Source organism: Ambystoma mexicanum, chromosome 3p (genome assembly GCF_040938575.1).
Source record: "Ambystoma mexicanum isolate Mex_15411 chromosome 3p, UKY_AmexF1_1, whole genome shotgun sequence".
Lineage (NCBI taxonomy): Eukaryota > Metazoa > Chordata > Amphibia > Caudata > Ambystomatidae > Ambystoma > Ambystoma mexicanum.
The window spans coordinates 985,134,609-985,206,697 of record NC_090925.1 but is presented as its reverse complement, the minus strand read 5'-3'; positions in this window follow the sequence as shown (position 1 = coordinate 985,206,697).

Sequence of the window (72,089 nt, the reverse complement as noted above, 5' to 3'; positions counted from 1 at the left end):
TCGCCTCACACTCACTCCTTTCTTTGACTCTTGTAATCTTCATCATTTTCTCTGTATTGTTATGTTATGTTAATTGATTCTGCCTGGCCTTGTCCCTCTTGCCCGTCAGCACTAATTTGTTTATATTCTCCTCTCCTCTGTCTTCAGTCTGAATCCTTACACCTACTCTCAGTTCTCACACCTCCTTGTGCCTCTTTCATTTCCGCTCATTTTCTTTGCTTGCCCGCAAACTCTGCAACTCTCTTCCTCTCTCTGTACTTTCCTCTTCTTCTCTTCACATTTCTAACCCGTTTGAAAATCCATGTATCACAAAACGAAACTGTCCTTGTCTGCTGATTTAACATATTACATGTTCAATTAATTGTACCATTACTATTCTTTTTCTGTACAGAGCTTTGGTGAAAACGCTATATAAGTTCCAGCAAATACAAAGCTGCAAATACAAATAGGCGAGGGAAGGGTAGAGATGGCGTTTGAAGACAGGAGAAAGTTGACATTTGTTTTTGAAGATTTCAGAATGAGGCAGCATTGAGCAATACAGCGACGGATTGCATTTAGACAGTTGGTAATCCGTGCCGAGACAGCTGGGGTCAAAGGGAAAAGGAAAATAGATTTTAATATAACCAGATTTAGTATATCGTGGTTTCTGCAATTTGGAAGGTCCTAATGACACTACAAAAGTCATGGATGCAAGGTTTTGAATAATCAAAATCAATATAATTGTTCTGGGCAACCTCCAATCCCATTATGTTTTGGGTCATCTGTACTATTACAGAAGAGACCCATCCAGTTGCAAACTAGTCCTTGTCCTGCCACCAATGTGTGGTATGGATGGTTGCCCACAGCAATGCTAGTGGTTATGAATCATTTCAAACCATCTGTTCATAATTGTTTGTTTTGGTGGAAATCAGAATGTTATTTAAAAAAAAAAGAAAAGGCCTAGCCAGTGTGTAACCAGAAGAGACGCGCCTGTCCTGTCACTCCCCATTATTAAACTGGGCCAAAGGTTATGCCACAGGGTTCCCCATCCTTAACCCTCCCCCATAAAATTAGAAGTGGCCACTCATTGGCGTCATAACCTTAATACCTAGACACTATGAAATGTCGGGGCTGACGGACAAAATCATGTTTCGTTATTGGCACATTCATGCATTGATCTAAATTTGACTTTTAAATTGTTAGGTACTCAACAAAAGAAAACAAAGCACGAGATTATAACTCAATGAATGCAATCAAAAGCAAGCAATGCAGAAAGCATGGAAACCCACCCTACAGAAACAAAGAAACTTGCAGACACTACTGACACTACTGACACAAGAAACAAAATAACAGATACGGTTTCAGAGAGATCCGCACATGTTTACATATTTTGCCGGTGACGAGGCCGAGTTCTTCTGTAGATTTGGCTGCAGGCCAAAGCGTCTGTTTTACGAGAAGGCCGCCTGCAAAGATGCCCCGCCTCCCGCCATCACATTCCTGGAACATGAACATTACGGCCTCTGAGGGTCACATCGCACTGGCAGCTTTGTCAAGGATAAGTGGAAGATTTCATGGAACAAAGACTCGTTGCACGGTACAAGCTGAACGTGTCCTGTTTACTTTGCTGTTACTTTTGAAGTCTGCTTTCAGTTCCTGTAGCGAATGGAAAATGTTTTCCCTTGTAAAATTATATCATTTTTATATTGAAGGATAGACTTTTTGTCGTTACATAAGATCTTAAAATAAGCCAGCTCGCAGATTAGGGTAGTAGGATGCTGCTTTCTAAGTAGTCCTATCGACTGCAGATTTTAGTAATCGCTTTTGTGGTATATACAAGAATGATTCAGAAGTTATTATATTTGCACTGTGAGCTCACTCTGAATGGCCTGTGAAGTGTGTGCTTAATATTGAGTTGTCATTTTTTCCTGGTGATTGTTTTACTTCTGGAAAGAAATTGTGCAATAAGGACAATGGTCATGTGTCATCATTACACTAATTACACATTTTGAAGCTTTAAAACATCACAGCACTTTTGCCGCCAGAGAAATTTGTGAAGTACTTGAAAGTCGGGGTCAAATAAATTCATGCATTAGAGAAGGGCAAGAAACTGTTGTATTCACTTAGCACGTTTCCGCGAGCCAGCCTTGTGCATCTGTACAGCCACTGCCACGCTCTGTGATGCAGGTATCGCACTCTATGACATGACAGCTGTCTGCCCATGTCTCCACACACTTGATTTGATATGATGTGGCATTTATAACGTACCTGTACACAGTGTTTCTAGCCGCAACAAGACAAGGAGGAGGAAAATAACGATCTTACTAGGCCTTTTGACATTCAGATCGGGCCAAGTGTGGGGAAGGGGAGAAGTTCCAGAGGGGGAGGGGAAGGGGGAAGTGCAGTTAAATCACAAGTGCAGCCAGCGGGTGGCTCATAAGTGCAGAGAGAAGGGACTGTAGGGTTGAAGATACAGACCCTTAAGTGATCGGGTGCCCGGAGGCGTGCAAGGGCAACTGGACATGCAGGAGCCTGGGCCAGAGTTCAGAGGGTGACCAGGTGACCAGTGCGCTGAGTAGTCGGGAACATCAGCAGGGGAGAGGAAGAGAGGAAAAAGAAGCGAAAAGAAAGGTCTTGAATTGCTTCCGGAACCAGAGGTGGTTGTGCTCAAGTTTGAGAGAGGCAGGAAGGCTGTTCCAGAGGGAGACCCCAGCCGAGGAGATAGCTCTGCCCCCAACTCTCTGCTTGGAGAAGCGTCTGATTTCCCTTGGCAAACAATGAGAATCTGGAATCAGGAACGTCATTTCACCAAAATGCCAGGGGCAGTGGTAGTGACATCGCACAACCCTTGATCTCTGATAACACCACCGGAAGTGATGTCATTTGACCCCCCCAAGTGGCATCACAGGAAGTGATTGCACACACCGTTTCACGCCTTGACAAAACAGGAAGTGGCATCACATAGCATTGTTCTTCAGTACACTAAGAAAAATATGGTTACTGTATCACTGGACTATGATATACATTTCATGGAAGAATGGATCACAATATGTAGCGTTAATATAAGTGTGTATAGGCCCATATTACCAAATTAATGTGAATGTAAGCAAACTTCCAACACAACAACCTGGACTATTGTACATATCTCGGACTAAACTATAAACACAGCATCTCGAAGAGGTCTAAACCCCAAAGCACAGACATCCAGTGCCTGCCAAGTGTCTGGCCACAAACTGGAAACAACAACTGACTAACACAAGTCCAACCAGAAAAACGAAGGCCTGGAGGAATGCCCGGAGCTGTGCCAGTGATTCTGGATTATTTGAAACCCTCCAGCCATCACCTTTCTGTTTTGCTTATTTGGTAAGAGACCCATATTTCTTTTTGTTAGATGGAAGACAGAGGGAAAGGATGTTTTGCAGGTCACAGTAATTGCAGGTCTTTTTAATTTTAAAATGAAAGTAACAGCAGCAGCTCCACGACATCACCCCTTGAAAAAGCCTGCTGGGCCTACAGACCTAGGCTACTCCCCACTGATGATGCCTAATGAGGCTGGAACATGTCTGGGGATGCTTGTGGTCTTGTGCAGAAGGGATGTGACCTAGCAGTTCGGGTTAAATTGCCTCTTTTGGGGTTGTACCAAGGTTGATTTGCATATGGTGTCAAGGTTGATTTGCATATGGTGTTTCCCCTCCTGAGGTAGCCATAGAAAGTGTCCAGTGTCTCATCTTCCTTCAGGTAAGTGGATAGCATGACAAAACTCTCGTAGTCCTCATTGGCCAGGGGAAGGAAGTAATTGCGTAGAGCGGTCTTTTATGCGCCATAGGTTCCATCTGCAGGCTGGAGGGAATCAAAAATCTCGTGCACTGCAGGTCCAGCGGCATACAGTAACGTGGCCAGCTTGCTGTTATCACTGGTTTTCCATTGTTGCCCGAAAATACATGTCTAGGCGATCAACCCATCGCCTCCACCTAGGCCCCAGGCTGGACGGGGGACCAGACACAACAAACTGGTGGATGGGTCGAAGGGCCACCGGGGCCCTCATCTGGGCCATTACTAGAGGTGGAGGTGGAGGCACTCTTGCTGATGTGCTGCTGGCTGCCCTCCGTCCTGGTTCGCTGGATCACTCATGGGTCAAGCGCACGAGCACCCCTCTTAGATTGTACATGGGCCGCAATTCACCCAGCTAGATTAGTCTCTCAATGCCACCTTGATCCTCCGAACTTCCACACCAGGACACACACAGGACAAAAGCCCTTGCAGGCCTTCTTGATCTTCAGAAATTCCCACCAGTACAGCTCCAGGGCACAAAGCACCCTCCAAAAAGTCCAGACAGGGTATTGGCCACTGACAAGTCACCAGGCCCCTACAGTTCAGTGCGGAGTGTCCAAAAATTGAGCCAGGGAGGACTAGGGTAGATGCATAGAATATCCAGTATCCCCCCAGTACTTCACCTTCACTTAATGAGATTCACCTCGAAAATTGCACACAAAAAAAAATTCCAGGCATGTCCATGTAGGAATAGCTGTCAGCTATTCAAATTTGCAAAAATTATGCATGGATGGCATTCACGAGCCCCTGCGGAGCGCCGCAAAACATCTGTGTCATGAAGGACAAAATGGCTGTCGCAGCGTGGGCCACACCCTCCCCAGGCGTGGAAAGAATGGATTCCGTCCCTCGTTCATATGAAAAAATTACAGAAATTGTCACCGCTGGGTCCGAGTTCGTCACCGGCCTCGTTGCCACTGTTGTGGGGGTGTCCCATACCCCCAGCTATCTTCCAGTAGCACAAACTCACACAGAGACGTGTTGCAGGCTCGGTCTCCCCGGTCGCACTGTGCGACACGGGTATGCCCCCTTTATTTAAAGGCACGCAGCAGAGTGCAACGTCACTACGCCGCATGTCGAAGCCCTTAAAGGGGCGGCACCAAAGATGCCAGTAAGATAAGGCGATCCAGAAGTTGAACCAATGGGGAGGGGACAGAGAGCAGAGCAATAAAAGGAGAGACCTACTCAGTACTTCCTGTTCCAATAGGCGTATTTACAATTTCTTGATCTGTTCTTTGTTTTAATGTTCTATCTTCACCCTTTCTGTTGCTACTATGTTGGTTAAACAAAAGTAAGCGCCCCTAATCAGCCCAATCAGAGAGCTTTTTGTGATAATACACAGTCTATACATAAGAGGCATGCCTGCATTTTGGGGAAGGACTGCTCACCTCACCAACACGATGACTAATCACATCATACCTCCCACCTGCCTGTACAACAGCATCTACTCCAAACTCCGCCCTTGAAGGCCACACACCAACAAGGCTGCGTTTATTAAATCAATTTGGTGCGGCTTTCAGTCGGCATGAGAATAGCTATTTTGGGGGGTTTTACACCACGAACCTGTTGCTCCCACCCTCACCTCCTGACCATCCCCTCCTGCATCAGTGGGGTTTAGTTGTACTGGGGGAACCTCCTTTTTGCACCCCACCCCTCAAACTCCTCACACATACACACACACAAACAAACCATCACTTATGCACCGGCATCTTCTGCCTTCTGGGCCACTACAAGATCAGGCCCGTCAGCCCCTGCACTCACTCGTGTGTGGTGCGGCATCGCTCAGCCTCGGGGCTCCTCAGCCTTTCATTTACAGTCTTTTGTGCAGGCAACAGACCATAAACAAGAAATGCATTTGTGGAAGCCAGCCATGACTGCACAGCTCACCTACCACTGACGCATAGATTGTGCCCTGCTTCCACAGGACTGTGCACCAGCAATACCGCCTGACAGTACCTATCAGTAATCTACTCATACTCTTGCATCACCTCAGCTATAGACCCGGACAGGGGAAGGCCCGTTGGCATCGGAGCCCTCTTGCAGAACTACTCTTCCCCAATTCTAAGACCCATATCATGTTATCCCAGCCGCCGTTCAATTAATCAGAGATCACTCAAGACTGTCCTCAGCACCAAAAGGCAATTTGAATGACAGAGGTGCCCTTTAAAAATCCCAGGCCCCACGAATCATAGCATGGCTTTCTCTACTGCTAAAATTCATCGCTCATGCAGACTTTATGATGAAACCAAGGGTTAATTATCATCGTGACAATAGATGGCAGTCTGCAACACAAGTCTAAAGCCTGTAAACAATGTTCATACTGCATGCTCATTGTGACACCACTACTGACCTGTAATAAGAAAATGACATCACCACTGCCCTGTAATTAGTAATTATGCATCAATTGTGACACCACAATGTCTGCTCTTTCAGCCAGCACAGAGTAGAATTCCAGCTGTCACAGCAGCACTTAAATGAAGCCATGCCAAGCTTTACATATTCCTTTCTTGCAAAACGCTTTCTGAGACACTTTACAGCTATTTACAGGAAAGGAACATTTTGTAGTAGTACATTTATTTTCGTTCTTAGATACATTTTCATGATATTGCATAAACTATTTTTCTGCAACACATCAGAAGCTGCATATTTTTCTTTTTATCCAAGCAGATTCTACAGTGATTACATGTTTCAGCAACAGGAAGATCCCTTGCAATACATTAAGCAAGAGACCAGCCATTACCTGGGCTGACAGTGCATGGCCATGTATTATAAGGAATAAAATATCCCCTGCCATACATAAACAAGTCACCTTGGAGTTCCATGACCTTCATAAAGGAACTCAGCCTTCGGCCTCGTTCCTCTATTTAGTCCCAGACCTCATCCGTGAATTGTAACATGCATGTAAACGACAGCAGTGGGTACTTTATCCCATATGCATATCAATTAACCCCAGTTGATTGATTTTTGACAGATCCTCTCACAGCACTGTGTTTTTTATGCGGGCTAGACCTCGCTATAGTGACCATCCTTGCCTCCACCTCCCCATTGTGACGTCCCAGTTACTTATGGCGCATGCGCGAGCCTCGTTTGGGCAGCGCGCAGGCGCAGTTGAATAAAGTACGTCCGTGCGGGCAGTTGCCGCCGGGACGTGTAAGAGGCAACATCGCGTCCCGTGTCTCTGTGTGCGAGTGTTCGTGTGCGTGAGTGTGGCCCACCCGAGGCACGGGTGACTATACAACAACTGGCGACTAGGCGGGACACCAGCAGAGCGTTCGCTTCACAAGCGCTGCATGTCAACATTAGCAACGCTACACCGTGGCGAGTCACGGACCCGGCGGGAGCAGAATCACAGTGTTCTAACATCCGGTATGATGCAGTAGCGGCCTGAAAAGGTGCTGGTGCGCTGCTCATACCAAAAGCAAACAATTTTTGGAACTTTGGCAGTCCTCACCATCCCAGAGGACAGCCCACAACTGGTAGCTACCACACAAAGGGTGGCTGGAAAGCAAAGCAGGCACAGGAGAAGGCACTCAACATTGGAAGATCCGAAGGGTATGCTGAATTCCACCGTACAGTGACTCAAGGTACGTGCACTGCCCACCCAAGTCAGGTTTGCGGCCTCTGAGCCACGAGGAGGTGCCTGTGCGACCTGTGAACATGGCGGAAAGTGACGGAGAGGCAGAAACAGCGACAGTGGTGGTAAAGGCACAACAGGGGGCTTTGCTACCCATGCAAGAATTTGATACGTCAGGCCCCCCTTCGAAACTGGGCCCAAGATGGTTGCTGTGGATAAAAAAACTCGATATGTACTTTATGGCAACTGGGATAACCAATGACGATGCGAAGCATGCCACCCTCCTGTACTCAGCGGGCATGGATGTTCTACGCAGCTATGAGTCCCTTAACCTGCAGGTAGCCACCTACGATGCTGTCAAGACTGCTTTAGAGAATCACTTTATACCGCTCTCCAACATTGATTATGAGAGGTTTCTGTTCTGTGGTGAAAAGCAGCGGGATGAGGAGTCGCTCGATCAGTTTTGCACTCGATTGTGACTGATGGCCATGACCTGTCGATGGGACAACGAAGAATCCATGATTAGGAATCAAGTAATCCAAGGGTGTGGCTCAGGCAAGCTACGTAGACAAGTGTTGAGGGAACCGGGCTGGACTCTGCAACAGATCTTGGACAGTGGTAGAACTTATGAACTGGCGGAGTCGAGAGGTGCCAAAATGGACGCGGCAGTGCGTCCGGGAAAATCGGAGGAAGCGTTTGCGGTTGGTAAACAGATGACGTCGAAAGACAAGTGGGGTCAGAAAAGGCAGGAAGCTCGTCCTCTGACTGGGACGGGATCTATTTGCCAGTATTGCGGATATGACTTGCCGCACTCTGAAGAATGTCCGGCCAAATCGAGGTCATGTGGTAGATATAACAGACCGGGACACTACGCCCGGATGTGTCGCGCCCCCGCTCCGGTGCCTGTGCAGAGGGGCCCAGCCAGGGTACGTGGTGGTGGTTCAAGGAGGCAGAGGAGCATTGCAGCGTTGGAACAGGAGATGCAGAGGCTTCAGATGGCTGAGGAGGAAGAGGAAGACGAAGTATTCTTCAGTTCAAGCATCGCCACAGAGGCGAACAGTAAGAGACAGCCCAAATGTGTCGTAGACATTCAAAGGGTGTCAACACAAGTGTTGATTGACACAGGGGCCTCAGTGTGCGTGCTTGCCTCTGAACATTACCAGATGATTCCGGGACCACCCGCGCTGGACATTTCAACGGCGAAGATCTTTACTTTTGGCGGAGACACTCCGCTTCCCATCAAGGGCGTAAAGGCCCGATTTTTCATCACAGACGTGAGCCCCCATTCTCTGCTCAGCTGTGCGGCATATGAGGCCCTGAGCCTAGTACACTTTGCGTTGAAGGTATACCAGGTGGACATTGAGAAGCTGTTGGACAAGTTTTCTGGCATTTTTGTAGGAGTTAGGAAATTGAAGGCTCCCCCGGTTCATCTACATATTGACGACACAATCAGGCCCACGGCCCTCAAGCATCGGCGGATCCCATTTCACCTTCGAGAAAAGGTGGAGGAAGAGCGCCGTTCACTCGTTAGTATGGACATTATTGAGAGGGTGGAAGGCCCAACACCCTGGGTTTCGCCCATTGTGGTTGCCCCCAAGCCAAAACAGCCCAGAGCGGTGCGCATTTGTGTAGATATGCACCTCCCCAATGCCGCCATTAAGAGGGAGAGACACATTACCCTGACCCTGGATGATATCATAGGAGAACTGCAGGGTGGGAAAGTCTTCTCGAAATTAGATCTACAAGCAGGCTATCACCAGCTTGAGCTCCACCCGGACTCTAGATTCATCACGACCTTCACAATGCACGAGGGCCTCTATCAATTTAAGCGTCTGAGCTTTGGCATTTCATCGGTTGCCGAAGTCTTCCAGAACACTATTAGGGGGGCGCTGGCAGGTCTTAAAGGCGTTTTGAATATGAGTGACGACATTTTAGTGTTTGCCGACTCGGAAGCAGAGCACATGAAGAGACTCGAGGGCACGCTGAAAAGGCTGAATGATCTGGGACTTACCCTGCACCGTGAAAAGTGCGAATTTTTCAAAGACCGGATCGGTTTTTTGGATTTATTTTTCACGCCGCCGGTGTGTCGCCTGACCCGGCTGAGATCAAGGACATTCATGAGGCCGCGGCGCCACTTTCCCCCACGGAGGTAAGGAGCTTCCTGGGGATGGTGAATTACTGTGGGCGCTTCATCAAGGGTTTGGCTTCCTTGTTTGAACCACTCAGGGCGTTGACCAGGAATGATGCCGTGTGGAGGTGGGAAAGTAAAGAACAGGAGGCATTTCAAGCCCTCAAGAATGCCCTGTCCGATGGGGACACCATGGCGTATTTCAACCCTTCAGTAGAATCGGAGATTTTTGTTGATGCCAGTCCCGTGGGTGTTGGGGCAGTGCTGCTGCAGCCAGATGTGAGGGGGAACATACGACCCATCGCTTATGCGAGTAAGGCTCTCTCCAACACTGAAATGCGATACTCGCAAATTGAAAGAGAGGCTCTGGCCATTTTGTGGGGCTGCCACCATTTTCGTCTTTACATCTTGGGCAAGCCCGTTGTGGTAGGGACCGACCACAAGCCGCTGCTGCCCATACTGGCGGGCGTATCTTCAAAGCCGCCGCCCAGAATAGAGAGATGGATGTTGGCCTTAATGGAATATGGGGTTCGGCTAATATATAGACTGGGAACCAACAACCCGGCAGACTATCTTTCACGACACCCCAACGCGGAGAACGCGGACAAGGACGAGGAAGTGTCGGATTGTCAAGGGCTGCTCTGTCATGTGGTAGATGTGGCATTACCAGTGGCGCTATCGAGGCTTGACATAGCAACGGAATCATCCAAGGATGAGGTTTTCCACATCATCAAAGCAGCGGTGAGAAGTGGCGATTGGAGGGAGTTACTGCGAAACAACTCCCTGCGACAGTCTGATGCCCAAAAGGTCCTTCAGGCACTCTGGAGGGTAAGGGATGAGCTATCCGTCTCTGATGATGGACTAATTCTAAGAGGGCGGCAGATTGTGATCCCGCAGGCATTAAGGCTTCGTGTCCTGGAACTGGCCCACATTGGGCATCAAGGGGTTGTTAAGACCAAAGCGAGACTCCGGCCCAAGGTATGGTTTCCTGATTTGGAGGGGATGGTTGAGCGGTTTGTGAGAAGGTGTTTGTCATGTCAAGCAGCAACTCCAGAGGACAAAGCCCCACCGATAAGCTCCATGGAGCGGAGCGAAAAGCCATGGGGAACTGTCCATGTAGACTTTGGCTCGACTGGTCGGGCACGTATTTCCTAGTTGCGGTGGACCAATGGTCAAGATATCCCGAGGTGGAGGTGGTGGAATCCACAGCGATGGAGTTTGCCACGAGAGCCCTGGACAAAATGTTTGCGACACATGGATTCCCGGAAGTAATTTGCTCGGACAATGGACCTCCGTTTACCGGCAGCCAGTTTGCTCAATATCTCCGAGAAAGGGGGATCCATCACCACAGAGTATCCCCGCTATGGCCTCGCACCAACGGAGAAGCCGAAAGGCTAATGCGTACTTTGAACAAAGTGCTAAGGATTTCCACCAATGGGGGTGAAGATCTTCTGAAGAAGCTCGTAGAATTCCTGCGAGAGTACCGTACCACTCCCCACCAGTCAACGGGGGTTGCCCCCGCGGAAGCACTGTTTGGGCGCTGCCCTCGGGGCATGGTTCCGGAAATGGAAGGCCGGGAACCAGGAGTCATAGACAACGAAAAAGTTCGAGAGGAGCGCGCCATGCGCAATCAGGAGAGTGAGAGACGAGGTCTGCAAGACAAAGAGGTGTGTGTTGGCGATTCAGTGTTAGTTCGGAACCGTCACCCAGAGGGCAAATTGTCTTTGCCATACGAGCCTCGCCCATGGACGGTCACCCACGTGAAAGGGACCATGGTGACAGCAGCCTGTGAACATGGCACGGTCACCCGCAACAGGTCTTTCTTTAAAAAAGTGGACATGTCAACGGAGACCGTTGATCGGGAGGAGATACCCCACCACGAGGCGATTCCCGAAGTCCCGGTTGAGGCTACCACAAGGGCCGTTGTCCCTGCTGAAGACAGTCCCAGTAGAGCAAAGCAAGGCACGTCGAGGTATCCAGTGCGAAGGGAACGTAGACTGCCTGCTCACCTCAAGGACTACGTCCTGGAATCAGGAGAATGAGTCGAGGTCACAACGGATCCTCGTTTGTGATGGGGTAACCCGTTTATGTTTGACAGTTTGCATTGCTGTTGCACCATAATGTTATGTTGTGTTGTTGATAAAGAAAAAAAGGGGATGTGACGTCCCAGTTACTTATGGCGCATGCGCGAGCCTCGTTTGGGCAGCGCGCATGCGCAGTTGAATCGCATTTTACCACAGTGAAGAAATACTGCTAAAGGGCCGAGTGGAAATGGGAGGTTACCAAATGGGGGATTACACGATGACTGACTCTTGCAGGTCATCCCTTTCGTCAAAATCAAGCCAGGCAAAAAGGGTTGTAATCTCACCGGACGATGGAACTCCCTCCTGGGGGACTATCAGCTGGAGAAAGAGACCAGCATTTCTTCAAAAAACTCAAGCCCCACGTTTTTAATAGTTCAATAATGGATCTGTAGGACTAGCGCATTAGTGTTCCCTTTTCTAATTTTCTTCCGGGGTGTGTGCCGACTGCCTTGAGACAATTCAGGGCTTAATAAATAACACCATTCACGCGCATACTCACTTCCCCTCACTTGATCATTCACTCACATGGGAATTCCCTCTGAGAGCTAGGGACTGCCTGATGCTACGGGTGAGCTTCAGTGTGCTATCTTATAAGAGAGTCATGGAAACTCTGTATAAGGATCCTGGATGGCTGTGCCAGAGACAGCAATACATACCCGCCAAATGCAAGAGGTAAGGAGGAAGCCCCAATGCACAACTGCACTAATACTGTAACTGTGGGAGGTGACAACAGGGTACAAGGAGGCACCGCAGTCCAATTAGGAGGCTACAGTAGCCTCTTCTGGATTTACCAAGCACACTGCGACTTAGTTCCCCACTTAGGTATTAGATGGTCAAAGCCTAGTGTTCATTACGACATCTCATGAGTAGGCAAGGCAAGGCACAGACGACACATTCCCATATGATATAATGGAATTTGGTCTGTGTTATGAATGGACATGGACAATATTCCGGGTTTAGGTCTACTCGAGCCAATAGACTTGGTGGATGATGGGGAATGATAGGGCTAGGTCTGTTAGAGCAGTGTGCGAAGGTGAAAGGGGGTCGTTGTGACGGGGTGCGGACTGCAGCAGGGCAGGTGGGATGGGCCTAAGTTTACCACAGCGGTATGGGAAGGTGAAAGAATTGGTCAGTGCAGGTCATGTGTTAAGGCTGTGGGAGCTCATTTCAACATGATGGTTGGGGGCCCCCTTGCATAATTCCACTAACTAAGCCCTCCCAGCCCTACTTCCTTTCCAGTTCTGGAGACCATGAAAATGGCAGTGGAGTACGGTATAAATCACAATAACATAACGTGGAAAACAAGTCTGAGGTACTCGTGGGTGCATACATTATAATGGTGAAAAAAATACAGCTGGGCATTTATAGCTGCCGATTATCATGAGATGACCAGCCAGCAGAGCACTGAAACACTAAATGCCCACTGAACAGCCATACATCCTTCTTTGTCAGCAAGGGGCTGATGTGGAGAAATCTGTGTTAAAAGGCAACAAGGTGATAAGAACACTTCTATATACCACGAGGGAAGTAACGGCCTGAAGGCCTCCAGCAAATGCAGCTTGGAACACGAGCGCTGCTAAGCACACACTGCATTGAAAGCACCAAAACGAAATATATTTCCTTGTCATAATATTGCTGACTGCCAACATGGGGGCAATTGCTGGCACCCCCCCCCCACTCTCCCCCTATTTGAGGCCTGTGGCGCCTTTCAAAAGAAAAACGTTGAAAGGCCCTGACACTGTTCCCGCGCTGTCACTGGGTCTGTGTGATTCTGAGGGTATGGTATGACTGGATTAGATGTTTAGTTATAGGGTGCAGTGCTGAGGATCCCCCTAACCGCCATAGTCTCTTTGGAGTAGTGGGAGGAGTACCTGGCGAGCAGTTAGTGGAAAAGTATTGGGTTAAGAGGGACTGGCCGTTAACCATACCAAGGGAATGACCACTCAACCTGCTTTATCCAAGACTTCAGAGCAAATCCATTTGTTGCCGTTGGCTGTGCCATGTCTGCGGTATGCGGCACTCGCTCCTTCCCTACCAGGCTGTCGGAATAGGGCAACATACGTTGTTCTCCTCCGACAATAATAGCGCACAAAGGCCCCTTCTGCATTGCATGGTGATTTTTTTTGTTCATGAACTTCGTCTTGAAGGCAATGTTTCCGCCAGTGTGCCCCTGCTTTGATGTGAAGTGTTGAGGAGAGGGGGGGTGGGGATAGGTGGCAATTTGACAGGTTCAAAGCTAGGAGCAGTGGGGGAGTGGGCTGGAAGATCAGTGTAACAGGGATATTATAGGGGCAGTGAGTGGCATAATGGAGAAGGGGTTGGGAAGAGGGCAGTGGTAGGAGAGGGTTCCATGTGGCTACATTTTTGCATGGAACGTGGGGGATACCCCAGCAACCCCCATACTACGCAACCCCCATACTTTTTTTTTTTCTTTTTTTAAATTATTTTTTTTTTGCCCCTGTCCCCATATATATGGTCACCCAAATAATATCGCCTAATATCGCCGCAACCTTTCCCCGGCGATATTATTTACGGCGACCATATATATGGGGATAATATTACCTGATACCTAGGAGAGGTCTGTGAAAGGCCTGCGAATCATTACTTGTTTCTTAACAGTGTGAGAAGACGATTGGGGGGTAGGGGCAGTTATTTGAACAGCGCGAGAATAATCTGCGGGCCACTGTGAAGGGGTTACTTCCATGAGCAGTGTTGACGTCCGGGGATCAGTTTGAGGGCCCTCCTTCCAGGAGCAGTTTTGGGGGTTCGTGGAGCAATGTGAAGGAGTTTGTTCTAAGAGCAGTGTGAGAGGGGAATGCAGCTCGCAGGCTGCAGGGAACGGGGAGGAGGGGGCCGGGTGGGAGCAGATGCCTGTAACCGCAGGTCGCCGTTGCCTTGTAATGAGCAGGCATTTCAATGTGACGGGACTAAAGACCTCTGTCTGAATCTCCTGTGCAGACAAGAGTTCAGAGGTCACAGGCACCGAGGGATCTTCATGAATAGCACTTGTGTTATGTACGCACATTGTTGCATCTCTGGCTAGACTGACACACTCATCTGAATGCCCCATTCCCCCCACCCCCACCCACAAGATTACAATTATAAAACGTCGTGCTTTCAAGAGCGGGTATACGGGTATACGGGAACGGGCTGTCCAATGGAAGCATCCTTTGGGGGGAAACATACTTAGTAAATTAAGAAACACGTTGAAAGGATGCAAAAACATTCACATTAAAAACATGGATATTATTATTAAGTTATCAAGAAAAAAGGCACCTTACATTAACCCTTGAATGGAGGGGGTAAGGTGTTAACGTAAATTCATACAATATTGGAAAAGTAATAATACCAAAAAAGGAAAGATTAGGTTATTAATGAACTGTTATAATTATTTACGACCAGTCTGTAACAGGAAATGGCACAGAACACAAATATAGTCAAAACAGAATTTCTTTTCAACGATGCACAAAATTTAATTGGGCAACACACAATGGTTGTAGAGTTTAGGGTTTTCATTCTTAGGCCCTGATGCACAGATCATTTTCCAATGGGGTTTTGGCATTATAAAAAACACTTCTTTGAATTAGTCTGTAGGGCTAGTCGTATTGGCTATGCTTTAGAATTTTATATGCTGTGCTGAACAGTTCCACTGTGAGTCGTAGCATTCTGCATTGATCAAGGACATTTTATGTATAATGGGAACAAATTAAGCTCTGATTTGACTTTATTTGTGCTCTATGGCGTTTTTAGTACCTGCCTGTCAATACGTGCAGCACTTAGGGGTGTACTGAAATTCGTTTTCAAGTAAGTATTCGGCCGAATTCCAGCTGAAAATGAGACATTCGGCTTCAGCAATACTTTATTATCACTCGAAGCCGAATAGTTTCCCCTACAAAATACATTAAGTACTGATGTGACTTCCTGCCTGGAATCATTTAGGCATGTCATGTTATCCTTTAAAGAGATCATTAAACAAAGGCTGCTGTCACTTTTTTGATTGAGTACAGGCAGAGCAGAGGTGTGAAAGTGCAAAGTCTCAGGCCTTCATGTGCTGGACAGACAGACTTTCATCTGGTGGATTGCTGGGCAGTGGAGAGCTGAAGCAAACGTCTCAATATTTTAATGTATCTTTGGTAACCCCTGTATTTTGCAGTTGAAAAGCACTGAGCTGGAACAGTATGAAGTCACTATTGAAAATGGTATTTTCTTTAGGCGTGTTTTAATTTGCTAAGGACGTGTGAAAAATGTGAAAGTCCCACCAATTAACAATCCAAATAATCCAATTAAGTGGATTAATGTAGCTGTTGCAGAGATCCCAGTAAGTACCAAACCCTCAGTAAAATAGCTCGGGATGTAGTGTGCTCTAGCACCTTGAAGCGTCTCTTGTGCTAGACAGAATTACCAATAAAGATCTCAGACCAAATAACCAGACAGACTCCAAGAATATGGCAAAGTACTACTCTATCTCAATTTAATAAAGAAGGCTCAACTGGCAGACATCGGACTGATGCTTGCACACTCACACACAAACTTGATTACACAAAGGTCTTATACCCCAATATGCGTCATCTATCACGTCAACCTACGTAGCAAACTGTAAAATGTATTAGCGGGAGGGATTGGTTAGGGGAACATATCTACGTATAGAATACATAGGGGTTATTACACTATTGCTGTCTCTTATCTGCGAACAAAATGGCAGCAGATTGGTCTATGCAACATTGTATAGCAGGTTGCTCCACAGACCCACTGATTGGTTGGCATTCTCACCCAAACTTGGACTTTCGGCTCAGCTAGCAGCACGTAAGCGAAACAAAACCCAGGTGCTTGAATCAAGTCAGATTACTCCCCACTTTCCCAATTTGTCCACCATCTCTCATCAGTCTGTCCATGAGTCACATTTTCCTGTCTGTGGTTGACCTTGTAGCCAGTGATAGAAGTGTACCACGTCAACCTACGTAGCAAACTGTAAAATATATTAGCGGGAGGGATTGGTTAGGGGAACATATCTACGTATAGAATACATAGGGGTTATTACACTATTGCTGTCTCTTATCTGTGAGGTACGACTCAAACTACCTCTAAATACATGTAATACTGATTATAGCGAACAAAATGGCAGCAGATTGGTCTATGCAACATTGTATAGCAGGTTGCTCCACAGACCCACTGATTGGTTGGCATTCTCACCCAAACTTGGACTTTCGGCTCAGCTAGCAGCATGTAAGCGAAACAAAACCCAGGTGCTTGAATCAAGGCAGATTACTCCCCACTTTCCCAATTTGTCCACCATCTCTCATCAGTCCGGCCATGAGTCACATTTTCCTGTCTGTGGTTGACCTTGTAGCCAGTGATAGAAGTGTACCAAAAAAGTAGTGGAACTGTGACTCTGGTGGGGAGAGAGTAGGAAGGAAGATAGCATCAAGCAAAACATTTTTTAAGGGTCGCAGTGATGCTATTTGACAGCCAATTGAGTTGAAATCGATTTCAGTTCAGCTGTAACTGCTATTGGGTGGTAAAATGGAGAAGTGTGCTTTAACTTCACAAAGAACATTTTGGGATGGTGAAAATGGTTGCAAAAGTAGTAGAGCTGTTAACAGTAAAAAAATAAAAGTAGTGGAACAGCGCTCCCAGCCGTTCCCACTCACTTTGACCACTGCTTGTAGCCTGCTCTCTGTTCTGGGACATTCAAGGGAGTGTAAGCACATCCCTATCTTCATGCAAGGCTTAATAAATTGTCCTTGTTTTCTACTTCTGAGTAACATGTGAAGAGTTTTAACACATAAGTTTGGTACAATACCCCAAAGTAAGTGAACATTAGCAACGTAAGTCACGTGGGTCCGTGGGAGCCCTTAAAGAGGGGAGGGGTCACCACAGACAGAGGTTAGGAGAAAACCTAATGTACAGGGTGCATACGAAGGGGACAGAAGGATATAGATGAAATCTAACTGTCGCTACATATATGCCCTCTGATGCTAGAAAGCGCTGATGTGCCGCTAATCTAAAAGAGATAGAAAACGAAAATAGAAAATTCTACCAATTTATAGTATTCACCAGTCAAAAGCTGTGATTAGAATAATCTCTTCACTGAAGTCAGGCACACTACATGAACCTTGCAATGTGTGGAGTGACTTAGTAGTAAAAAAATAGAAAAATGGCTCAAGCACATGCCAAATGATTGATATGTTTTTATTTATTTATTATATCAATCTACCTGTGTTAAAAATACAGTTTAATAACCTGAAGAACTGGCTTGGGGTGTGTAGATGTTAATAAAAGATAATCAAAAGTTATCAGTGTAGTAAAACCGGGTTCATTAGTAACCCAACCTATGCTTATGAACCTGCCAGTTGTTCACATGTGGTATGTCAATGATGAGACAGTGGAAGACAAAACAGAGCTTGCACACCGACTACGGGATGCCTGGAAGGGGCACCCACTATGGTGTGGAAGCAAGAACAGGTGATTCCTTCAAGTTCTAAGTCTACCGGTTTCAGTGATGTTTAAATGGATTTACCCACTTTCTTCAAGACAGTCTTCATAGTGTTCCAGCCAGATGTACCTGGAAACTGGCAGAGGGATTGCTGGTTACTTGAGCCCTCCTTGAGGATATTGCTAAACAGCCTGTGAAATAGATCAGTGGCCCTGCAGTGTGTTCTCTCGCAAGCTGGAGAGGATGAAATCAATGCGCTCGTGTGCGTGGCTTATGAGTCCGTAATATTGCTTGTAATGGTGCATGTGTCGGTATTGGAAACTGGAGAGCAGGGGCTTATGGTTAGACTCGCCATGTACCTTAAATGCAAGCGCTGTTCATATGGAGAGCATCGTAAGGAGCCTCCTCCGATCCAATGTTTGGAAAAGACCATACATTTGTCCATTTTAACCTCTTATTTACTGCTATTTAATTTTAATATATACTGAATGTCATTGTTCTTCTTGGCCTCTGTAGACTTGCTCACTCTACCATATATAGGCTTTATACACTTGTAATTGTCCAATGCTTGGCTCTTGCAGATGTTTTCTTCTTTAATCTAAGAGAAATATGACTCATCCATAGTTTATCCGTCTGCCTCCCTTTCTGCTTTGCAGCTATTCCTTAAAAATAGCATCCTTCATCCTAAGCCGACAGACTCCCCTCTGTTTTGCACACAAAGCTGTTCTTCCAGAATCTCCTGACTCTTCAACCCTGATCTGTTTCTGAGGTAGCAGAATTGAATCTTGACACAAGCCGGCATCTATTTTCCAATTATGGTCATCCTAGCCATGTTATATATTCCTCTATGGCAAGCTTTTATATATATGTTCTACCTTGCGTTACTGCGTATTTACACTTATTGGTCAGCATGTTACTTTATCTACTTTTGCATTCATGATTACTTTATCATTACATTAATGTTTCTCTTATTACTCCAATTGCATTGTCTCTCTTAGGTATTTTCATATCATTTCAGTCTGGCTTTGTATATTTGCTTTATGACATCACTCTGACCTCATCAGGTTTCACTCAGCAATCCATGATGTCCAATCGTGCGTGCTGACATCCTTCCCCACTGCATCCTTCCACACTTTCAGTACTAGGGTACATTCAGTATGGCTGTCTGAGTGCATGCCATCTCTCGTACACTCAATGTGGTATAGGAACACGACATGGGGTCCCATACAGAGCTCTTCTCCTACTGTTCTAATATGACGGCAGTAAGGGGGCAGGAGTTAGGGATAATGCGTTCAACTGCTCCTCTACATTGCCCCCTCTGGTCGAGTCCTCAACCACTTTCTTCTCTTCATTCTCCTTTACCATCTCTTCATACTGTTGTTTCTTTGGTACCCATATCTTTGTCACCCCCTTCATGTGACCTGCATTCTTCATATGTTCATCCACACTCCAGGTCATGCAGCAGCAATCTCCGGATGGTGGACAGAATATCTATCATCCTACATATTTTGTATGATTCTTAGGGTAGTAGAACTTTATTCCTGGAGGTGCAAGGGTACTTTTCTTTATATTCTCACAGGTACTTTCCTCATTTTGCATCTGCTCACCAGTTCCAGTGTCTATATCAATCACAATCTTCATCCCAAAAGCTTTCTTGGTTGTCTTCTGGCATTGTCCCAAGATGATCCTTATGACCTAGCAATACCAACACTTGTACTAATCCAAGTAATTTGAAGACATTTGCCAACCAAGTTGGAATCCATGAAAACAGAGGCAAAAACCATCCGTCCTCCTCGGTCTTGGCTACTTCATCCACCATTTCTGTGTGCAAGGTTGACAGCATCATTATTGCTTCTGTCAAAGTCCCATTCTCTTCATCATGGGCAGATGTAAATATACAGCAAGAAGGCCTGATCTTGGCGCACACGCCTCCTTCCATTGCTGTAATTAAGTCCAAGACATACCTGTTCTGGAGGGCCATGAGCCTGATTGCCCTCAACTCTTCTCTGATCGGATTCAAATTAAATCCTTTTATTGCTGTATTGCTCGTTTACAGCACCAATCTGGTTATCTGTATCCACGTAGCATTTACTGCAGTCTGAATACCTGGCAGGAATATACCTGTGAATATCACTGCTGTTCTGCTGAACAATTTATGCTCATCTGCAATGTCATAAGAGGCTTCTACTGATTTTGCTCAGAAGTAATTATCTCTCTTCTGTCTGCTTCGATAATAAATGCTCTTTTTTTCCTCAGATGCATGTCCGTTTTTGGGAAGGTTGTAATCTGCAGGTCTCTTTGTGGTACTGCTAAGGCTGGTATGCTTATCAGTACCAATGAACACACTGCTCCCCATTTTGGTGGCAACTTTATATATGCTCTTGATCCACAGGCCCAGTAATGGTTCATCAGGACTGCTGTTCCTCCCTTCATGCCTGGTACATCAAAAACTCAGCCACACTTGTGGTTTTCTCCAACTTTCACCATGCCATTATTTCTGAAGCATAAAGATACATTCTTCAGGGGTAGTATCTGCAATGGTCCCCCCTCATTGTCGACCCATGTCAACAATCTTGCAATCTTAGGCCATATGTTTTTGCATTCCTTTTCTGCATTTGCCACAACTACTTCCCATTGTCCGGTAAATGCTGTTGCTTTGCACGCAACCAATCCATCAGCACATCCTTCAGGAGTAAGCACTGTTCCTTTAATTTGTAGTTGACCTCTTTCCCAACATTCCTGTATTTACTTCCCTTTCTTATCCTTGCAGTGTAACATCTAATTTTCTTCAATCTTGATTTCTGCTCCATTTATTCCAGGCTGTTCTTATTTTATTATTTGATGCATTGTTTCTGTCTTTTCTTTTGACTTTATGTCTTGTACATAATTGTCTTCTCTTTGAGATGGTGCTTTATTCACCCACACTATGGATGCTATTCTGCCTTGGAACTGTCCTCTTGTTTGGCAAAGTGCAAGGTGTGTCAGGCAATGTTCCTTTTTCACTAATAGTTCTGTTGCTATGAATATTTTAGAGGTTCCCAAAGCATAAGCTATAAGGAAACACACATAGCAGATTTCATCTGATGTACTTGTTCCCACCTTCTTCATGTGCTGATACCATCGGTTATTCTTTAAATGAGCCGAATGGACAAGAAACTGATTTATATCTTCATGATCTTCCCCAACATCCCTTTTACATTGAAATGAATGTCTATTAAGATTATAAAAATGCTGTTTGTGATTTCATCAGGGGCAATAGTTAATGTTTCATTGTCACTCACTATATCTGTATTGTTTCTTATAATATGTCTAAATGTCATAATAAATAGGAGGAAAATAAATCACATGGTACAGAATGACCCCACAATTATTATTCCATGGAAACTCATTGATTTTCTTGATGGCAATAAGATGTTATATTATGAAACCTCCTAATTTTTGTTCAGACTTTTTATATGTGACTCTGTAAGTCTCTATGAATCACACCTTTATATCAAGAACTGCAAGATGATTGCTATAATTATTCTAAAAATAATATGATTTCTCTTAGGATTTACAAGAACCATTATGACGTTGACATATCTTCTTATTATAGCTGGATAAAACTGTCATATGTAGGTAAAAACAGCATACAAGAATGTGTGTAATGTTATTGCAAGAGGTATCATAAAGATTAAGTGTGCTCTGGTAATTCAATGCATTGTTCCTTTAGCCTACCTAAAAAAAGTTCTAGGATAACTGCAAGCCTGTTTATTCCTTGTCAAATGTTAAAAGACATTGGCCTTAAGTCTAAGGTGCTGCTGTGTTCTTCATTTTCCTTGTCTTTACTCTTGGCCATAGAATGAGTCTGCATACGCTGAACTTCTTCTCTTGCTTCACAGTCAGTAGTTGCAGGTGGGGTCGGGGTTTCACCTTAATATGGCTTGATGTCATGCACATGAAGCCAGTCTCTTTGTCCTTTTAACTTGGCTGCTGTGAGTGTGACTTCTTCCACCTCATACGAACCTTCAAAGCGGGGAATACTCCAAGTGCTTACAAACTTTCGTACCAGCACCTGGACCCCTTGGTATAGAATTGGTTGTTTTAACAAATCTGCTGCGCCAATGGGTTGGTACTCGTTTGTCTCTTCTCTTTGACCCCTCCCTTCATTTCTTCACCTTTTGAGACAAGAAAGAAATACTTGCAGTCATTGTTGTTAGGTAATCATGGATCTCGTCACCTAGTGCCTTTGCTACACTATGGGAATCAGTTTTTAACCTATTTGGAGGAGCAAGGGGGGTTCTCATACAGCATCCAGTTACCAACTCATGAGGAGTTTGATGGTGATCTGAGCCAGGCTGGCATTTTAGGGCATATAAGGCAAGGGGTAGGCAATGTAACCATCCCTTCTTCAAAGTTATTTTTATTTTTGCAATCCTTTCCTTCAATAATCCATTTTAATCTCTCACAAACACCATTCACCTGTGGGTGATACGCAGATAAAAACCTCTGCATAATGCCTAATAGAAGAACAATTTGTTCGACCAGCTCATTCATAAAATGCGGTCCATTGTCAGACCGCAAAACCTCACACACACCCCATCTTGGGGACACTTCATGCACAAGGAACTTGGCAGCGCATATCGCATCAGGGTGTGTGCATGGACCTGCCTTGATCCATCTAGAAAAAGGACATACCACGACAAGCATATACCTGTAAGCGTTGCATGTCTGCAGCATATCTACATATCCTATATGTAGGAACTGAAATGGGCCATTGGGTCTCTGAATTGCTCCTCTCACTGTTCGCAAAGTGTGCCCAGCAGTGCATTTCTGGCACACAATGCAATTTACAATAAACTGTGCCATATGCTCTTACAGATTTGGCGAAAAAAACACTCTTCAGCTATTGTAGCAGCTAGACCCTCTCGAGTCACAAGCGAGGGGTAGTGGAGTTGCTCCACCGCTACCTTCCATAATGCTAGAGGCATAACTGGCTTTCCAGTGCTATCCTGTGTCCAAATTGTCTCAGTGGGGCATAAATCCTTCTCTTCTTGTTGTCCTAGCCCTTGTATCTCAATTAACTTGACAATAGACAGCATGTTAAAGCCCTCCATTGCCAACATGCATCGTTCTGTCGTTTGTTTTTATATTTCAAAATTAGAAATGGTTGGGAAATAGGCTGCCTTTTTGGATTCTAAATCTGCAGGTTCATTTCCACGAGAAATTAAATCTGTACTTTTGGAATGCTCAGCGCATATTTCCATTGCTAAAGCCAATGGGAGAGCTAGTACTTCAATAGCTGTATCCAATAGGGCCGCATGTTGCACTGGAGTGCTGTCTGAGTGGAGGAAGCCCCTCCCTTTCAAGAGTGACAGACCTGCATGTACGGTTAAAGTGCGGCAATAAGCGCCACTGACTCTGCAGCCTCTGCTGAGCAATGCGAAGGCAACCTCGTGCTTGTCACTACTTCAAATTTACCCTCTCAGTTCAGCTTTACAACTGATGATCCAGTAGGACTTTTGCCCGTAGTTTGGTCAATTTTTGAAGAACCATCAATTAAAACCACTTCCCCCTTCCCAAGGGCATTTTCCCTAGCTTGGGAAGTTTCATTATAGTTTTCAGCATACGTTGTGCATCATGTACATAATTATCCTCCCCTACTGGTTCAGCTATGAACGTTGCTTGGTTCACTGTCTTACATCTGACAATTTTAATGTGGTTTCTTTAAAATCACAAATGATGCATGCTCAACAAAGAATGTTACTGAGCACTCCATTGTTATACTTGAAACTTTTTCAATCGTGAAGGCAGCAGCACCTAAAGACTGCTCACAAGGATAATGCTGTTCTGTCTTGATGGTCGTGAAGAATATGAGAACCTCTGTCCCCAAGTACCACACGGGGAGATAGTAATAAAACTACCCATGCGATCCTTGAGGCCACAGGTGTTGAGTGCCAAGGAACAGGAACCAGGAACGCCAGAAACTCCCCTGACCGCTGTAAGGCAGGCAAGTGTTAAGTAAAGGTAATGGCAATGCAGTTGATACTTAGAACACAGGATGTGAATCGCAATAAGGCTTACCTAGGCGGGAGAGGAGTGGATGTTAACCATATCCCGAGTAATGACAAATGGGCAGGAGCTTGAGGATATCCGGCAGCAGCAAAAGGCGTAAGAGGTCCTGTGTAGCACTCCAGATGGAACACACAATGCACCTGTAAAGGCAGTGAGGGTCAATGATCAGGTTTCAGAGTGGGGTAATCCATGAGCAGTCCAAAGCACAATCCGAGATCAGAAACCAGAGAGTATAACAAATCCAGGGGAAATCCAGATCAAAACCAGTTAGCAATGCCGGGGGTCGGTAGTCCAGAAGATAAACACAAGGCAGTCCGTGATCCGAGGAAGAAGAACAGGGGTCCGTAAACTTTCCATAGTCAAGAGCCGAGAAAAGAAGGTCTAAATCCCAAACAGTACTCAATACGAAGCAGCTGTGAAGCACTGTATCAGCGTAGACTCGCTGTTTTTAACTGCACTGATGAGTCAGGTGATAGACGTCATAACTGGATCTAAAATTCCACTATAATAGGCTAATGGTTTGTGTCCATGTCCTAATTTCATTTTCTGTGTAAGGACTGCTGTCATGACTTCTCCATTTGAATGGGAAAATAAGTAAAATTCTTCGTTATAATCTGGAATTCCCAACACAGCGGCTGTACGATCGCCTTTTTTTAATTCTTCAAATCCTTCAGTCATTTCATCTGTCCATATTATTTTACTCTCGCCCACCTGTGCTTCTTTAAGCCTTTTGAAAAGTCGTTGAATTTATGTACTGTAATCGAAAACCCAGGCCCTGCAACAATTACATTTTTAAACGGGAAATCATATTGTGCCTCCTTCTGATATATATTGGCCTAGTCGCTCTGCGAAAAAAACTGCGTTGCAAAGTTCCGATTTTGGTTCGAGTTCGCTGCCATTTTAGGATCACCCGCCATTTTGATTTCTGTTTGTATTTGATTCTCTGTTCTAAAATGGTGGACTTTGTTTCCAACTTGTAACCAAGCCTTCCCGACCTTTGAATCTTGTTAATGGTTAGACTGTCCGAGGGCCGAATGTTTAGACTAGGTAATGAGACCTTGCCCCGAGCATGACTTGTGGTCTAAGGATTGTCTGCACTAAAAAGCCTCATCCACAAATACACATAGAGGACAATACTAAGTAAATGTCGAGTGTGGACACTGGCAGAACTACATTGTGAAGGGCTATGTACTAAGGCTCACTGTTAAATCCAGAAATACACTTTGTCATTGCAACTTGTTGGAAACGCAAACCTATGTAAACCATGTGCATATTATTGTATGAGCTATATGTGAACTTGCCACGAACTCTAGACTGCAGATTATTAACCTGTAGAGGGGCTGGACAATAGTGGAGGATATGTATAAAAATGCGAATGTTTAGATGTCCAGTACCTCCCCCTCCTCACTCTGACGGGCTGGTACTCATTGGGGGGTGTCGAGAGCCAGATAGCTATCTGGTTCAGATCTATGTTTCTTTGTAACTGTGCAGTATTAAATATCTGTGAATCTTTATAGCCCGTGTTTTGTGTATTTCCTTTTGTGGTACTCAGCCTCGATATTTCCTTGCTTTTACAACATAGGACTAAACATTGCTGCATGTCTCTCATTGCTTTAGGTTCTGAGGTCTTCATAATCGCATCTGCTCTTTCAGGTGTTACTTTCTTCCCCTCATGAGAAATCAACTGTTACTGACCGGTATGGGGAGTGCGTAAAAAAACAGACCGGTCCTTTTGTGCTGGGTATTTGCTTGAAGAGCTCGGGTTGGAGCCTCCACCCGAGCCTCCTCTCTGTGAGGGAAATTAACTCTTTAAACTGATATGACCACCTGCTGAACTGTACAGGCAAGGGGACCGATCAATCAAAAGAGCGGGGAGAACACACCGCCACGGACCCAGCTGTAAAGAAAAGACAAGAGATGAATATTCTAACGGAATCAACCCTGGCTTTCCCCAAAACCATTACCCTTAATAGAGTACCTGAGTGAGTTCCCCTTATGCCGTAAAAAAGGACCTGGAGCAACCTATAAAGCAGAAGAGACTTTAGGTACTAGCTAAATGTGAAAACTGCCCAATGATGGTAATCAAGGAATAATACTTTATCACTAGTGGAGGCGAGAATAGTGCAAAGAATCCCGGGCAACAACAAAAGAATAAAACAATAAAAAGGAAGGTTAGTAGGGTAGCTATCCCCGGACGGAACGAGGGTCGCACTGGTTTCGGGATGGTGCACCACAGCAAAGCGTTCCAAAATGTACTTTAGAAATGAAGCAATGTAATCCAAAAGATGGGGTAACAGTTCGATGAAAAAACAGGATTCAAAAATGAAAAATTGGCCATACCAGTGTTATTCCCCAGGAGATGGCAAACACTCCGAGGAATGAGTTCAAGAGTCCGTGGACAAGTGAGAGATGGTATTCATACAGGAAGCAACTGTAGCAAAGTCATAAACCAGGAGTCCAGGAGCAGGCAAAAGGTCTGGTACACGAGCGGACAGCAAACAAAACCAAATCACAATCCAGGAGTCCAGGAGCAGGCAAAAGGTCTGGTACACGAGCGGACAGCAAACAAAACCAAGGCAGGATCAAGAACTGGGAGTCCGTGTGTAGGCAAGGTCGGTACACGGGCGGACAGCAAACAATACCAATGCAGAATCAAGATTTAGGAGTCTGTGTGCAGGCAAGATCGGTACACAGAGAAAACGGGAGACTTCCGGAATTAAGGCACAGAAAGTAGCACTTCAGAACAATGCCGGCTGCAACCATAAATAGAAGCAGTGTCCTGAAAACCGCCATAGATTAAGTACAACAAGGAGGCGGAAAATAATCGAAAACGAGGCTCCTGTATTAATGCCGGGAACTACAACCCATGTTAGGTTTTCTGGGAAATGCAGTTTATTGCAGCTATTCTCCATGGCAGATGCCACCATGAGAAAAAAGGTGCATGACAGCGCCGTAGCCCCTTATGAAGAGCAACCACTTTCTTGTTCCTCCTTCTGACTTTACATAGAGCTCCCCAACTGTCCTTGTTAACGCGGGAGACCGGGGGGCACGGGGCAGACACCGGGAAGTGGGATGAGGCGAATGTTGGGGTGTAACAACTGTCTTATACACAAGACCTCTTCCTGACAGTCTCTTTGTCCACTTTATATCCTTTCTCTGAGAGGATAGTCATACGCTTAATTGAATCTTCTCCACATCTTTCTTCTGTCTCACTGCACACCAAAATGTCATCTACATATTGAACTATTGCACTTTCAAGCTGAACATTGCCTACGTCCATCTGAGGTTCTCTATTAAAGATTGAAAAAGACTAACAGTACTCCTGGGGCAAAAGAGTTTGTTTCAGGAGGATATTTCTACACGAAAAGTCAAATCCTGTTAGTCTTCAGGGAGGGGAATTGAAAAGAACCCATTCTTTAAATCGATGACTTTAAAATATTTGGCCTTAGATGGGATGTTGCACAACATTGTCACGTGATTTGGAACTAAAGGAAACTGAACTTCGACTATATTGTTTAGAGGGCAAAGGTCCTGTATAAATCTCCACAACCCCCCCTATCAATTTTCTAACTGGGTTCACAGCCGTGTTACATGGAGAATCGGATTGTACCAATATTCATTGCTTCATTAAAGCGGAAATGGTCTTGAATATACCTTCACCCACCTCTCTGGACAAGGGGTATTGTCTGTCTATATCCTTCACTGAGGGCTATCACTGTTCTCCATCCTCTTCCCTCATTATCTGTCCCATGAAGAACCACACTTTCCTCTCTTACCACTGCTGCTTCCAACTCCAAGGGGATAATCTGCCCTTCTTTAGCCTCCAACGTAGGATAGCACAGGGGCAACGTGCTGGTCTTGGAAGCAAGACCACGCAGTGCAACAGAGGTTTGGATCCCGGATCCATGCTTAGAAACCCAACTGAGGTATTAAGCGCGTTATAAAACACAATAAAATAAAATGAAAAGAAAATAGGGATTTCTGGTCTGAACAAAAACTCATCAAGTATTTTTAATAGTTTACCTATCAATCTAGGTAACCACGATAATAAAACAGTCACTCCATACAAAAATACTTTTAGGTCAAAAAGGACCCCTCGAAATGCAGAAATGCTTTCTGGGGTGTAGGGCCCAATTCATGGAATCCAGCGCAGAAAAGGCGCAAGCGGCACGCCTCGGTGAAAAGAAACAATTGCCCGGCACACGTACTCATGGATTTCCTGAGGCATCACTAGCCGTGGCACAAGGAACACCAAGCAGCGCAAGTAACACCCGAACACAGCCCCACATGCAGTAAAAAGCCAGCCAAATGCCTAACACGGCGCAAGGCCCCGCGCTCGTGTGAAAACTCTGTGCATCTGGGGTACATGCTGAGTTTCCACGCGATTCAGCTGGGGTGCGTCCGGGGTACGCTCTGAGTTTCCACGTGATTCGGCTTGGGTGCGTCCGGGGTACGCGCTCACTTTCAATGCAATTTGGCGGGGGTGCGTCTGGGGTACGCGCTGAGTTTACAGGCAATTTGGCTGGGGTGCGTACGGGGTACGCGATGAGTTTTCACATGATTACTCCAACCGCACCCCAGCCAAATCACATGGAAACCCTGCGCGTACCCCGGACGCACCCCAGCAAATCGCATGGAAACTCCACACGTACCCCGTGAGACATGCATAAATACACTGGAAGCTGACCCCTCCTGAGGGGACTGCCACACACCAGCCCACATCACCTGTGACTACACCCCGCAGGCAGGCCACACCACATGGAACACCCCCGTCCCCCCCAACACCAGTGATGGCAACCTGCAGGTAGGCCCCGCCTCATGTTCCCCCCACCCCCAACACCTGAGACGGCAACCTGCAGGCAAGCCCCGTCTCATGTCCTCCACCCCAACACCTGTGGGGACGGTAACCTGCAGGCAGGCCCCACCTCATGTTCCCCCCTAAACGCCCGTGATGGCAACCTGCAGGCAGGCCCTGCCTCATGTTCCACCCCCCAACACCTGTGACGGCAACCTGCAGGTGTCCCCCCCAACACCCATGCTGGCAATCTGCAAGAAGCCCCCACCTCATGTTCCTGCCCAACACCCGTGACAGCAACCTGCAGGCAGGCAGGCCCCGCCTCATGTCCCACCACCCCCAACACCTGTGACGGCAACCTGCAGGCAGGCCACCCATACTGGACACCACCTGCATGCCGGATGATGACATAGTGCCACACGTACACTCCATTGATGGCATGCTCAGGACCTTGCATGCAGTGTAGTGACACCATCCTTAAACCCCTGCACACAAAACACACAGCAAACAACTAAAAAACCATACACCTGGCCCACAAGCTACAGCGTAACAGCTGATCACACGTAATTGCTGTCTGCAACCACATCCCAACATACACATCCCAAAAGTGTATGACAAAGAGAGGCCCTGCATGGCATGTGACCAAGTCATGTCAAAATACCACATGTACAAATACTCACACCATGAGAAAATGAAAAGTACCCTCGATTTGTGTCACATAAAGAGACAATGGCCTGGCGTATCACGGCATGAGCCTCAATGAGCACTCAACAACTGAACATTTCACCCCATAAACACACAAGTGACCCTCCCATGTGTGAAGGACATGACATGCCATGCAATCAAATCCCATGATATTCAAAATGCACATGTACACAAGTGTGCAAAGGTCCAAATACTCCCAGGAGGCGGAACCGAGTGAAGACAGAAACAAGAAACTTGTCAGGGTAGCTGACACTGAGAAGGTGTATGTGCCTGGGAAGTGGTGATAGGTGAAATGTGGTTGTGGAGGTGGCAGTCCTGCACCTGTGAAGGACATCTGAAGAAAAAAACACAAAACAACAACAAAGATAATCTGCCCATCCGGTGTCAATTCCAAGCCTAAGTGCAGGCAGGAGTTGCAAACTGTCGGTAGGTGTCTGTTGGCATACATAAACACAGTCTACAGATGGTGCATGCCAAAGAGCCAGTGCAGGTGTGCAAGTGGCGTGTGAGGGGACCTCATGACAAGTTCAGAGGGTACACAGCTGACCGTAGCAGAATTGCACAGAACGTCATCAGGACAGAGGAGTACCAGAAGCACAAGCACAGAGGAATGACTCAAGTCATGATTGTGTACATGGCAATCATACCGTTCCCAAACAACAAATAGTGCAGCATTGAACTGTCCATGTGTAAAACCATAGCAATTGAAATATATGAATTGCAAAGCAGGGTGTCAAAGAACATGAGAGACAAATGAATTATCACAAAGACATGGCTGCGAAGCCCCTTACACTTCATCAAGGTAATCCTGTGACAAAATTGAAAACATTTCACACTCCCATCACTCACCAAAACCCCCCTCACCCCAACACACTGAGGACCAATACACAATTATGCTGCACATGTGAAATGAAATGCCACCACACGCTGCACACTCCAAGTGCACCTTACCACCCATCCATTGGTCAAGCACACCAGAACATGCCCCATGAAAATGGATGTCAAACAGGACACATGCATGCATGTGTGAACACACATGAAAACCATTGGTCATCATCAGGGACACAGAAAAGAGTAAGGAAGAGTCAAACTTGCAGCAAACCATTTAGACCAAACACCATTTTGAGTAACAATTTAAAAAATATATTAAAAACCAGAAGTTTTATTCAATACTTATTCAAATAAAATGACCAAAAAGTGCATGAAACAAATAAATAAATAAAAGATTTGCAAAATGAAAAACCATTTTACGGGGATTTAAAAAATCAAAGTGAAATATGAGGTCCATGTCCATAAATGAATATCCAAATGAAAACAAAAATTAAAAGAAAACCATTCCTTCATGTTGAACACAAAAGCATCCAAAAATATGTAAACTATTCACAAATATGAGAGGTCCATTGTCCCAAACGTATGATGAAAACATGATAAAACATTCCTGAAAAATTGAATAAAACAATTATATACAAAAAGTGGAGCACAGTCCAAAAACTCCCCAAAAAGGGAAAAACAAATGAAACATACACCTAAATAACTATATACAATGGCAGCAGGCTATTCCTTCTCCTCACCATGCTCCCCCATAGTCTCCACCAGGGCATCATCGAACACTGTGTCCACTTCCACTAGGCGGGCCTCTGCTTCCCCCTCGAGGGCTTGCAGGGACTCCAACATGCTCCTCTCAAACTCCCTGCAAGTCTCCTTGACGACCTCAGCCCGCCTCTCTGCCCGGCGCAGTGAAATCTCTGCCCTGGCCATGGTGAGTCTAGCCTCCTGTGCCCGCTGCCGCTCTGCCCCGATCTGCTGGCCCAAACGCTCCAACACGGAAGACATCTTTGTTGTAAGGTCCACGGTTTCCTCCTGCCTGATGGCCGATACCTGCCTCTGAAAGCCCGAGCCCTGTAGCCTCCTACTGCCAAATAGCCCTGTGCTTGCGTCTCAAGGACAGCCTCCGGGATGATGTCAACCCTCGGATCCATCGTGCACGTGCCCTGCTCCTTGGTGCCTGCCCTTCCTCCATTGCCAAAGCTCCTGTCGCCGGCAGGATCTGCGAGGTGACCACTTCAGCTGATCTAACTTCGACTCCCGACTCTGGCAGGAATGTGATCTCCACCTGACAGGCAGCCAGGGTTGGGACAGGTACACAGGGGGCCCTGGTGGTATCTGGGCCAGAAGAGGCACAGAGGTGGAAGACGAGGAGGGGGTCACATTAGTGGCCAGCCCACGCACCCATTGTGAGACCAGGAGATGTGCTAGCCAGGTCAAGAGACGGCAGACCACATCATGATGACATGTAAACCCCCGATTGACACCCTGCACATCATCACGGATGGTGCCTGTCCGCCTCTTGACACCGGCTAGCACAGGTTCCACCCTGTCTTGAATGGCAACATCCACAGGTATTGGTGTTTCTGTTTGCGTGGGAACATGTGCCACCTGCGGATGGGTCAAGCCTGAGGCATGCCAGCAGGTGCATACTGATGCAGTCGCAGTCCCAGAGGCAGGAATAGGCACAGACCCCTAAACGGTGACCTGCACTGCCTCCTGACTCTGAGCCTGGACTGCACCAATCACACCCACATCATCACCCCTGCCGGGCCCCATGGGTTGGGCTGATGCAGCCTCCTCCTCCTCCCCCGCCAACCTGGATGCCTCCCCACTGTCTTCCGCAGTGTCTTGCCCCTGTGCAGGCTCACCTTTCCCCCCTCGACTGCAGAGGAGTCCACGACCACCCTGGTCCTCTTGGATCTACCCTCAGCAGCTGGGGCCATTGGCTCGGACACGGCACCAGTCTCCTCGCTCCCTGAACATGACAGTACCTGGGAGCGTGACTGGGCCTTGCGTCTGTACCTGGTGGAGGCATCCCTGCTGCCTTGCTGCACAGCACCTTCTCCGCCCTCTTCTTCCATCGTAGCTGTGGATAGGGAGACAGTGAACACAAGGGTACTGAACATATGTCTGTTTGTCACAAGGCAAATGTACATGAATTGCACTGTTAAAGGTCACAACCATCATCACCCTCCACGACACACAGGTCAGTGCAATCAACACACATGCACAATCATGTCTGTCATTCACAACAGACTATTACATCCTTGCCCAACCCACTGTCTGCACCTCATAATTGTGCATTCACCTCACATGGCACATACATATCTCACTCACACACATCAGCTGACAGTCATGAAGCAGGCCATGGAGGTAGCACGTCAGAGTGCACAAGAGGTCGATTTGGCAGCATGACGCAATCACACAATCTAATGCTCAAGCGACATCCATCCTGGAGTGTTGGCCAGTCACACACTCACTCTTCAGAAACATGCACATATACACCATGCATGTCCATGATGTTGCCAAATGCACACATGTGTGACACCTCTCACATGGCCAAGTCCAGACACATGAAATCAACCATGTGCACATTGTTACATGCTGACGCGCATCACACACTGCATACAAAATCACTGTTGTTGTCACACATGCTTGAATGGACTCAAATGCAGCACTGTCTGGGACATGCACACAGACATCTGTACAACAGACATACCAGACGTAAGGCCAATCTGCACACTCCAACCATACATCAATATGCACATGTACCATGGTGGACAAGTACACATGGACACTTATCAGTGAACTCCAGATGGAGTTCCAATTCCCTGACCTGGGAATACAGCGCCGGGAAGAACCGCTCCAGGACCAGCTTGTTGTCGGGGGTCAACTGGTCCTGGCACCCCTCTTGGTCCATGCCAGCCTTAACGAGGCGCCAGGCCTTGTTGCGGGTCCTGGCTTTGAAGTCCTCCCAGTGCTTGTGGACATGGCTGTAGTTGCGGGATGCCACCCCCTCCGCATTGATGGCACCCACGATACCCACCCAGATCTTCATCCGTCCTTCCTTGCCGACTTGCGATGGCCTGCTGAGGAGGGCATCATAGTGCAACAGGACTTGCTCCACCAGTATGTCAACTTCCCTGAATGAGAAGATGAAAGCCCTCTGCGTCACTGCAGGGGGTTGCCACTTTCCTCCGATGATGTTGCTTCAGACATGGCAACCCCCGACGCAGGTGTGGGTGGGCAAGGTGGTCCTGGTGCTGGGCTGTGGAGCAGTAGTCTGGCACGTCGGGAGTCTTCTGGATCAGCAGATGTGGTCACAGGTCGAAGGACAGGAGCTCTGGCAATGGCTGTACAGCAGGCACCAAAATTGCAAGGCACGTGGGCAGCAGGCACACACAGTGGGCAGACAGCAGCAGATGGCTCTTAGGAAGCAGCTTGGGGCACTTGGAGGCAAATCAATTAGCTGGTAGGCAGGAGCGTGGGTTTTCCGTGTTACTCACGTGGCCAGTTGGAAACAGAGAAACTCCGCACGTGCGGAAACAGTGTGTTAGCGTGGATTTAGAGAAAAGGGCCTACTTGCGTAAGTTACGTGACACACACTGGACGTTGGGCGTTAGCGTAGTTTCGGGATAAATCAGTGCATAAGAGACCATCACACGCTTGTGTTAGCGATAGCAGACAGACGTGTGGACATCTGCGATTCTAGCGTTTCCACCTAGACCGAGTGCAAGCTTTTTCTTTTGGTGGGGGATTTGCCTGCGCGTGCATTTAGATTTTTGTTTTTGAGGCTGACGGTGAGGCGCATATGCATTTTGCATACTGAGGGTTCCACTGTGTCTTGCGTACCCCCATTTTCAAGGTACTACCCTACGTGTCCTTCACGTATGCCATTTTTTGTGTTGCTGGGTGCCACAGCGTACTACGTTAGGTTTTTACTTTACACGTGGATTATCAAGGAGTCGCGTACACGTAATTATTTTTTTGGGGTGCCTGTGCGTTACGTGCCCCGTTTATTTTTCCCCTGGGGTTACATTGAGCCTTGCAGGAGCACACGGGTATGTTTAACATCACGTACACTGCCCCCTCACTGAAATTTCCCAGGACAATTGATATCTGCGCCTCCCATTGCACAAGTCCATCAGTGCCATGAGTGGGAGGGCAACAAGTGGGAAGTGTGATCAAGGTGGAGGTGGCTGACGTGGCCGACATGGCCAGGTGTCACGGTCCCAGATCACATCACGGTCCCAGATCCCGTCTCACATTCTGCGCCCATGCGGTCACAGCTGCCCCCCCGTGCCATCCTCTATTCACGATTCATGCATGCTGCACGTCGCCTATTCCTGGCCTGGAAGGCCTCGTCATGGTTGCCAGGGACGTGGTTTTGGTCCTGGTGATACAGGAGGCGACGCAGTCACATGTCTGCGTGGATGCCACAGTCACGCATTGCGTCCTGGCATCGCGTCTAGTCCGCATCGAGAGTGCGGTCACGTGACATCTGGACTTTCTTTCATTTTAGCTTATGCCCTGTTCATTGGTGCAGCGCCAGGCACACACCCCCTCGTGGGTCCAATAAAGACAGTGCCACCCATCTTGTCGGTGCTGCTGATTGTTTGCTTAGACTTTCAAAAGCAACCACGTACTTGGAAAACCCTTGTTCTTGGATTTATGTGCTCCGACCCTACTTCGCTCATTGGACCTTGCTACTGCCTTCTGTTCTTGGATATTCTTGCTTATGTGTTGCCGACCCTGCCTGACATTTGGATTCCTCTGTCTAACGTTCTGTATTGTTGACTGTCCGCATGGCTTTCTGACCCCGGCTTATTATCTGGATTGAGTTAGTCTAGTCAGCCCTTGCTCCACGTGGTCTCCTTGAAGTGCCTACCCATTTCCTTCCTTTCCCCTTCCTTCCCTTCCTCTCCTCCCACGGATCGCTCAGCACATGGACTATGGACGCTACACTGATACCTGCTGCACCTCGACCCTAGCGTGACCCTTGTGCCGCCTGGGTTAGTTTTCCCCTTACTAACCATCCTTCCCTCGTTTCTGGACTCCTGGACCTGCTCCTATTTTTCCCTTCCCATTTCCTCGCACCCCGGAGATCACGCTTAGAGTCGGATCCTTGTCCTCCTTCAGTTTAGTGCTTTTCTATCTTCCATACTATGGCTACCCTGTTCTGGGTGTCCTGCTAACCAGAGCCATTTTTTGCTTAGTCCTTTAGTCTGCTGTGAGATCGATGGGAACAGGGTCTGACACCCTTTCAAGCAATTGACTCATCTGCCCCGTGTTTTGTACAGGCAGTCGGGTACATTGCTGGGAAAGTCCAGTGAGTAGAGGGGGTCCAAGTGGTCTGGGGAAACCAGCAGGGGCATCAGAAATCTAACGTCCGGCCATCAGGTCTCCAGGTCACCTAATACTGCTTGTAGGTAGACTTGGATTCTGATACCAGGGACATGCAAGGAGAGCTGTGCTCCCCACCCAACAGGGTCAGGGAGATGCAGCTGATGCAGACATCCCCAGCACCCAGGGTCCCAGGGCAGCTGTGTCATCTGCTGTCCCTACCAGCAAGGGTCAGGAAGCTGCAGGGTCAGCTGTAGCACCCACCGCCCAGGCTGAGGGTCACACAGCCAGCCCTGTTGTGGTCCAGGCACAGGTCCACAGGGACCCAGGTGCAGTAGTCCCTGTCTCGGAGGGGAAGGGACATGTTGGGAAAGTGGCAGCCACCAGCACCAGGGCTACCAGAGCAGAAGTTTCATCTACTGCCCCTACCAGCCAGGGTCAGGAAGCTGCAGGGGCAGCTGTAGCACCCGCCGTCCAGGCTCAGGGTCACACAGCCAGCCCTGTTGTGGTCCAGGCACAGGTCCAGAGGGACGGAGGTGCAGTAGTCCCTGTCTCGAAGGGGAAGGGATGTGTTGGGGAAGTGGCGGCCACCTGCACACCGGTACGGATACCTGCAAGACAACCTCCTGTCCAGATATTGGTGGGTGATGCCATGGCCCAGTCCACCAGTGCGATCAGCCCCTACTTACCCAAGTGATCCCAGCCACTCAGGGTCTGCACCGTCTCACAAGAAGGCAAAGTGTGCAGTAGCGAGACCAGACCTTTCCAAAGATGTTTCCTCACACGATCTTTGTTGCCCAAGCACTCACCCTCCTGGAGAATATCCAAGGCCAAACTCGACTTTCGGACCTCTGGATGGAGCACAAGAGAAATAACAGATGGAATCTCACAGCTAAGGATGGGTATCTATTCAAAGATAATCGCTTAGTCATTCCCACTCCTGGACTGAGACAAAGGATCACAAGTCTATGTCATGATACCTTACATTCGGGACATTGTGGGATAACCAACACTCTCCATCTAGTACAAAGACAGTTTTGGTGGCCCAAGACGAAGGATGATATTAGGATCCATGTCCAAACATGCGCAGTTTGCAATCAGAACAAACACGATAATAAGAAGCCAGCCGGACTCCTACTCCAACCAGCAATACCAACATGACCCTGGGAAGTAATCGCCACTGATTTTAGCGTGGAATTACCACCCTCTAGAGGCTACACAACAATCATGGTCACTATTGATTTGTTTACTCATATGGCTCATTTTACACCCTTATCCAAACTACCTTCCTCATCAGACCTTGCCGGAATTTTCCTGGAACAAATATTCCGACTTCATGGGTTGCCTTCCAAGATCATTTCAGACCGAGGACCTCAGTACATATCTCAGTTTTGGAAGCAAGTATGTCGTATTCTGGGAATCCAACGTGCCTTATCCTCTGGCTACCATCCACAAACCAATGGAGCCACGGAGCGTGTGAACCAGACTCTCAAACAATATCTACGATGTTTTGTCACCAAAGTTCAGGACGATTGGTCACCTCTAATACCTATGGCTGAATTCACCTATAACAATACAGATCATTCAGCTATCAAGACCAGTCCCTTCTTCTGTAGCCAAGGATTCCATCCATCTGTCCTACCCTCTGTACTCCCACATCCTACTCCAGTACCTGCAGTAGACTCCTGGATCGAAAACCTCATCACAGTACATAAGGAGCTTAAGGAATACCTATATAGGGCCTGAGAAGATGTCAAACGTTATGCTGACTCTAAAAGAAGACCTGGACCTTCCTATTCAGTAGGTGATAAGGTTTGGTTATCCTCGAAGCTCTTTCCTTGACACCTGCGCCCCAATAAACTGGCTCCCAGATACTACAGTCCCTTTTCCATACAAGAAATCATCAACCCAGTGGCCTTTCGACTTCGGTTACCTGAATCTTGGAAAATAATCCATCCAGTCTTTCACACTTCTCTGTTAAAACCATACATTCAGTCATCCTGAACAGCTCCTAGATCTTCCCCTGTTATTGTAAATGATCAACTGGAATACGAGGTTTCCAGGATTTGTGACTCAAGATATCGACGTGGTCAACTACAATATCTGGTTGAGTGGAAAGGGTACCAGTGAGCGTACCTGGGAACCCGTGTCAAACATGAATGCTCCCAGATTGGTTCGACGATTTCATCTGATCCATCCGGGGAAACCCGGAGGAGCTGGTTTCCAGAGGAGGCATACTGTCATGAACCATCGTCTACGTCCTTTCTGGACCTCCTGGTCCCTGACTCGCAGGTGATTGCATGCAGTTATCCTTCCAACATGGCCGCCCGGAACAGAATGCTCCGGATCAGTCTATGCGTTCCACGCTGCTCATCCTACAAAAGAGAAACGCCCCCGCGGCTCTGCGCGTCTCAATGCTACCGCTACCTGTAGTCGGACGTGCTTAGCCGGAGTTCGATCGGGGCTCTCACTTGATTCCTTGTTCCCAGTCCCTTGAATTCCCTCCTGTTCCCTTTCGTCCCCAATCTCCTGGAAAACCTTCTGCGCTCGATTCATGGTCTTCCGTGCCTCAGAGCGTACCTTAATTACTTCCTGGAATTACCCTGGACTTGTAGAACGCTCCTGGAAACTGAACCACTACTCTCACGTTGGACGCCGAAGACCGGCGTTCGGGACTATACAAATCCCGGACTGTAAAGAAGAAGAAATCCCAGAAGGTCGCAAGTACACAACAGAAACAGGTGAGAAGGGGAGAGACTTGTGACACACAGCTTCTGAGGCATTGAAGTGTTGGAATGACCTCTGATGCAGAGCCAAAGAGTACTGGGTAGCGCCTACACCTCTACTCTGGTGACTGGAGGTGGGCCAGCACAAGCTCACTCAACATGAAGAACAAGTCAGTGAAATGATTGATATGGAGCAGATCCAAGGCGTGGGAGACCTGCCAAATTATGAGGACATGTCCGGTGAGTGAGGATGCGTGTGCGTCCATGACATGTGTATGTTGCCTCGATGGATTGTTGTGATTTTCCAGCAGTTCTGCCTGCATTTACATGACTGACATGGGTGGGCATGTCATGGTGGACTGCATGCATAAGATGTGATGCACACCGTGACACTCGTCCTCACCACACATTATCATCCCTTCCATGTCACTCTCTGTGCAGCCTCTCGTGGCACTCTTCCTGCTCCAACCTGTGATGGTGGGTAGACTGTGTTGAACTTCCACTCCACACTCTCCTTCTGTACTCACATCTGTGACGTCTCTGAAAGGTATTCTGAAAGGTATTCTTCCTTTCTTCTCATTACCCCTGCAGCTCACTGTCTACAGAGGACTGTTCTTACCTATGGTGGGCTACTGCAACAAACTCTTACTAGATTTTGGTGGTTGAACTCTCTTGCCTCTGCTACTTATCCAGACCAGGACTGTGGGAAGTGTCCTTTATGGTTGGGGCCAGGGATTGTGTCTCCCTTGGACTGTGATGAAGCCACTGTCTCCCAGTAGCTACGAGTGTTCTTTCCTGAACCCTGTGCATTGTCCACAAGTCCTTAGGTGTCCTGGGGCCAATATTACTTCAACTCCATTTCAAATATTTGCTTACCTGCCATAGTCTTCACTCATCCATTTCACAATCACTCTTGGTCAGTAGCTGCTCATTGCAATTAGTTGGTGCTTGATGTCAGTCTTTGGCTGGGTGCTCCCTCTGGTACAGCCTCTCTGTCTCAATGGAACTGGAGGTGAACCATCTCCAGGTATGTAGGCACCTCTGATGCTACCTCATGTGTTGTACTTACTCTCCTCCTCACCCCTGCTGGAGTCCATGATTACTGAGATGATGCAGTAGTGACCTGGCTACAATCTGATCTCCGACAAGGTCCTCTGAGCCTACGTTTTCACCTATGCACTGCATCCCGGCCGTTGTACATTGTGACACTTTTGTATTTTTGAGTTTGTGAGTACAATGTAATGCAATGTCACAACTGTTGTACATGGCTCTGGGACTGTAGTCATCAGGTTTCATCTCATGCTGTTTGGTAGCTCATGTATGACTATGCAGCATCTCTGTATTGCATGTCAGGTGCTTGTGTGTGAAGCAGGTGCTATGCACCATGCACTACATGTGTTGTTGAGCCCTTGATCACACATCCATGGCTGCATTCATAGTTCCCTTCCCTTCCATTTACACTGCACTCGTGCATGGTTTTTTGTGCCATAAGTGACATGTCAGGTTAATGTGTTGCATGTGAACATTGTGGCAGCTATGTGAGTGGTCTATGCAATTAACATGGGTCTTCATTTCCTTTTCTGTCCATGTGCAGACGATGGGGCGCTTGATGCAGAATATGAGGGGGAGGTGGTACAGGATACTAAGCAGCTACCAACCATCAGTGGAGGACGTGGTGTGAAAGGCCATAAAGATCCACTGGTACTAGATTCCATCCTGGTCCTGACTCAGCCGGTCTCCACCTCTGATTATTCCTTTGGATTTGGTGGTGAACCAGATATGGCTTCCTCAACAATGTTGCAGGTGAGTGGATCAACTGTGGGTGCTGTTGTGTCCCAAATGTCTGCAGGGGGTAAAGACCCCTCACAGGGCCAGTCAGTGTTGGTACATCTGTCTGTGTGGGTTACGGATGCAGGGTCACGCGTCACAGTATTGGCTCCTGGTCCTGGGACAGCTGATCAATGGAGGGATGCAGTCCTGCAGCCACAGACAGGCCCATCACATCAAGGGCCAGGTTCCCATGGGCCTGCCAGGCGTGGGGTCCGCCAAAGCGGGGCCGTGTGTCAGCTGGCAATACTGTGTGGGAGCAGTCCATGTATGGTGTTGCACGGTAACAGGGGCTTTCCTATGAGATGTTGGTTCAGGGCATGGAAAGGGTGGCCAATTCCATGATGCCCCCAGAAAGACAGGTGGAGCTCCAGCTGCAGGCAATGTGGTCCACATGCCGCTCACACAGGCTGTACATTGAGGCCAGCAACAGGGGCCTACGGACGGAACTCAGGGTTCTACGGGCATCCCTGGCTGCAGAGGGTCGTGCACACAGGAACGCCGTGAGGGAAGAGTATAGGTCCCTCAGAATTACACTGATGCACTTGAGGAAGCCCGCAGTAGACGGTTTGAACAGCAGATGTAACTGTTGACTCATACATCACAGAGGAACTCTTTGCATCCCATGAGGTGTTGCATGGGTCCTCCGAGCCATCATGTTGCAGATGCGAGCATATCAGTCCCGCATGGTCGATGCCATGGAGGACCAAGCCAGAGCTATGCGTGGTGATCCTCCCTTAACACTACCACCTTCTAATGCTACACCAGAGGGTGATGACAAAAGTGACAGCTTACCCAATCCATCATAGCCGTGCGACCCATGAACCCATGGAGGGGTTTTGTTTTTTCTTCTCAACACTCGCACATGTGGGTGTTGATGTGCACCCTGCCCTTCCACCCTCCTGGGTGCCCACCCCCACCCCAGCCACCATGGCCTTTTTTTGTTGTTTTTTGTCTATTGTGCATTTATGTGATAGTGTGTTGCTTTGTGTGGCATCCAAAGGGCATCCACTGTAGGTTTCAGCTGGACCCATAGAGGCTTGTCTCGTGTTGGTGTTTGTGCCTTGGGTCCAGACACATATGCCACTCCTGCTTCCCCTTTCCAAAGGCTTGCAAGGAGGGCAGCGTGTGAAAGTAACTTACACAGGCGCATTGGGCTTCCTTTCTATCGGTGGAAAGTCTGAAGTCCGGCCTGTGTATACACCGCTAATGGGATTCATGATTGTCCAGTGCATGGTTGCGATCCCTTTTTGTTTGTACATTGGGATCCATCCTTTGATCATGTTCCATCTTCATGTATTGGCTTGCCTATCTGTATTATTGTTGGCATTCGGTCTGTATGTGCTTCCCTGCCCACTTTAGTTATCAGGGCCACCCAAAATGATGGAAGGGTGGCATGTGCAAGTTACGACATGTTGAGGCACTTGTGCAATTATGATTAGTCCCTGTCAGACATATTCACTATTCTGGCCTGTGTATCTGGTAGGTTGTACTGCCCAATTGGGGTCCCTGTGTACATTGATAGTTTGAAGTGTGAGAGTGACTTGTTTATGAACTGATGAGCACTTTGTGACAGTGGAGTTGAGTGATGGCCTTTGATTTACACTTTTGACATGGCATGCCATGGCAAGGTGTGGCAACCAGGTGACATGGAGTGTGGGATGGTTTATTGACATACATTTAGAGGTGTACTTTGCCATGGTGTTAGTGACATGCTACATCTTCCATGTGCTTATTTTGTGCACACCAGATTGAGTTGGTTTAAGTTCTACGGGATGCACACAATGTGGCACTTCCAAGGACAGGTTCTCAGGGTGGTAAGGTTGGGACAGATGATTGTCCCTTTGTCATCATCGATTGTCACATGGAATGTGCCAGGCCTGTGTGCACTCCACAGGGTGTAGATTTTAGGTGACAAATTGTGCCACAAGCTGGGTATGGGCAGCCTCGCCACGTGCCCTTTCCCCTCCCATGCACAGCCACCGTGCATGTGGTTGGGGATGTGGGGGCATCACCATGTCCACCGGTATGCCACGCCGTGTTGCAACATTGTGCAGGACACATGCTGCCACAATGATCCTGCACACTACTGGTGGTGCATATAGTAGCTCACCACCAGAGTGGTCAATGGAGCGGAAACGTGACTTTAGCACTCTGAATGTGCACTCCACTATGGCCCTAGTTGCAGTATGGGCTGCGTTGTATCTTACCTGGGGTGGTGTGGTGGGGTTCCGTATTGGCGTCAGCATGTAGGTGCTGAGAGGGTAGGCACTATCCCCTGGGGAGGTGAGATGTGTTGTCAGTGGTGTGGTTTTGTCTGTGTGAGTCATGCATGCATTCGCAGGGCCATTTGTGCTCACCAATGAGCCATGTGTTGCCATGCCTCCCAGCTTCCAGGGCCCGCTGTAGGGGTGACATTCTGAATATGAAACTGTCATCGGTGGACCCTGGATAGTTTGCATATACAGAGGTAATGATTCCCTTGGCATCACATACAACCTGCAGGTTGATGGAATGCCAGTGTTTGCGATTGGGATCGATGTGCTCTGTGGCCCTAGGTGGACGTAGGGCCACATGGGTGCAAACAATGACACCAAGCACTTTAGGGAAGTGCGCCACCCCATAAAAGCCCTGGACCACGGCCTGCCTTTCTGCGGGTGTTCTGGGCATGTATATGTGCCTGCTGACTGAGGGGCGTGCAGTCAAGATAGCCAACACCTGGTGTAGGCAGTGTGACTGCGTGGCCTGTCAAATGCCCCGACAATGGCAGTTGTCTGCTGAAATGACCCATTGGCCAAAAAATGCAGTACATTGAACACCTTCTCCAAGGGGCTCAGTGCTTGGGAGCACAGGGTGGGTGATGTGAGGTCATCTTCCCACTCTGTGACCAGGTCTAATATGATTTGAGGTGGAAGCTTTTACCTGCCATAGACCTGGTCATCAGGCATCCCAAAAAAGCTGGTCCTGGGTAGAAAAATGTGTGCCCTGGCTATCCTCCTCCTCCTGCGGTGTCCCATGATCACAGCTGCGAAAAATGGTACATTCATCAAAGCTGTATATGCGCATTGGCTTTTGCATGCACTTTTTATGCATTGTTTTTAGTGCGCGGTGACGATTATGACAGCTTTCGCGTGGCGGACATGTTTCCGGATTAGCGTGTCTTTTTAAGTGTGTCAGAGAGCCCTGTTCGATTCCATGAATACATGTTGTTAGCAGGCGTGTGGGCGTTGCAAGTATTTTACTGTGGTACTTCCCGCGTAACGCCCACATTTATGCTTGTTGTTCCCCATTCCACATGCTCTGCCCCCTTTTTAGGTGACTGCGCTAAATGGTATGCGCCTTCGCTGGGCGTCTTGCGCAAGGCATTCGTGGTGTTGCAGTGACGTGTTGGACCCGCGTGGATTCAGCGCAAGTCTCAGGTAAGCCACGCGCAATGTGTTCCTTCAATCAACAAACGGGCGCTTGCGTGTTTTGCACGCAATCGCCCGTTTTTCCGCGCAATTTTATTCCATAAATCGCGCCCTAGGATAAATTCTCTCTCATTCATATTATGCATCCCTGGAGTGGAACACGCTATTCATTTGCCAGTAAAAGATATTGACATGTTAAGTTTCATCATTAAGTCAGGCCCTAAAATGTTAACTGGTGTTTGCCTAGATTATAATAATGGCACAGGCATGTGTTGTTTTCCTACAGAGATTGGTAATTTGTCTGTAAAAGGAACTAAGCTCATCACCACAGAGACTACCTGCACATTCATTGCAATACCTGACATTAGATATTTCCCCTCACGGACACACAAACGAGTTGCTCCGGTGTCCACAAGAAATGAAAATGTCTTTCCTCCTATCGTCACCTTGACCCTTGTTTACTCTTGGGGGTCTGTCCTATTGTGGATATAAATTCATACCTGTACCTGTGAAAGGATTTCTTCCTACCACAGTCACAATACCTAAATTGGGTGCAGGTGCTTGCTGAACTCCTGTAGTTATATTCTTTGTTTGTTTGTTTGTTTGTTTCTTACTTTCTTTATTTCTTTCTTATAGAATAGTCATAACAGCAGTTCACAGAAAAGTTAAAAAACACATTAGTTACATCGTCACAATCGCTTAGCTCATAGTTACTCCACTAAAATTACACAATCAGTGGTTTAGTTATATTCCATTGTGGCACCGTAGCCCGCTGTGTCTGTGCTTGCTGAGTTTGTACCTGTTGTGCTGCATGGGCACTTGCTGTGATTGCCCTTGTGGCAATTGCATCTGTAATGGCGATTGCTGCATTTGCTGTGGTTGCAGCGCATATGTCTGAAACTGCGTGTGATCTTGGGCATAATATTCCTGTGGTTCTGTATTATATTGCGGAGCATAGCCCATACCCCCTCTTGGAACTTGCCAATTTTGCTCCATGCCTCCTCTGCTTCTACATGTTCTGGCTATGTGTCCTATTCTTCCGCTATTCGAGCATTGTTGCGGCTGTCCGCCATTAAATCATTCTCTTCCCTGAGGGTTTTGAAATCCACCTCGTCCTCCTCCTCTGGAACCATTTCCTATTCCCCTTGGCCAATAATTGTGCCCACTCCGATCCTTGGGATACACTATGTTGTTTTGCTGTACTGTTTGCATCTCCTGTGTCACCCCACCTTCATTGCATGTCAATACCACTCCCTTTATGGCTATTTCTGGTAACTTTTTCTGATCTAACTTCGCCTCTTCCTGCTTCCTGCTTTCAGCTTTCTTCCTATTCTTCTCCTGCATCAAGCGGCAGTGATGCACAATCGTCAATTGTATTTCTGGCCATGGCTTCACTTCCAATAACGTCAATAACGATATCACTTAAAAATGAATATATCCCTGCTGCCTATATAAATAACAGAGATGAAGTTGTCATAGATGTACTTAGACAGTACTTCTTTTGCACAAAAAGTTGTAAAACCATGTTTTTAAGTCTAGTTGTTTGTTTGTTTTTTAGAGAGATTGCAAATTATGGTATACCCCTCAGTGTGTGAAAGCCAGAACATGAACTAAGCCCGAGTGCCCTGATGACAGCACCAACAGGATACGCAATAGGGAATATTTGCCTTGCTTATCTTCTAAGAGATAAATGTCTATGTTGGTTCTAGAAACACATTGTTGTATCAAGTGTTGGCACATTCCTTTTTTGCCTGTATAAATTGGGAAGGGCATAAACAAAAACGGTGACTCCTTGTGGAGGATACACCATAGAAAGGCAGAAACAAGGTGTCTGATGATTGTGTTGTTAAGCATCTAGTGGAAATGCACACACAATAATATGTGGTTAAGTATGTGTTTTGAATAAATGTATGTGTTGTTTTAATATTGTATATTCGAATTGATGTTATTTTGTGATAAATATTAAAAGATGTATATTTTCTTAACAACTACATGGTCAAGAGCCCTTGTTTTGGGGTAAGAAATGCATAGGATTTAATATGTATACATCTAGGGTAGCTCACTCGGTGAGGTAAGGGAAGGAAGCTGATTTGTGGGATTCTTTGTTGATTCACTTCCATTCCCACATGTTTCTTCATTTGCTGTTGCACTGGCTCGGGCAGTCCCTGACACAAAATGTGGTAAAATAATGCTACCGTTGTATCCCACGATTCACACTTCTCAAGGCGCCATCTCTCTTGAATATCTTGAATATAAGCAACAGGGTCGTCACCCTCCCCCATTTTCCTAGTCATAATTTGTACCCATATCCGATGTATCAGTTTATTGTACTCTAAGCGCCCGCCATATATCTGCTCTGAATTATTATAGGACGCTTCATCGTGTGGCATGTTTTGTGCAGTCACACCTGCATATCCTGCTCGCTTCCAAATGTTGTCAGCTCTCTCGCCTATAATAGCCGCTAGCAAGCCTTTTATGTCACCTTTAGCTAATGTCGTTCCTGATGTCATTCACTCTAATTCATAGATCCATTTTCCCACACCGGAAGCTAAACCGGTTAGTTTACATCTTAAATTGTCTTTATCCATTTGTGGCCACGGTATACATTGTGGTCGTCCTCCCCCTTTCTCTAATAATGGGAATTGTGAAAGTCCTTGTCCATAAACATACCTGCCTACACTTCTTGTCTTCCAGGCGGGGCTAGTCTCGCCTGTTTGTCACTGTCCTGGTAGTGCCCTTAATCTATTTACATAAGGCGGGCGAATACATCCCCTGCACTGCTCGATCATATTTGCGGTCAATCAGTATATAGTGTTTATTTTGGTGTACCTTCTTTGGGGTCCTCTAAATCTGACCATTTTACCCCTTTTTCTACACCTGATTCTTTTGAAAATCTGCATGTGCTTTCCCTTCGTGCTCTATTGTTTTCTTCCCTTTCTTTGTCAAACATTATGCCCCAGTTTATATGACTGTTATCTTTTTCCGCATCATCAAGATCTAGTCTTCTTATAGACAACGTTTTATGCTCGTCTGTTATGACGTCATCTGACCTACCTCCAGTTTCCCTCAAACAAGATCCTTGTATGTTTTCTTGAGTTATATGTGCTTCTTTATCCTTCATTTTCCCATATAAATTACCAATTACTTTCCCTAAATCTTCGTTAGCTCGCTCATCAACCCATGTTGGTATTCTTGGTAAACCTTGCAGCTCCCTGCAGGGCTGTTGTGATCCTCTCTCTTCCTCAAGTCGTTCTTGTGCTATGATCTGCACTATGCTTCTATGACACAGATACTCTATCTCATCTTTTAGTCCCCTACTTCTGTTAATTTCTTCTTCCCTTCTCCTTATCTCTTTTAATTCATCTTCCTCTCGCCTTCTTTGCAACCTATGTGCTTTCATTCTTTGCGCTTTTACCTCCTCTCGTCCCTTCTCTTCTAGTCTCTCCTTTTCCTTCCTTGCCTCGTACCTTCTTCATACTTCCCGTTGCTTGCATTCTCTTTCTTTCACGTCTTCATATGGTCTCTCTTCTTCCTTTTCTTTCTTTTACCACTGTTCTCTCTCTTCTCCTTCTCGAAACTCATCAATGCCCTTATCATCATGCTTGAGTAATATCAGTCCTCCCATCCATTAGTTCTGTACTATTGTTATTCTATTAGCTTTGTCCTTTATTTCTTTCTGCTTCCCTGCTTCTTCTTCTATCTCCATCTGTCTATCTTGTCTGTCCTTTCTCTCATCACGCTGTTTACTTTCTTTGCGCATCGAGATATATTTGCGCTCTGTTTTTACTCTCTTCCACATTGTCCTCACTGTTATAAGCGGTGGGCCAGAATGTTGGATTAACATACCCCACTGTTGCTTTGAATTCCTTTAAAGGATAAAATCCCTCTCCTCTGTGTCTACGCTCTTATTTTCAGGAGGGGAAAGGAAAGCCAAAGGCATTTTATCCTCCACTTTATGATGATGGAGCATCTACTCATTCTCCGCTGGATCTTCTTACTCACTCTGGTTCATCTTCCATAGCTCTAAAACAACCAACCTTTTCTGTAACTTCGTTCCCATATATGTAGCATGCAAATACGTTGTCATATGTTGCAGAACTGTTTTTGACAGTGAACCCTCCTGAGGCCACGTCCTGAGTGTGTTATTAGTCGTGCTTCGGACCCATTTACGATTGATATTTCCTTATCTTAGCTGTGTATCTTGGAAATGTCCTGCATAAGTGTAGAAGAGGAGTGTCTCCCCTGGTCAGTTGCAAACCTTACCTGTGGTCTTGGTTTCTCCTTTTCAGAGACCCTAATGATACAGTGGTAAGAGGGGCTGGTCCTAGATCCAAGTCTAAAGTCAAGGACAAAAACAATACTGTGAAAAACCTGTCACCAAGAACAACATCTGGAATAGTTCACTTGGCGGTGTTGTAGTTGCTGGTACAATTGTTGAACTAAGGAGATTGTCAAAGAAGGATGCAGCATCATCTGAAGAGCAGGCAAAACAGCAAAGGATGTTGGAGCAGTACTGGATATACAAGGTTTCCATACAGAAAGCAGACATAGCGAGCAGGAATACTCTTGAAGCAGAAAGGTAAACGTGAGAGAGAGAGAGAGAGATCAGGAGGGAGGATTCAAAGCAGAGAAAGGCAAGATGTCGGAAGAACCAACAGCAACCTGTAGGAGGTAGACTAGATGAGAAGGACGTACTTGGCAAGGCAAAAAAGGAGTAGGAAGGAAGGAACTAGCGTTGGTGCAATAGAAAGGCAGTTTCAACACGTATCTTACTGGGTACGCTTCAGTGTCATAGTGTTTCTGTTTCTGGTTGGACGTAGACCGTCAGCACGTAACGTGCAAGTTGGTGGCCATTTCAGTATGGGTGCAATGGTTCGGCGCAGGCACCATGTTGGAGTGGGCGCCTGATGAAACCACCGTAACCATAGGGAATGTCAAGGCAAGATTCTGACATCATGCCCTCTTCCAAGGCTGGTGGGTCCGGGTTTCCAGGGATGGCTGCAGTGAAATTTACTGAGCAGGACAAGTGCATGTGCATTTGTAGCGTCTTCCCACGTTCTTTCGCTTGGAGAGTATCTCTTTCAATCGACTGGATATTGTAGTCGTCCACGATAATATCTAGAGTCACAAAGTTCTTGCACCTCGTATTCCACCAAAAAAAGGGCCAAAATATTTTGAGGAAAACTTCCCAGGTGTTAAATGGGTTTGTAAGTATCGTGCAGATAACCATACTTTATTACCGATTTTACATGGTACGGAATGTAGATGTTTAACATCGGCATATTTCTTGTTGTCCTCCCTAGCCTTAAGTAGATTCTGGTTAGATTGTTAGTAGATTTTCCGTTGCTGCAAAAGCAAATTGTCCAATGCAGGTACTGTTGAACTGTAAGGAAGGTTGATGGAAATCCAAACAGGATGGAATCCTCTGGAACAGTAAAAAGGACCCCTTCCGATATAGAAGAGTGAAAAGAGTTATTGTAAGAGAATTCTGATGTGGGTAAGAGATTGGACCAGTCTTGTTGAATAGTAGTAACAAAGCAACAGAGGTACCATTCTAGGGTTTGAGCTACCCTTTCAGTTCGGCCGTTACTTTTGGGATGACAACCAGAAGATAAGTTGCGTTGGATTCCTATCTTTTTACACAGTTCAGTCCAGAATTTCGAGGTGAATCGAGGGCCTCTATCTGATATGATGTCTTAATGAAATGCTGTGTAAATGGAATATTTCCTGCAAAAAGACTTTGCTCATTTGAGCTGCTCTAGGAAGAATGTCCAGCGGAATGAAATGAGCCATCTTACTGAATGTATCAATAGTGACCACAATGGTTGTTTTGTTGTTGAATGGGGGTAAATCAACAATAAAGTCAGTAGAAATGATCTGCCAAGGTCTGGAAGGTACATCAGGCTGTAACAATTTACCAACTGGCTGCTCTCTTTTTCATTTGAGCACAAAAACCACAGGTCTTCACATATTTCGAAATGTCTCTGAAAGTACTAGGGCACCAAAACTGTCTGGTGAGGGCATCATAAGTGGGTTTTATCCTCTGACATCCTCCTATCAGTGAATCATGAAACACGATAGGTAACTTGGACCTTATTGCAGTCAAGGGAATATAGAGCTGTGTTGCCCTGAATAAAAGACCATCCTTATACCTTAATGGCCATTTGTCGCAATAATCGTGTGTTGGTGGGTTATCAAGAAGAGTTGAACGGATGTTCTGTAGACTTGTTTTATAGTGTATATAAAGGTAGATTGTGGGACTATCTTTTCTGGATTAGGTGTCCGCAACAAGGTTCTTTGGTCCAGGGAGATACGTCAAGTTGAATCAGTACTTTGAAAAGTAGTGAGCCCAACAAGCTTGTCTGGTGTTTCTGCAGTCGAAAGACTGGAGCAATTGTAGATTCTGATGGTCTGTTCTGATTTCTATCATTTCAGGTGCTCCCAATAACAAGTGTCACCATTCTGTACATGCTAATTTAATGGCAAGGAGCTCTTTTTCTAGGACTGAGCAGTTCCGTTCTGCTTCTGTTAATGTTTTTGAGAAATAGGACACAGGATGTTCTATGCCGTCTTTTGTAGCTATTTAAGAACAGTACCAAATGCTTTATCTGAGGCATCTGTTTCCAGAATAAAGGGTAGCGAAGTGTTGGATTGTATCAAAATGGGAGCTGACATGAAACATTCTTTAAACTGCAATAAGGCGTTGTCGGCTAAGGTAACCCAGTGAAACCGATGGCCTTTTTAAAGAAGTCCTGTCAGGGGTAATACCTTGTTTGAGAACGCCAGAATGAAATGGCGTTAGAAATTTGATAGACCTAAAAACTGTTGGATATCTTTAACATTACGGGGTGGTTTCCAATCCAGAATGGCTTGTATCTTTCTTGGATCCATGACGATACCATGAGCTGGCAGCATGTAAACTAGATAATGGACTAAGGAGGCACCAAAGATACATTTTTCGGGTTTTGCCCTTAGGGAGATTAATTGTATGCAACACAGGTCTTCCTTCACATGTTGTTGGTGGTCATCAGGGTTGGTAGAACAAATCAATATATCGTCAAGATATACAATGATAGTGTGCTGTAAACGATCTGAGAACAGATGGTCCATGAATCTCTGGAAAAGGGGGGCATTGGAAAGGCCAAAGGGCATCACACAATATTCAAAATGTCCAAAAGGTATTCTAACCACCGTTTTCCATTCATCTCATCTTTAATTCTGACTAAGTGATACGATCCTCTTAAATCAAGTTTTGTGACAATATTGGCTCCTCTGACGGCCTCCAAGATATCTGGGATAAGAGGTAAGGGGTATTTTTATCCTTGTGGGTTACCTGATTGAGCCCCCTGTAATCTATACAGGGCTGTAACTATGTAGTATCCCCTTTAGAGACAAAAAACAATGAAGCACCTCCTAGGGAGGTAGACTCTCTTATCAGCCCATTCTCCAGATGTTCTGTCAGATGAGCTTTAAGAGCTAGTTTCTCTGAGGGAGAGATGATGTACATCCTACTAAATAGAAGAGTACCACCTGGAAAAACTTAAATCCTACAATCCTCTGGTCTGTGAGGTGGATGTTTTTTTACTGTTTTTTTCTCTGAAAACATCTTGGTATTCCGCATACTGGACGGGAATGGTACAATTGATCACTCCACATTTTCCTTGGACTTGTGTTTTTTCACAAGAGAATTCTGTTTGGGAAGAAGAAAATGTATAACAGGAGGTTACACAGAATTCAGACCTCAGAAACAACGTATTAGCAGTCCAATTGATATAGGGGTTGTGCTGAGTGAGCCAGGTAATACAAAGGATGACTGGATAATTTCCAGCTTCAGTTATGTCAAAGGCTAAAGTCTTGTGGTGTTGCACTATTTGCATATTTAGATAAATAGTGTTTTCTTTTATTGGACCTCCTTTCAAAGCTCTTCCATCAACTCCTTCAACGGGGAGAGCAACCTCCTCAGTCACATGAGGAACTGTGTTCTTTTGGGCCCAAGTGTGGTCCATGAACACTCCACAGGCTCTGGAATCCACCATAGCTGGTACTTCCCACGATATGGAATCAGAACTCCAGAGAGTTATTTTTATGATCAATAAGGGTTTCCGATGGGATTTTGTAGGACGCATGTGTCGTGAAGCAACCCTGGCAGTTGTGGCACAGTTGGAGAATGAGGTGTAATTCTAGTTTGAAGCTTCGCTCTAAAAACACTTCCAATGTAATCAGGAGCTGCGGGCTAGTCCTCAACAAAGATGATCGCCGACGCACTACAGCATTTCTATAACTACACGCCGTGCCTTCTAATCTGTGCATTGGATCTTTTTTCCTTGATACCCACTGCTGCACCTTTCGCAGTTACTCGCCTTTCGGATTGTGCTTTTCTGAAAAATTCTGAACCCCTCTTATCCTCCTTTTACCTGCCCTGTGCTTACGCTTTCTCTGTTCTCCCTTCGTCCTTCCTGCTATTGGTTTCATCCGTGTCTCATTCTCGGCCAGTACCTGCTTTCTGCAGGTACGTCTGATCTGTCTTTACCGGCTATGCCTATTGCCTTGGTTTTTCCGTTCTCGCGTGACGAACAGTGTCTATTTTCCGGTCCGTTACTTTCGTCTTCTTTTCTGTGCTCCTGCACGACCTCAAGCCGCTCTGGCATTCCCGATTTGCTGTTACTTTCGTTACCTTGCTTTTGTTTACTACTTCCTTACCTGCTTACCAGAGGCAATCTACCTCTCTGACGTAGTCCCATCCGCCTTCCTCTGCTCCCACGTCGAAGTGCAGCACCTCCTACAGGAGTCGAGGTACTTCTCATTCCTGATTGGTATTACGAACTTCAGCAATGTACTCCAGCCTCACTGGCACCTGAAGAACTCCTTCTTCCGAGACCATCTGGAACTATATTCCTGCAGGGTTTTTTTTGCCAAGAGCTTTTTCCCTGCATTTGAGGCTGGATCCCTGGGATCCCCTTTGGTCAGGGATTCTCATCCTGCCAAGGTGGCCTCCAGTGGAGCCCGTCATTACCTACATGAAAAGAAGGTTAAGAACAAGAAGGGTAAAGCAGACAAGAAACCCCGGAGAAGAGAAACATCCGAGACCCAGACCAACTCCTCAGAGGAGAGAGGTGAGGAGGGGTCACGGGAGGGTTCCCCTGGCTCAGCCAGGGCTCACAGCATGGTAGAAAGGGCTTCTAAAAAGGGACGCGTAAGATCCTCCCGTTCTTCTGTCCCTCCTAAAAATGGGGGCTGGCGTTTCCCTGCCGCCTAGGTGTAACCAAGGGACAAAAACGTAATAAGACACAGTACATACACAAGCCTTAACTTCGTCAATGTGCTCTTTCCGAATCTGTTAATGGACCCCTTGCAGTACCAATCTGTATGGGTTCAGACAACTTGGCTGAAAGGTTTGTCTTGACTTCAGGTGTTTGTGCTGGAATGGTACATGGTAATGTAGGTCTTCCTCTCCTCTGTTTAGCCTTCCTTTCTTGCAAATGGAAGTCGATCTGCAAAACTAACTGGATTCGTTGGTCGAAAGAGGGGAGTCTTGGAACTCAAGCTAGTTCATCGATCACGTCATCCAACAACCCCACTCTGAAGAGAGCAAAACAGGCATCTTCTGCCCATCTGGCTTCTGATGGTAGTTGCTTGAAGCGGGTTGCATAGGTCAAGATATCAAGATGGTTCTGTTGGAAGTCTAACAGTCTTTCATGAGTAGTATAAATCAAATCTGGCCTGTCAAAGTATGCCTTGAAGGCAGCCACAAAGGCAGTGAAATCATCCAAGACAGGGTCATTTCTGGTAATCAGAGGGATGGCTCAAAAAATGGCACTAGAAATCATATGGGTGATCAAAAACCCAACTCTGGACCAGTTGGTCTGGAACATAACCTGCCAGTAATGAGAACACTATGGGCCAGGCTTCGAGGAATTCTTTTATCTTTTTTGGATCCTCTGTACATTTTTATCGAACAGTGGCTTTGTAAATATGTTATATAATGTGGGGGAAACACATGAGCCTTGTGGAACCCCGCAGGTTATAGGGATGGGGTCGGCAGCAGCAAGAGTTGAGAAGACTTGCATGGTCCTGTTATTAAGGAAGGATTTAATCCAGGTAATGGCACTGTGTGAGAAATGCGTTGCTGAAGCCAAGTGGTTGCAGAGACCTTTGTAGTCCACCAGGTCAAATGCGGCCGAAAGGTCAAGGAGTAACAGTAGGGCTGTTTTTCCCTTGTCTTTCAGTTCATCGATCTGTATTTTTAAATCTATTAACGATGTATCAGTGCCGTGGCGTGGTCTGAAGCCAGATTTACGTGTGACGAAGAGGTGATTAGACTAAATATTCCTGAATTTGAATATAGGCCATTTTGTCAAAACTCTTGAGTAACAAAGGTACCTTAGTGATAGGCCTGTCATTAGTTGGGATAGAGGGATCTAAGGTCTGTTTTTTCAGGATGAGTAGGACCCAAGATTCTTTTAAGTTGCTAGGGACAATGCCAGAAGTAAATGAGGAGGTGACCAGTTTAGTTATGAAGGGTGAAAAGTCTCTGGCAGCGTCTTTGATGATCTGTGCAGGGCAACTGTCTCCTTTGCAGTTGGACTGTTTGAGAGATAGAATGACTTTTTCAACCTCATAGATTGAGACTTGTGAACATTTGAACTGGTTGGAAGGTTTATTGGTGGCTGCTGAAGTGGTGATGGGCTTGTCTATACTAGGTAAAGTGGATTTTTATCAGCAGTTTTGCTTTGGAGTAGGGATATTTTGTTTTGAAAAGGCGTTTTTGAATACTGGTGCACCATGGCTTGTTCTTGAGGCAGTCATCTCTCTGTGGGATGGGAGCTTCCAGTTCTTTAAGAATGGTAAATAATTCCCTAGTACTTGAGGTGGCTTTATTAATACTCTCATTGTAGGACTCTTGTTTGGCGCATATGATTTCTTTTTTGTATAAGGAAGTTAGGTTAATCAAGTTGAATTTGTTTCCAGCAGTAGGGCTGACTTTCCACAGGGCCTCAAGCTTCCTTTTTTCTGTTCTTAAGAGTTTTTAGATGGGGCGTAAACCATGAATTCAAGCAGGCTTTGGGTTTGCTTTTCCTTATCTTGAGTGGAGCAATAGCGTCAAGGGCTTTTGTCATAGCTTCATTATAGACATGTATTAGGGTCCCTGGGCAAGTTGAGTTAGGAAGTAGGTCAAGAGTAGACAAGATGAGCAGAATGATCTTTTCTGCCTGTATATTCTTTTTATTTCTGGTGGGGACGGTGTGATGGGAATAACCTTACGTTTAAGGGAGGTGGTTGGCAAAGTAAAGGATATCAGGTAATGATCTGTCCAGGTTAGGGGTGTTATCGATGTGATGGAGGTGATACAGTTATAGTCAGCATCCCAATCAAGGGTTCTCCCTTTGTCGTGAGTGGCTTGGGTCACTCTTTGTGTACGCCCTTGTTCAGTTAGTACATTGGCAATGTTCAAGACTTGGTGGTTAGTATGATCGTTAAATCCTAATATAAAAATATAAAATCACCAAGCAGGAGTACTTGAGAGGCCACTTTGGTATTCTCAGAAAGTAATGCAGATAAATCCTTTTCAAATGATCCAATGGGTCCTGGCGGTCTATAAATGAGATGGATAGTAAGGGTGTCATTGTCAGAGATCGGGAGTTTGGCAGTAAGTAGTTTGCATGAGCTAGTGGTGGGGGAGGGTATAGTTCTGATAGCTAGGATGGATTTGGCGATGAGAGTAATGCCACGTCCTCTGGAGTTAGTTCTGTCTGCTCTGAGGATTTCGTAGTTGTCTGGTATAGCTAGGAGGAGGGAGGAGCCGGCAGCTGCATGGAGCCAAGATTCAGTTATAGCGAGGAAGTCATAATCTTTGCCATTTCTGTTGGGTGTGCTACTAATGATCTAGCATTAATTAGGGTGCCTATAAAGTGGCTGGAGGTGTATCTTGGGCCTGTTCCCCCTCTGTCTGTCCCAGCAATCTTTTCACCCAGCCTGTCCCCATGCTGTGCACACTCTCCAGGAACAGTGTCATCAGTTCTGCCGCCTCTGTGCCCCCCTGGGACCTTCTGCTTGCGAAGGTAGCCCTCTCCGCAGTCGAACAAGCTTGGTGACCCCTGACTGGACATTCTAACTTAGTGGTCTAATATAGAAAAGAAAAAACAGGTCTTTAGAACAACCAGCCTATTGACCGTCCACTGGCGATGCAACTGCTGCCTACGTCTGTTTGCTAATTTACCAAAACCAGTACCTTATCTCCCCCTCCATGTTAACCGCTGCCTCCCTTTAATGTTGTATTCCTGCCACGAGCCTGAGTCCCTTTTCGCCCAGCTATTGGTTATGCACGTCTTACCGCTTTTATTGATGTCTTTCTTTGCTCCTTGGACGAATAATCTTTCCCAGTTGTCAACTTTGCACCTGCGATAGCAAATAGGTAAACGTTGGGTTAGTCACTTTCTAATGTTTATGTGTGTTCTCAAACAACAGATTAATCAATGCTCAGCCCAGTCTCCATACAACCTCCTGCCCGCTGCCCAGCGTCACCCTGCGTGGGCTAGGGCATATGTGCAGCATGCACTGGTCTGGGACTGGAGCCAGGTTGTGGACAAAGATCACCAACTTTAGCCCCCACCAAAAGCACTTTAAAAACAGGTGTGTATCTTGGATCCTGACCACCCTCTTCAATGGAAAGCTCACTGCGGCATGGCAACCGTACAGAAGCTCTTGCCATTGCTCCCACACCTAAAGAGCTTCACTGCCCTCCCACCTAGCTTTGCATGTCTCTTCCTATGGCTTAAACTCCATAAAGATGGCGGCACAGTGACTGCACCAGTTACATACAAACAAACACCCTTCCTGGTATCCTGATCTTTCCAGTGGGAGGTTCACCGGCCTGCCAACCGCAGGCATTATACTCCTGTCCCTTTCCCAGCATGCGGGCCAAAAGGACCAACAAATGCGCATGTTTGGCGCAAAGAAAAAACGCATTTCAAAATTTGCAAAGAAAGCTTTCCCCAAGAGTACTTTTCGGTGCCAACCCACCGTTTCAAATACATTGAAGGGCTCTCAAAAAGCGCTCCTTTAGCGAAAAACAAAACTGCCACATACAACGCAATACTTCGTTGCCATAGCAGAAATGCACCGGAAGCAAAATAAAGCGCCATTTCCTGCACAAAACCACCATTTTAAAATCAAAAGAAAAAGGCCACGTGTCCTTTTTTGGCGCAAATTAACCGCCCTGCACATTAATACTGTCCTGCAGAACTGTACAGGAATCAACAACCACGCGCCATTTTTGCTGCAAAACCGCCATTTTAAAAGCAACAGAAAGGGCCACAACTTGACCTTTTTGGCATGAAAGAACCACCATGCAAAATAATAGTATACCACCAAAATTGCACATTTCACCCCGTTGCCGGAACATTTCTACCTTTCAATGCACCATACATTTCACTTACCGGCAAACCTGATCCTGAGACAAGCCTGAAAAGGCGTTCACTCTACCCTTTGCTTGAATGTTGAATGTTGCACATCCTAAATTATCATCCTAAGTATTGCAGACACAGCAAAACTGAAAATATCTAATCATAAATCATGGGCACGTGATCTGCAACACTGTAGTCAACTCCCACGTCAGGGTGCATCAAGTGAAAAACAACATTTCGAAATGAAACATCGAAATAAGTAATTTAAATGAATGTAAATGCTGTGACACAGTGGCTGCCAATGTAAAATACCACAGTCAACCGCCGCGCCACGGCGGCCTCCCAGGAAAACAACACAGAAACCAACCTGTGATACAATCCGGGCATGACGACCACCAAGGGCGCACACAAAGCGAAGCAAACATTGAAACAAATGCCATGGCACGGCGCCCCAGGTAAACATTAAACTCAACCGCTGCGGCAAGGCGGCTGCCCCAGAAAATTACATAGAAACACACATGGCATTACAAGGCACGGCACAGCGACCGCTTCATTTCAGAAATTAACCAAGAAACACACATTGCATTACAAGCCACAGTACGGTGGCCGCTTCGGGAAATGTACACAGGTGAAAGTGAAATGCTGCCGCTTAACGCGTTTGGAAATTAATCATCCGAGACCATTTTACCCAGCCCTCAATACACTAACCATATGGTCACCACTGTCCAGCTTGCACAGAATCACCCAGAGGAACGTGCTGAGCCTATGTACCCTTGTAGTACCTTCTCTTCTGCCTGCGAACTCTGACCTCGTCCGTTGATGCGACTCCGACTGCAGCTGGTGTAAGTGTTACGACGTGCCGAAAGCCAGAACAAACTGCTGCTGCTCCTCTGCTGGTGCCTCGGCTGGAAAAGAGACCTGGCCCTCTCAGCCCAGGCTTTTTAAGTGCCTCCCCAGGCTTGGCTGTTTCTGGCCGGACCATGGGGGACACACACTTCCGCCCCCTCAGCAAGGGGAGGCGAGACCAATGGAAGGGAGGGCGCAGAGGCTGCCCATCTAGCGCCCCTGTGTGGCCTGGTGCATCTGATTACTATACTTTTTGGCTAATCTTTGTTACTTGAGCCCTGCCCAACAAGCAACACCGACCTTTGAATGCACAAAAATACAAACTGCTGTTATTGAACAGTTTATTTTCTGGTCATGTAGTCTTTTCAGGACTTATACAAACATCTTCTGTAGGGAAAAAAAAAGAAAGAAATGCACTTTATTTATTAAAACACCAACTATTCGGCTCCGTATATGGCTCCTGCCAAATGCTTATCCAGTATTCGGCTGAATATTTAAATGTACTATTCAGTAACCCCCTATTAGCATGTGATCTTTACTTTTTTATAAGGAATAAAAATGTACTAATATGTCATTCATTTACTTAAAACATTTCTGTTTTTACCTTCTAGCTCGAGTGCTAATGTACGTTGCTTTTCTAAATAATGTACTGCGTATTTACCATTTTATGTTAATTCAATGTGTTACATAATTCTCCTACAGAATATTCCCACATCCCCGGTAGGTGGCCTCTGGACTATCCCTTATATTTGAAAAGCACTGTCGGGGAGAAATACCTTTTAAAGATGGCTGGATGTCCTCTCTGCCTGTTGAAATCCGAGGTTCTTCCGAGCAGGCAATGTACCCAGGGTGTGAAGAGCTCTCTTTGGACGCAGCTGCCCAACACGTTACACGACTGACAGTTGCATCAGCATAACAAAACGTTCAGATTATCATTACAGTTACTGTATGGGCGCAAATCCAGCTCTTTGGCAGACACTTATTGTGAGTGTCACCTTCCCGCTGCACTTCACGTCAACCCCCATTAGCTTCCAGAGATGTCAAGCCAGTGATTTCTTAAATACTCCATCTTCGCAGTGTAACTGGCGGAACTCGTGTATGGGAATCGGGGCATTCGTTTTTAAACCAAGTGCGCTGAAAGGGGCGGGTAAGGCTTCGACACGGTCAGTCATACGGCAGACCGATCCTGCCATGTGACTGCCTCTCGACTAATGGCTTTTCTGGGGCGCCTCCGGAGTTTCCTTGCAAGTGGTGGCATCTGTCTTTCGTTAACAGAGTTAAGGCAGCGTGTCAAGATTCCTACTTACTTGCTACCCCTTTTCAATTTCTGTCAATCTGTAAAAGGTACACCGGAAATTTTTGTTTGCTCTTTTACGACAGCCCCTCAGAATGGTTATGAAGTATGCGGTGCATCTTAAAAGGGGTGTACGTGCCTGTTCATCTAAGACGGGAAAACAGCCGACATTTGCTGAATGAGACAAGCAAGGACGGCTGCAAGGGTTCTCGGCTGTCTTGTGTTAAGGACTTCCTATATTTATTTACTTTAAAAATAGTGATAATTTATTTTCTGTACTGTCGGGGACATTTGTCAGTCAGTCGTTTATTTTCAGATGAGTCATTGCTCCCTGAGAAGTGCAGGGACTCCGAAGAGGGCTGTCACAAGAAGGGAGGCATATCTAATAACACGCAATGACACATATGAGAGTTGGCTTTTATATAGTCAATCACCCTCATTGTGGCGCTGCCCGATGACAGGGCGCGCACGCGGCGGCGTGACGTTGCACGCCGCCGCGTGCAACATAAATAAATGGGGCGTTCCTAGCGGTGTCAGAGCGACCGGGAAGCCCGAACCTAGAAGGACGTGTCCGTGTGAGTCCTTCGGTGCCGGGGCTTGCGGCGAAGCACAGGGGGGCGCCAGCAACCCCCAACAGTGGCGACGAGTGGGGGAGACGATGCCACGGCCCGGCGGTGACTATGCATATAATTTTTTCACCGAAACGAAGTCGGATTGAAAACTTCGTTTCACGCCGCGGGTAGTGCGTTACCCACGCGGCTGGCGTCCATTTTGTCAAATGGCTGTGGGACTTCACGAAGCTCCGGTTTGGGCTCTCAAGCGGCCACAGGCCTAATTTTTGAACTCTTAATTGCAGGCAGGCATACCTGCATGCACATGTGCCTGAAGAGGATTTTTGCCATTTCCTTGGGTCTTCTACGTCGAGTGAAAGCAAGAAGGAGAGCCATAATGTCTGAGTTTGTATAGCCCACAAATTTTCTTCTTCCAATTTTTGGAGCAGCTGAAGGCTGGGGGGCCTTCTTCATCCTCTTCATCATCAGACTGGTGGCCCCACTGATCTTCATCCTCTTCATCATCACAGAGGTGTGGTGCAGCAGCTGTTTTTCTCCATTGGTGCTGGCTGGAGGTTTTTGGACTGGATGTTTGAGTTGCGGCCCCTGTCTTCCACCCTGGGGGTGCCTGTGCGCTCGAACTGATGAGCGATACTGAGGACCAGGTCGGAGCGGCGGTGCAGCAGCCTCCACGTGCGCCAGCAGCACCTCTAGTTTTGCTGCCTCCAGTGCAGCCGGCACATCAGCCTCCGGTGGGTCAGGCAGGCCTTCAGGGTCCTCTACTTCCAGCGCAGCCTGTGGCAGCACCTGTTGTTCAGCAGTTTCTCCCCGTTATGGCCCAGGTACGTGCACAAGCGGCTCTGCAGCCCATCCCGGAGTTTGATGTATCTGGCCCACCTTCCAGTTTGGGGCCCAGATGGAGGAGGTGGGTGGACCGCCTGGACATGTACTTTCGTGCTGCCCAGGTGGTGGATGATGATACCCGGCTCGCAACCATGCTGTACTCGGCAGGTCCATCGGTCCAGGAGCGTTTTGAATCGCTTCCGCCTGGGAATGGATCCTATGACCAGGCGAAGGCCGCTCTGCAGGCCTACTTCCTGCCTCTCGCCAATGCAGATTATGAACGTTTTGTCATGCTCTCTGCTAAACAGAAAGACGATGAGACTCTGGACACTTTCTACGGGCGCCTAAGGCGTCTCTCGCTGGCTTGTGCGTGGGGTGATGCGGAGGACATGATCAGGACGATGCTGATCCAGGCTTGTTCATCGGGCAAACTAAGGCGCCAGGTGCTAAGGGAGCCTGGAATGACGCTTCAGCGCATCCTTGAACTGGGGAGGTGCCATGAGGTGTTATGACCAGCCCCACCCTGCTGAATGCCCTGCAGCTGGAAAGACCTGTGGACGGTGTGGGCTACCCGATCATTTCTCGAGAGTATGCAAAGCAGCAATGCCGGTATTGGTACCGAGGGGCCCGGGGCGGTCCAGTCTCAATCGCCATGGTCGACCATCCAACGTCGCTCAGGTGGATCAGACTGAGGAGGATGCCCAGGTGGAGGAAGCGGAAGAAGAAGACGAAGAGAACGTCTTCTTTGTCTCGAGTGTGGTGATCCTGAAAAGCAAGAACAGGAGATAGCCAAGGTGCGTGGTCGAGGTGAACCGGTCTCCAGTCCCCGTCCTCGTGGACACTGGGGCATCAGTGAATGTAATGGCCCGTGGACACTATGATGCCATGGACCAGCCCCCCAAGCTGGCTACTCCCAAGGCCTGCATCTTTGCCTTCGGTGGTGTTGACCCCATTCCTCTGGACGGTGTGTTTGTGGCAAAAGTGGAACATGAGGGCTCCCAAATCACCGCACGATTCTACGTGACACCCGTGAGCACCAACACGCTGTTAAGTTGTGCTGCAGCAGAGGCTCTTGGTATCGTCAGCTTCGCATACTCTGTCTATTTAGAGGACATTAATGACTTGCTCGAGAAGTATGACGCACTTTTCAAGGGGATCGGGCAGATGGCTGGTGACCCAGTGAGGTTACACATTGATGAGTCGGTGCAGCCCATTGCCCTGAAACATCGAAGGGTGCCGTTCCACCTCCGTGACCTTGTCGACAAGGAGCTGGACAATTTGGTCAATCTTGACATTATAGAAAAGGTGGAAGGCCCGACGCCCTGGGTGTCCCCGATAGTGGTGGCACGGAAGCCTAAACAACCCGATGCTGTGAGAATCTGCGTCGACATGAGGCTCCCAAACAAGGCCATTAAGAGAGAGAGAGAGACACCTCACCCCGACGATCGATGACATCATTGCGGAGGTACAGGGCGCTCGTTTCTTTTCAAAACTGGACCTTCGAGCAGGCTATCACCAGGTTGTCCTCCACCCCGAGTCGAGGAACATTACCACCTTCACGACACACCGAGGGCTATACCGCTATATGAGGCTGAGTTTTGGTGTGACCTCGGCGGCAGAGGTGTTCCAGAACATTATTCGGGGCACCCTGGCTGATCTACAGGGCGTTCTGAACATAAGCGATGACATCCTGGTGTTTGCAAGAACAGAGGTGGACCACCTGAGGCGGTTGGCGAAGACGTTCAGAAGACTACAATCTTTGGGACTCACCCTCCACAAAGAGAAGTGTGAATTTTCCGACCATCGATAGAATTCTTTGGATTTGTATTCAAAGAAGGGGGGGTGTCTCCTGATCCCCGGAAGGTGCAGGACATAAAGAAGGCGCAGCCTCCGGAGTCCGTGTCTGAGGTGCAAAGTTTCCTGGGCATGGTTACTTACTGTGGACGGTTCATTAAAAATCTGGCCTCTAGACCGGAGCCGCTCAGGGCACTGACCAGGAAGGATGTCATCTGGAATTGGGGCCAGCTAGAACAGGCGGCTTTTGAGGACATAAAGGGTGCACTGGCGGCTGAAGACACCATGTCGTTCTTCGATCCAGCATTACCATCAGAGATCATCGTTGACTCCAGCCCTTTCGGCCTGGGCGCTGTGCTGACACAAATTGACAGTGGTGGGGGCGTCCGCCCGGTGGCATATGCCAGCAAGGCCCTGTCCGATGCGGAGCAGCGATACTCGCAGATCGAGCACGAAGCGCTGGCAGTGCTGTGGGGATGTCGGCATTTCCGGCTCTACGTCCTTGGACGCCCGGTGACGGTGGTGACAGACCACAAGCCGCTGCTTCCCATCCTAGCAGAGTCATCATCCAAGCCACCGGCACGCATTGAGAGGTGGATGCTCGCCCTTTTGGAGTATGGAGTCACCTTGGTATACCGGCCAGGGGCGAACAACGCTGCAGACTATCTCTCCAGACACCCTGGGGCGTCCGCAGGCGAAGTCCAGGACGCCTGTGCAGAAGAAGCAGAAGAGCACGTCCGTGTGGTGGTGGAGGCAGCCACGCCAAATGCCATGCCTCTCCAGGAGCTGGAGGCAGCTGCAGCGCAAGAGGAGTGCTTCCAGATCCTAAGGCACTCGATGCAACAGGTCTCTTGGAAGTCGGTGCTGGAGGCTGTGGCGGGGCGCACCCAGGAGGCCAGAACCGGACTGGAGCAACTATGGAAAGTCCGGGAGGAATTATCGTTCTCAACTTCTGGCCTTCTGCTCCGTGGAGATCGGATAGTGGTGCCCCAATCGAAGGTGGATGAGGTGATCGCCTTGGCTCACCGTGGTCATCAGGGTGCCGCCAAGAGCAAGGCACGTCTACAGCTGAAGGTGTGGTTCCCGGAGCTGGAACGCAAGGTGGATGACTTTGTGGTGGCCTGTGTGTGTTGCCAGGCGGCATCTCCCCTGCAGTGGGAACCTGCAATAGAGACAATGCCTAGGGAGACTGTTCATGCGGACTTTGAATCCACCACCATGGGCACCCACTTCCTAGTTCTGGTCGACGAGTACTCAAGATACCCCGAGGTGGAGTTTGTGGACTCTGTGGCGTTCGAGCACGTGGTGGTGGCCGTGGAAAAGGTGTTTGCGGCCCATGGGTTCCCACGCACGCTGTGCTCGGACAATGGGGCGCCGTTCCAGATCGAACGCTTCTCGGAGCTGATGGAGAGCTATGGGGTGGTGCACAGGAAGATCATGCCCCTCTGGCCCCGAGCCAATGGTGAAGCAGAACGGCTCATGAGGACTCTAAATAAGACTTTTAGAATTGCTCAGGGACAGGGGCAGTCACTCCAGAGAGCCCTGTACCAGTTTCTGAGGGTGTATCGCACCACGCCACATGCATCCACTGGAGTGGCCCTGGCAGAGGCATTTTTCAAGCGGTGTCCTCGGGGTTTGCTACCAGAGGTAGGAGAGAATGAACCGGGGGTGATCAATGACCAACAGGTCGAGATGGACCGGCGGCTGAGGATCGAGCAAGAGAACATTCGGAGAGGGCTTCGCCCGCAGCGGCTGGAGCCTGGCGATGAGGTCCTCATTCGGAATAGGCATCCCCATGGGAAGCTCTCCCTACCGTATGAGCGGAACCGCTGGATGTTGTCGCAGTCCGGGGATCTATGGTGACTGCATTGGATGGACGGTCGGCGGTAACTTGCAATGTGAGTTTCTTCAAGAAACTGCGGGATCCAAGAACTGATCCACCTCCTGATCCAGACCCAGGAGAAATCCCTGGGGATTAAGGGGAAACACCATGTCTGCCTGAGACCCCGGCCTGGGGCATGCCCGTGGACAGATCACCCATGCCGGAGGTGAGCAGGAGGTACCCCCAGAGGGCTGGGCGAGGGAAACCTGCGCACCTCAGTGACTACGTGTTGGGTCACCTTGCTGATTGTCCTGACGATGAGTACTGTTAAGTAAGGGGACCCGGGTGGATGTCAATAAAGGGGTGTTTTGAACATGGGGCCTTGTGAAATGTTAAGTATTCGTTTTGGTGTGGTTTGCAGTGTCTAGTATTAGCATTGTTATTGTTCTCCTGGAAAAAGGAGGAGTGTGGCGCTGCCCGATGACTGGGCGCGCATGCGGCGGCATGACGTTGCACGCACCCGCGTGCAACATAAATAAACGGGGCGTTCCCGGCTCCGTGTGAGTCCTTCGGTGCCGGGGCTTGCGGCGATGCGCAGGGGGGCGCCAGCAACCCCCAACACTCATTATAACTTTGCTGGTGCGGAATGAATGTGCCAGTATTTTTGTATACCGGCACCTTCCCCCACCAGCAAAGTACAAGTTTGCCGCTGGGGTGCCAGAATTCCCTCCAGCTAAGAGCTGCAGGACCTTCTGCGACCCTACCTGCAAAAATTGCCGGAATTACAGGCACTGTTAATACCGGCAAATCCCCCCATGGAGTCCTATGGGACACCATAGAATGGGGAGTTACCACGGTTACTGGCTTTCGGACTATGGTGGACATTCGACCGGACAGAGTGCCGCTAATGGTATTACCGTTTGCCGACAATTCTGGTGGTATTACCGCCAGGATACCAGCAAACCTATAATGAGGGCCAAAGTATCAGCATTTGCCAGTTTTTTGTCATTTGCTAGCTATTTTTATCATATGCTCAGGTTATTCCACCCTTTTATCTATTATTCACATCATATGGCAGATAATGCCAGAATATATATACAAGTTAATATGAAAAACCCAGACACTCACTCTATTGACAGGTTTTCTCATCAACATGAAAGGTCCAGGTAATCCACTGGTAAGATAGCTCATCGGGGTGAGCTCTGGCTGCTGCGATCTGTGTGTGATAGGCAGGTCACAGGTTTGAATCCCGACAAGGCCAACTCAGACTTTCTTGGTCCGGAGGCCGATAAATGAGTATCAACTTTGGTTGGATGATAATTGTACATAAATATGTTCTAAATACAGCGCTTTGGCGAGATCGATGTATACATAACTCATTATTATCATTACATACTCAATTTCTAGGGATTGCCATCAAATGATCAGATACTTATATCATTTGACAAGTATTATAAACTGAAGTAGGATGTGGAAAAAATATTGTCACGACTGCAGCCCACTTCTAGCCGTCATACTGTATAGCAATCAACACTTTACCGAAGTGCAGAGCACTCAGTGTAGGAGGTTTACAAAAAAATGCACACAATTTTAAATGTTCATCTAAGGCATGAAACTGAATACCTAAATTGCCACAATTCTATATCAAGAAGAGGGTTAGGTAACTCTGCAAACAAGAAGAGAAAAGGCACTCCAAAGTATTGAATTTAGAAGAATATAAAATTATATGGATGTCTCCCAATGATTTATATACCTAATCCAGCGTTTACTCCCGGACCCCTGTAGTGAGTCATCATTTCTTTGTTTCCTTTTGTAATTATTTTTGTCTTTCATGATGCCTGGGTGGCCCTTTTCCATATCTCTTACTTTTACTTATCTGTGAAATATTTAATAGATTAAATGTTCTTCGCAAATGTTTTGGGGATTTTGTTGCAATCATCTTTTAAGAAAGTGGTTTATGCACACATTTGTGACCTACGTATGTTTGTTCCACATTATGTATCTGTAGAAATGTTGTTTTACATGGCATGCTGAACAAAATATTACTAAGAAAATCAAAATAAAAGAGGATGTGGGTGGTGAAGAGGTAGGGCACTCAAGTACGATGGCAGTGAGAGAGGAAGTAGCAGGGGAGCAAATGTAAGATGAACATAGGCATGGCAGGAAACTATCCAACCCTCCCAATTTAGGCCAGCCACTCCAGATTGTCCTATTAAAAATGATGCTATTTTTTTACTTTCTCCCTCCTAAAATAATCCTAATCAACTGGAATTCAATGGGGCATTTTTATTCTCCCCCATTCTGAGACAAAATCTCCCTCCTAGGTGCTCCAAAATGTTGGCATTTATGCCACAGAGGGAGAGGAAAGAGATGGTGGAAGAAGAAAACCAGTAGAGATACAAGTGACTTTGGGATGGCAAGTGGAAGGTGTAACATTACAGAGAGAAGTTGAATGACCAATAAACATGTGCAAACCGAAAAGCTAGCAGCATTCTTGGGAGGGCCGCAGGTGGAGGTGTTGTGATTTGCTTAACTCTATCCAGCAAAATAATGATGCATCTGGACACCCAAGCCCACTAGTCCAAAAATCCCTATCAGGGGTGCTAGGACATGCCCTCGTGATAGGAACCCTGGGACCCAAGGTTGACTGGTTGCGAAGAGTGGCTGTTGCTGGTGGCGAATCTTGGAGCCTGAGCCAAAGGCTAGACTTTGATCAGGGACTAGACCATGAACTTTTCCCTGACCACGAGAAAGGGGAAAAGTTGTTAGAATAGGGAACATCGGGCTGGAATGAATGTTTAATCGTTTCCCTACAGTAGTGGAAGAACCCCCTCCCCTTACCTTAGTGCTCTCTATCCTGACCCCAAAGGCCAGGGACACAGGCACCATCAGTGTTCCAGAGTCGAAGTCCCTAAGTAGAAAGGTGGCCTAGTTAAACAGGCTGCATGTTTGTTTTAATGTTGGATAGGGGGAAATGCCAAACCTCAGTAGATGAACAAACAAAACCCTTAAATAAACTGCATGCATTAGTGTGTTCCAATTTGCTATTTTTTCATGTAAGTATGCTATGGAGAAGCAGTAAGAAATAAACATTCATAGACTGTTCTTGAATTAATGTATCATAATGTAATTAATGTATCATATTTTTCACATTAGATATGAACAGTTTGTGGTAAGAAATTGTTGGGTGTCCTGACCCACGTTTGAGCTATCATGCTGCAACATTTGGTGCTGTGGGCTTAGAAAATCCAAGATGGCCAAAAAGCCCACATGTGCGCCAGAATCCAGGAGAACCACGCAGTTTGTGCATACACCAAAAGGGCTGCCTAACTTGCCACCCACCAGTGCGAGCATGATGGGCCAGGGTGCCATGAGTGGAATGGGTGCCAAAGGTAAAACAGCAGCGCCTGTTAGCTCAAAAACGCTTTAAAATTACCTTTGGTTTCTCTGAATGCCAGCTCAAAATGCCTATTTTCAAACATTGCAACACATCCAAAAATCTCACTGAACACCAGCGGACATCTGGCAGAATGAAGTATGTGTGCATACAAAATCTGGGAAGATGAAGAGCCCAAAACAATGTTCATAACAAAACTGGCTGAGCTATGCATGTCAGCAGCCTAACTGAAACTGGATTAAAACCACCAAAATCGAAATGTTTAAATTAACTGAGTGACCTACTTTTGAGTGTCACATAGTTTGTAACTGTTAAGATGTCATAGTTTTGAACTTAGAATCAGCATTCTTGCTGCATATGTAAACATTGTATTGACTTAAACTGGGGAACAAAAAGTGACATTTTAGCTGAAACCTGGCTTAATGAAACTGAATTCTGTCTGACATCTACCCCCATAGGAGTTAAAAACTGCTCAGCCACTCTTCCCCTTGCCAAAAGGAGTTGTCACCTCTCTGATTAGATTAGGGGTGGAGCAGCTGGGGACTAGAGGGAGGTGAACAAAGGCCTGTCCTGGACTCAGGCAAATGTCATATTGGGGGCATCGTAAAAGTGGCTTCCTCTTGGGAGAAGTGGGAGGAGAAGTGCCTCTGGGAGCCACCCGAGCTGGAGGCGGGGACAGGCAGAAGCTTCCCCCATGTGCTTTGGAACCTAAACCACACCCATCTGGGCCAGAGCATAATTTTAAAAAGATAGATAACTCATAGTGCGGACTTGTCAGAATTATATAAGTAATATCATTATTTTTGTGATTTTTCTGTGAACATTTTGAGATGCGTTAGGACCCTGTGGTGTATTCTGGGGGTTGCTAGCGGAAAATAGGGTCTCACTCCAAATGTCTGCATGTTAAAAATCTGACACTTCATCAATTCATGTCCATACTCCTTGCGCACATGTGTGTAAATTTGGGTAAATGTCCGATATTGCAAAACCAGTTAAAAAGCGCAAAATGTTGTCATTTTTTAATGCAAGCCCCCAGGAAGAGCAGAGTTTGAACAGAGTATACCTCATGTGATATGTGATGGGTGCATGCAATTTTAAACAACTGCGTATCTGTGCAATATGTATTTGAATCAAATATAGATTTGTGGGCAAACTGACCAGGGGAGGATCCTCTGACCCATAAAACCTACAGCACCACTCTGACTCACATTTCCTTCCCCCAATCAAGGAAGAGAGAAAAGCTTGACCAATGATCAGTTGAGAGAGGGGTTGGCTTAGTGATGCTGCGCACACACCCACTTTCAAAAGACATAAAAAGAGCCACTGGAAGCTAGAGAGGACATTCAAATCCAGTTGCTGCGGAGCCTTTTGCCGGACCACACAACATCCAGAAGATACCAGTTCCAGACTGACTCCAGCTACATACTCCAGAACCTAGAACTTATACTTTAGAACCTAAATCAGAGGCCTAAAACCACAAGCTGAGTTCTCTGCAGCAGGCCTCAAATCACTGCAAGCTACTCACACCCGGGTGAGCTGCTTGAATCCCTTGCCAAGAACTTTTGCCAGGACCAGTGCAGAGATCAAGGAGCCGTGCAGAGACCGCTGTATCCGGACAGACCAGACCAGTGCCAGACCCGACCAGACCAGACCGTGCAGAACCGCAGACCCAGAGACCAGATCGCTGTGAAGTGCCGCTAGCCTGATTGATCAGATCCGTGACGAGGTCCCGTCCTTCCAAAATATATTGTGAGTACTTAGGTCAGATTGTGACAGAAATAAGCTCTTAGTTTAAAATAATCTAATCCAAACTATTTTAACCTAAGTAGAACTGCCTCCTAACTGTCACCTGTCATTTGTAAAGCTGCACCACTGTCATTTGTCAATTCTGCAGCTGCAAAGCTGTCACCTGTCATTTTGAGTTTACTTTAAATCCGAAAAACGACCTTTACAAAATCGTTCATATCTCTGGAACCGTTTGGGCTACGAACTTGGTTTAACTTTCCTCTGAAAGCTTAGAATCTAGCTTTCCAACAAGCCTAGAACCGACTTCTGACTCCTTATACTTTTTCCGCAATCATGATTCACGCACTCGCGAATTTTACCGCGATTTGCGATTTGGTTGAAAATCCAGCCACGTGTAACCATCAGCAGTCATTTCTTTCCTTGCTAAAAATTCGTTTGCCTCTTAATCACCATCTCTGAATCATTGCTAAAGTGAGCCTGAACTCATCCCAAGTATCTCTCACTCACCCTGAACTTCCTAAAGGGAATTAAAACCATTTTCGGCATATTTTTCACTTCCTTGCCACCACATTCAAAGCACTTGGGCCTGTGTTTTAAAACTCATACCGGTTTTCTCTAAGCTTGCTGGAGGGGAATTGAATTTCGTATTGTATTTGATTGCATTTCTGAGAACTGTGTGCTCCTCTTTCCATCTACTTCCATGTCTTAGATTGTATAGGGGAGGGGGGTGAATTGCCAGAGAAAAAGTGATTATATTATCTTTTGCTAAAATCATCTCAAGTATTTCTGTACTGCCTTTTATTCCTCATTGCTTTTCCCTTGAAATCATAAAAGTATTTTTGCTACTTGATCCATCCTATACTAACTCCTCATTGATTATAAAGAAGTGTGCCAGTGTCAGATTACCCATTGTTGATTAACATTATATTTATAAGGGCGATATCGATTATTAATTTATTATAAAAGCGTGGTATCTATATTTTGTCTTATTTCTCAAATAAACCTTTTGAACTTGCAAAACAGAACTACTTCTTGGCTCAGTGGGGTCAGGGGGATTCTAAGAGAGGGGTGTTATATAGGGGTAGTCATCCAGAACTCATGAACTGGACATAAAGATATATCAATAAGGGTTTCCATTCAGTATCCCAGACTAGGCATTGACTTAGCTGTAGTGTTGAATTGAATCTTCTTACAAAATTAATATTAGAATCCCATTACAACAGAACAAAAACAAATATTGTTAAGATGGTATCCTTACAATTGAGCGAAGACAAACCTGAACAACAAGCTTGACGACACGTGGCCCGTGTTTCGCAAAATGGTGCTTTTTCAAGGGTACGTTTCATTAAAGTTTAAAGTTAAATCAGAGTTCTTTATCAAGAAGTGTGCCAGTGTCAGATTACCCATTGTTGATTAACATTATATTTATAAGGGCGATATCGATTATTAATTTATTATAAAAGCGTGGTATCTATATTTTGTCTTATTTCTCAAATAAACCTTTTGAACTTGCAAAACAGAACTACCTCTTGGCTCAGTAGGGTCAGGGGGATTCTAAGAGAGGGGTGTTATATAGGGGTAGTCATCCAGAACTCATGAACTGGACATAAAGATATATCAATAAGGGTTTCCATTCAGTATCCCAGACTAGGCATTGACTTAGCTGTAGTGTTGAATTGAATCTTCTTACAAAATTAATATTAGAATCCCATTACAACAGAACAAAAACAAATATTGTTAAGATGGTATCCTTACAATTGAGCGAAGACAAACCTGAACAACAAGCTTGACGACACGTGGCCCGTGTTTCGCAAAATGGTGCTTTTTCAAGGGTACGTTTCATTAAAGTTTAAAGTTAAATCAGAGTTCTTTATCAGCATTCAGATTAAGGAAAAGCAAGCAAGTTCAAGATTCCAGGCAGTGCTCCAGATTAGATTTTACAGTGGGAGTAATTTACTCCCTAATTTTTTATGTTGGGAGTACAATGATTTTTTTGGGAGTATTTTATAAGCGAGTACTCATGTTTTAACTGCAAAACTGGAAATGTTTTTGTAATAATTTGTCTTTGCAGCTAGTTATTCATGCACATTAAAATATACATTTGTAGACAAAAGAGGGCTGGTAGGGGCGCAACTCCAGGTCCCAGCTGGAATCGGCTCAAAGTCCAGTGATGTTCTCCTCCTAGCATGCGCTTTCATGTCTCAGCCTTCTTCAGGGAGGCAGATCTCTGATTCAGGTGTGCAAGGTTGAATTCTACTGGTTAGTACCAATATGTTGCAGCATAGAATTCTAGTTCCTGTAGTTCAGAGCCAGCCGGGATCCAACTCTCTCCCATTGTTCAATATTAGCCCTAACTAAGGAGCTGGGGGGAGTTAACAACTGTGAGGCACTCCAGAGTCAGGCATAGGTGTCCTGGGTGCAACCCCTCTGGAGCCCCTGACTCCAGTAAAATTTGTAGATAAATGTGGGGTGGTAGGGGCACAACTCTGGTTCCCAGCTGCAATCAGCTATCAGTCCAGTGGTGTTCTCCTAGCGCGTGCTTTCATGCCATGAGAGTTGGATCCCGGCTGGTTTTGAACTACAGGAACCAGAATTCCTTGCTGCAGCATCCTGGTACTAACCAGTACCAACCAGTACCACCTAACCCTTGCACATTGCAAACAATTAGAAAAGCACATAATG